Genomic DNA, 58,276 nt, shown 5'->3' on the forward strand with positions numbered 1-58,276 from the left:
TCAGTCATGGAGGAGATGGCGGCGGCAGGGAGGGTTTGCCCGGATACACTCTTCATCCTGAACGTTACTCACATTATGCTAAAGGGTTTAGCTTGAACGTACTCAAACACACACACACACACACACACACACACACACACACACACACACACACACACACACACACACACACACACACACACACACACACACACACACTTCAAATCATCTTAGGAAACTGCCAGAGCTTGAACATCCCTGGAGATGACTGTGAATAATTGATTTTAGCCAAGGAGACGTTTGCATCCCCCCCCCATTTCCATATAGAGGAGAGACTTGAGGAGGTGATTCAATAGTTAGACTCATACTTGCAACACTTTGGAAAAGTTTGATAAAGTATAATTTGTAGGTCTAGTATGTGTCCCTAAGGATGCTAGGAAATAATGCCAAGTTTTATTGAGAAATCTGAGCAAAACTGTATAAATTTCTCCCTGCGTGTTGACTCGGATGTCAATGTTTAAAATAACATGGAGCTGCAACCAGACATGCAAGATGCTAAACAGATGGCAAACACCAGAACCCTTTAAGAAACATCTGTATTTTCATGTTTAAGGACTTCCACCGGGACATTTTCTGCCCTCAGGAACATTGATGCAAAATAGACAACAAAGAACATTTTCACCAGTGTCAGAGTTATCTAATCAGATTTCACCTCACTCTTACTTGGAGTTTGCTTAACTTTTTTTCAAAAGGCTAAATTCCCTCGTGGTTTCTCTTTCACTGCCGTCAGTGTTGTCTTTCATTTCTGGGTCATAAGAGGGAAAACAGACTCAGGCGTTTTGATGTGTCGAAATGGTTCCTGTAGAAAAGGTGTGTAAACACTCGGGAGCTCACTCAGGAGGTAAACATGACGTGGCTTTCTTACCCTAGTTTCCACAACTTTGATGTTTGGGAGATGGCATTAACATTCTGGAGGGAGCGTGAGCTCTGTGCTTGTGTTCATCTGATATCCCTCAAACTTGGAGCTTAAGGCAGAAAAGTCTACCAGGAATTTTTCTGCTGCATGTCCTGAGCGCTTCTCTGATTATTCCATGGCTGTTCAGACACCTGCAGCTGTCGGTAACATGGTCAGTCCGACATCACAGGGGTCTGTGCGAGGAGCTGGGGGACGAGTGTGTGTCTTTTCAAAAGCTGATGTCTCCTGTGTCTATTCAACATCATGACACCAGGAGTGGTCTCAGTACTGTGGCTCTGGGAGGACTAATGGGCATCCAAATCATTTAAAATCTGATTGATGCACCTTTAATGGAACATTAAGTTTCATAAAATGGCTGGGGGACAACCCTGCACTGGCCAGCAGCACAAGGTTCCTGGTTTCAGTAAGTGGTGGCCTGGGTGATATATGCTGTTTTCTTTATTTTCACAGATTAAAAATAAAAGTGAAGTAATTTGGCCTATTTGAATCACACTATATACAAGAGCACCATTGATTACTGCATGCATGATGGTTCTTGCTTCCAAACCCTGATGCCAAGAACAGCAATATTAAATGATTCCACAAAGCTGGATGATAATCGATGGAAATTTCCTTCCATCCAATGCCAGTGTTTTACAGATTCTTATTTTCTACTATGCATAGGCCTATCTGTGCATGACAGTTGGATGTAGTGGGAATTAGTTTGTTGCTGAGATCTTGAAAAGTTTTCCTGGGCCTGTGGTGTAAACAGGCTCTCAGGGGCAGACTGTGGTTACGACTTGTTGCAGGTCTGTGATAGGACATGAACCCCAGTCACTTTCATGAAAGTCAGATGTGTTACACATCCATCTGCCACCCCAGATGGATGTGTAACACATCTGACTTTCATGAAAGTCAGATGTGTTACACATCCATCTGCCACCCCAGCATTCACACTTTACTTCCTGACTCTCTGCACAAAGGGAACAGTATTTCTTAGGTTGGAACTGAATGTTGGCAATGGATGTAAATTGTGACATAGGGAATTGTCCCAGGGATACTGGTCTTTTCATTCGTTCGTTTTTGGGATTTTTTAAGATTTTATGATGCTCATTTAATGATTTCTAACCTTCCAGTCAGGAACCTTGAGGCCTGAACACAAATCAAACATAATGTAAATGGATCATACAGTATCACAGGATGAACAATCTGCAGAGGTTTGATTTGATAAGGGGTTGTTCATCATCAAGACAAATATAAGCATAAATCAATGGATGTGATTATAATGTAACATAGGCTGCATACCCACTACCATACCCTGCATACTCGCATACCCGAGATAAATAACAAGACATTTTAGCTGGCACAAAACATTTTGAATGATGCCATTCTGACAGCAAAACAAGACTGCAAGCTTTCCTTTTATTCTCTCACAGCACCTCAAATACCCTCCACGTCTCAGCTCCTGCAGAGGCTTGCATGTTTTTTTTTTGTTAAAGATCAAGAACTTGTTACTTCAGGGAGGAACCAGTCTGCATCTGCTTGCCACTAGGGGTTGCTGTTTCATTTCTTCCACAAATAAAGAGGTTTTCTTTGCTTCCAAATCCAATCTTTTTTTTTCCCTCCTACACCTCCTCCCGGCGGAAGCTCCCCAAATAGCAAAGCAGCACTTCAAAAAGGCACAGACATCCTCTGAAAACCATTGACGGGGTCCAGCTTGGGGCTGCCCAGCAAGGAAAGGAGGAAGAAAAGAAAGGAGGGCATATCATGGCGATAAACACAAGCCAAAACACCTAGGGAATACATGTTTGGGCCTGCAGTGTGGCTTATGTTGATCCTGCAGCCTCATTCGGATGCGGATTCATCGCAGGCGGCCAGTGGCATATCCATAATTCCCTCATAGACCGGAACTGCTCTTCCCACAGCCAAAAACTTTTAAGAATGGCAGCACCAGGCTAGCTGTGTTTGGTAGAGGAGAGAGGCATAATCTGAAAAGAGGGATGATGCCAGTTTTCCCAACAGAGGATGTTTGGACGTGTAATGAGACTGAGGGATGGTGGAGTGATCCAAGGTAGAGCTTAGTCAGTAATGTCTGACTTTTGTCAGCATTTCCGACTCCCAAAACATCCTTCTTGTCGTGCAGGCATTTTGGAAATGCTTCACCTAACAACATTAACTAGTTGTAATGCAGAGCTTTAATGTCGTAAGTCTTGCTCAGGGGTTTGTGAAATGACCACATCTGTCTTTGTTTCTCCCAAACAGAGAGGAAAAGCTTTTTCCTCCAACTAACCCCTTCAGTCTCAGCCCTCTCTGGCTCCATGCTTATAATCCTTGAGCTGCTCAATGGGCTCACAGTATGAGCCATTATTCACTCCAATACTTTTTCTCTGTGCTGGTCAATAGCCAAGGCTGGAGTCAGAACTGAAAAGGTTTATATGTTCCACAGGGGCAGACAGATCTCACCACAGGGGCAGCATCATAACCAGCCTTCATCTTATACTCCATAGCTTTCCTTCTACAGAACACAGGAAACATTTTCAAACATGTCCGTCTTTTTTTTTTAAATCCAGGTTGTCTGGATGCTGTTATTAATTTTGAAATATGGTAAATCCTCAGAGGTAATAACTTCTGGCAGGTAGCCTGACACAAAACTGCAGTCTTTCGCTCCCTTTCCCTTTAATTTGCCAGGATTCAATCAGGCAGCTTGTGAGTGTACCTGGGCTCTTCTTTGTCCTTGCTACAGTCTCATCAAGCATTTCTCTTTGCTTTTCTGAGGAGGAGCTGTGGGGGGAGAAAAGAAGCAAGAGGGTGAGGAGTTCATGTTTTTCTAATTGCTGTCAGATGAGCTGAGAATGATGAGTTTAAAATCTGTCAGACCAAGTTGTCATTCGAAACCAAAGTGGCATGAAGATATCAGCCTGTCATATGTTCCTAATGTAATTCAGACTATCATTACAGCATTTGTGTTACAAGTAATAAAATAAAAGACATATTATTTTTGATGGCAACATGGTTCCTCTTCATTTTAAGTACTGGAAGGCACAATAATAAAAAAAATGTTGACAGTATCTACCCACTCTTGAATCAACAAGACTCAAGTCTTTGACAGTTCCGCAATGTGCAGTAAGTTAACTCAGGCTACAGACTATCATCAAAACAGCCACAGTTGATGGAATGTGTGAAAATCCACTGCAGCCACATGAATTATTCTATGAAGACATGAATATCGGTTATTCCTACATGAGATCTAAAATATATTCACACTTTATTATAGACTATATTTTAGAAGATTGATAGACAAGTTTATTTTACAATAATTAAAGCTGCACCAGTCAGTATCTCTATAATTACAGTGGAAGAACTGACTTTGGTTAATGTGAAATGAACCCCTTGTAGTGACGAACTCACACAAATTTATCACAGCTTTGCATTTCCCAGAGTTTTAGCATCTTTCAGCTCATTGTTTTAGCTGTACAGCCTCTTCACGGTTTTGATTCACCTTCACTTCTCTCATCTGATATGGTAGTGTTTAAAGCTTGCTGTGCTGCCCTTGAAAAGAACAAAAAAACAAACAAAAAAAAACAGTTGCGATGTACAGGTAGAATTGTCGAAGATAAAAACATAAAAAAGATAACAGCTTCATTCCATCAAGATCCTTGTTAAAAAGGGGGAAGATTAGATGACAGGTCTTCTCATCAGGCAGGAGAGTCTCGGTCTCAGTGTCTCAATTATCAACAAAATGCACACGTCTGTTGAAATCACTTCCACAATAATTCAAATGATTAATTCTGCAGCAAAAGCAGTTCTACACTTCTCAGTCAATAATAAATGATGCAGAAGTAGCTTTTTAGTGATTATTCAGAGAGTAAAGGCACTTGAATACACAATGAGTTTTAGTCTCACAGTCACAACTCTCAGTCTTGGAAAGAGGAGCTTATGAGCAGATGAAGGCGGCAAAACCGTTCTGCAAAACTGCTGCAGGGTTATGAATGGTGAATGAGGGAAATCTAGGCCTTAATGAGGGACATATTGGACTCTTGAATCCACAGTGCAATCATTTGGCTTCCGAACACTTGGATTATTCTGCTGGAATGTTTGGGGTAATTTGCTGGTCGTTTTTTTGCACTTTCAAAACTCAGAAAGAACATGTGCTTCAACTGATTCACACTTGCATCTGCTGTACTAATGTGGACATTAAAACTCAAAGTATTTTATTTTCAAATGATTTACTTGAGGTTGAGTAGAAAATGAGAACACATCCATTTCTATTTGTTTTTTAAACAAAAAAGTATTATTGCTTTTTCACTACTAGCTGCATTATTAATTCAAATAAATTTGTATTATTCATCCATAAATGTATATTTTTTTGTTTTCAGGGTACATGTTGTTGAAACATAAGGTTTATTAGACATAAATTCAGCAGCAGTCACAGCAGAATTTAGTAAACTGACAAAAGAGAGAGAAGACACCAGGGAGGCAGGATCAGCTGCCACCTAGTGCCAGCCTCACCACCAGCTCAAGTCTCACATACACTGAAGGTGTATAACCAGAATCTGAGAGACCAGGGGGGTAATCATTAAACATTTTCAGTGACAAAAGAGCCCTGTGATGCATTGGAGTCTAAACACGGTGCCCATTGGATTCTGAAAGTGGTCTGACCTTCAAAGTTTGCTCCTGTTGAGAGGGCTTTGGGTAGGCTGTTTTTGCAGAAATAAAAGGTGCCACATGTCACCACAGGATAAAAAGTTTGTGGTGCCCTTTTGTGTCTAGCCAGTGGTTACTGGACACTGCTGACACTGTCAAATAGACCAATGGTCTGTTGAGCATTACAAAATGCCATCCAGGACAGTGGATGTTTTTATGTGTGGACTCAGAGGATGCGACTCCAAGTAAAGGTGGACTTATGGAAGTTCTAAGTTTTTCTAGGGGTTATATAACCAATTCAGATATTACATAGTATTACTAATCAGGGCAGGGCCTTGGCAAGGGTAAACAAGACAGCTCCAGTAGGTCACCAACCTGTCTTTTTTTTTTTTTTCTCAAATATTTTTTACAGACTACTTGGTTGTGTTTCTGGAACTGCATCCATGTTCTAATGAGAGAAGAAGGAAGATGGAGCTGGTTATTTATCTTCATTATCACAAAGTCCTATTTAACAGCTGAAAAAAAAAACCATAGTTCACATTGTTTTATCAGCTTGATGACTCATGACTTTTATGAAAATCACCAGCGAACATGATTTTGAAGTGATGACATGTTCCTGAAGTCTGTTGCAAAAGATGACACATCACTTCTGTTTGGGGTCTCAAAGACCACAGCTATAAATACAATGGATGTCCATAGGCTCTTTATCTGTGATTGGTGTTGACAGCACCTTTTAGACAGCACTACCCTCCCTAATCCCAAATGAGTCTATTTATATTCCTGTTGTTGGAGTTTTATAATTGTTTGTTCATATAAGGTCTAACAGGGAGTTTGGCCTCTCTGCGGCCTTTTGACCCTGAACATCAGTAATAACACTATGTAGGAAAACACACTGACACACTGTTCATTTTGTTGTCTGTGAGTGACATTTTGTCAAACAAAACAAATATATATTTGTTCATGTGTTGCCCATATAGAATAAAACAAGATACATTTCATTTTGCTTAATAACAGTGATTTCTGGTCATTTTCACAGTTTGTCACCTTGATCAAATGTGCAATCACAGTTTGTGGCAATGGGAAGGGTTGCCATCTCATACTATATGTATACTTTTCTACATATTTGTTATTCACTGAAAACTATTCCTATTTCACTGCAATTATTCCTAATTTTATACACATGGAAGTAATGCCTGTGGTATTCCAAACAATCATGAGGTAAAGCCAATCTTTAAAAAACATAAGGGTTACTGTGAAGCCAGTAAATGGACTTCATGAACATTCCCATAACCACTTTCTGTAATAATAAATCACTTTTATGGCTACATTCCCCAAAACAGAGCCATAGACCTGTCAAATAACATCCTTTACCAAGATATAGCAAGGACATCACTGTAGTTTGTGGTCAGCTCTTGTTTTATTCATAAGTCAAGAACGTTGTAGAAATCATGGAAGAAACATAAATTGTGATGGAGGCCACAAAAAACTAAATCTCCCCTTGGGGGGGGGGGTCAATGGCTGCTTTATAATACCTGACAGGCTACCTACCAAAAGAGGGATACATTTCAGGGAATTTCTAAGAAGACAGCTCATGATCATCAAATATTCAAGTGGCTCCATTCAGCATCACACTACTACAACTTAGCCCGAACTACTTAGCCAACCATGTCAATTGAAAAGTACAACTTTTAATTTCAAAGGGTCGCTCTGCACAGATAGTGCAGCTAAGCATACAATTGGAAATGATGAGACAGAAAGCTACAGAGAATTTTAACTCTGTGTCTCCCCTTCTCTCTTTTTCCCCTTTCACAGACTATAAAACACTAACTACCGTTGTGTCCTGAAGCCTCATTCTATGCAGTCACCTCGGTCTGGTCAACTAAATCAGCAGCACATGCAGTTTTTGCATCATAGCAGAATTTCAAATGCTTAATAAGTTCCTGATCATCAGCCTTATGGATCATAATTTAAGCAAAGGGCATTGCTGGCATTCATTTTTCTTATGAGGGGGCGGGGGGTTGCCTACACCCATACAGAGTGTGTGTGTGTGTGTGCAGACGTATGTATGAGGGAAATAGAGTGACGGGGGTGAGACGAGAGAAAGAGAGAGAGAGAGAGAGAGAGAGAGAGGACACTGACTACATATCTGATCCACGCAGAGCTTCCTTTCACAAAAACACTCCTTCACTCCTCCACTGAAGATGGTACATCTGGATCGCAATGCGCCCCCGTACCCATGACCAATTAAGACGGAGCGAGCAATTGTTGTCTTTGAGGATCCGGACGCACGCGCTGACCTGTCATCTTCACAGGCTTTCGAGAGACACGTTTAGATTTTTAGTGCATTTTTAAGTGTTAACACGTCGTTTCTGTGGATTATATGAAGCTGGCTGGATCCAGAGGACGGAGTGCGTCTAGTGAGCGCACGTATCCAACAAGTGGATGCATGAATTTGCTCGCAGCAGAGAAACCCTGGGACTAAAAAAAACAAAACAAACTGTCAGTGGATTGATAACCTACCAATTTTTATTTTCTTAAAATCCATTCTTCGGTTTACAGCAGAGACAAATAACCTGCACTCCTTTGCTCTGCATCACATGTGGAGCTCGTGTGGGTTAATGGTGATATATCTGTGTGCGCATTGTCTTTGTCTGAGGCAGCTTTCTCTCTGGTGACTTTGTGTATTATAGTTTTCCAAGCAAATAATAAAAATGCAATGAGGTAAGATACCCCCCCCTAGATTTTTGCTGCTCTCATTCATTGACCAAAAGCAAGATTTAGGCGGACACGCTGCGGAATCCACCGCTTGCCACCTCACCCCTCTCCCCCCATCCATGGACTTGCTTCTCCGTTCCCTCGGTGACCGTGGGGGGAAGTTGGGATCCTCTCTGTAGACATTTCTGTATGACGAGGGCGCAGGTGGCAGCCAAAGGTCGCAGCCATGCCGATGCATCCAGTCACCTCCACCTTGATGTACCGGGGGATCTGCACCATCCCTGACATCCTCTCCTACAGCGCCCCGGTGAACCTGCCTGAAGACGAAGTTGAAGGTGAGAGGATACCTGTTCGTGTAGACCCGAGGGTGTTCACGGCTTCTTGAAGCTCCGCGGGAGCTGTTTACTCTCAACAGGCTCATGTAGTGGCGGTGCATGCGGCTGTGGTCAGCTCCTGCGGTGGAGCTCATTCAAACAGACGCGCGGTCAGTACCTTGGACAGCGCTCAGTAATATTTGATTTAGCACGCGGAAAGAGATTTGAAACGATTGATTTTAAGCTTAAAACCTGTTTCAGGGTTTTGAAATGATTTTCACACCCCTCGTTTTTTTGTGTGATCTTGATACATGACACAGAATGTGCAAAAATAATCACCCACTTTGTTATCACTGTTACTGAAAGATCAGATATCTTGTTTCAATTTTCTTTCATTGATTGAAAATATAGATTTGCAGCTCAGTCAGAGGGTCACACAAGCTCTCAGTTCAGGAGCTGGCATGGTTATGAAAAAATAAGGAGTCTGTGCACCCTCTCGGCCACAAAGTGTTGCTTCTGGAGGTCAGCATTGATGCATTGGCTCTAACTAGAAGAAGAAGCTCCTGGGTGAAAATCTGGTTTGTGTAAGCCTGATTTCACTGGCCCATTAAGCGTGGCTGCACAGACTTTCTGATGGTCAGGTGGCTCAGAAGATATTCCGTCCCTTTTTCCTTCATTTGTGGGGTATGTGAAATCTAGATGATTCAACCAACATCCAGGGAAAATCCTCTGTTGATTAAAAAAGTTATTTGCAAGTCATTTTCCTACATCAACATAAACACTGAACCTCTGCAGCGGCACCTGATAGCAAAAGAAGTGACATCCCCCAACAAGCATGCTGACACATGACAACCATTCTGAGCAATTTGTTTTTCAGCATCCTAAGAATATTCATGCTTGGAGCATTTTGTGATGTGAACCTACAACATCTGCACATCATCATCATCATGCAGCCCCTGGGGCATTGTTCCAGTCCCAAAGCGTGTGTGATGACATTAAGTTCTTGCGTGGTTGTCATGCGGTGACTCTGTAAGATAGCTGACGCATGACTGCTGAATGATTTCTTCACTGCACCTCTTGTCCATTTTAATGTACACTTTAGACACATTTTTGACAGACGTTGACTGCTTTGCTGGACAGATTCAGAGAGATCAACACGCTCACGTGTCTTTAGAGGTGATGCATCTCTGATTATGCCCTGATTGAAATGTATACGTGTGAATTACAGACAAGCTGGGTCTTGTGAGGAATCTTGTCAGTGGGTGCTGGTGCAGAATATCCCAGAGAGATCAGAAGTGAACCGTTAATTGAACCTGCAGTTGCACACATTAGAGATTGCACAGCCACATGCTGTCTCACACACACATGCACACAGGTTTGCATCTACAATACGTGCAAAGACACACTCATAAACACATCATAGGGTTGGCAGAGAAATGCTATTCAGTGCTCAGGTTGATATTTATTAGAAAAGCTGAGTGGAAGAGGCTGAATATGAATTGGTTTTCACTCCCAAACGGTGTTCAATGAACAGAGGACACACACACACAGCACCAGAAATGTCCAGAAAGGACAAGAATGAGCGCAAGAAAGATCAGGGTCTTTTTAGGGTGTCAATGTGCCTTCTGCCTTTTTCTTTTTGTCTTTGCTTTGACACCCAACAAACTGAGCCTGTGATAAAAGGGAAGTACCAATCAGTGCCAAATTTGATCTTTACAAGATGTCATGCCCATGATTATAGCATTGCATCAGTCGGTGTTTTATTGTCAAACATGATTTCCAGTGTAAAGAGACACTGAAAGACAGAAATATATTTTTGAACACAGCAGTAGCACAGAAAAAAAAAAATGGGTGTCTCATATTTCAGTCATTTTTATCAACTCCAGAAGAAGCTTTTGGTTGCTGTGACTGAGGAATCTCAGTTTCCTTTTCAGCCTCCCACTTTAATTGCCAGTCAGCTTTGGATCCAATAAACAGACAACACTTCATTTTGACTTTAATTACTCAAATCCACTTGTACCCTCATGCTGCAGTGACTCTGTAGCAAGACAAAGTGAGCTCTTTGGGCTTTACAGCGCAACTTGTAGTGGCAGTTTGACTGGAGAAGCAATGGGATGTTTTGTGGAGAAAATGGGAGAGCCCGAGGTAATGCACAGTTAACAGCAGTGACAGAGCCTTTTTCAGCTGTTGTAGAGCATTAGTGATCCAGTGTGAGGGATGTCTTGCAGGTTGTGAAAGAGGCAGATTTAAAGGCAGCGTCACTGAGGAGATTGAATTTTGCTGTTGTCGTACAACAACTGAGATTCACAGCTTATACCTGCCAGGTGGCACAAAATGGGAATACTATGAATGTGACAGGGCTGATTGATTTGCTGAACAGATCAAAGCAGAGTTACTAAATTCTTTCCTTTATGACAAGATCTGGGCATTAAAAACTCAGTTTTTAGCTCCTGAAAACAATCCTGTCATCACACTCATCGTATTTTCAGCTGCTCAAAGATGGAGGACAGTGCTACAAGTGAGCGACTGGGATCACAATGCAGTTTCATTCCAAGCAATAATATGTTTCATGGTGATATGTTTACCTTTCTAATGGCCATTTCTTTTGAAGTACTTCTCTGATTTAGTAACTTCCTAAATTCTGTTGAGGGTCAAGTCATCTCGAACAGCTCCAGAACAACCTTGACGTTGATTTATTGGCTTCGCGCTTCAAGATTCTTACTAATTTTGTGACAATTACTGAAAAGGTAATTTTGAGTTGAAGACGTTTCAGAAGTCTGCTATTACATTTGCTGTTGTGGGTCTTAGATACCTGACCTGATGCTGACAATACCTTTTAAACAATACTATCATCTGAAATCCCAAATAAATCTAAAAGGATATCTGTTATTGTAGTTTTATAACACAGAGCTCTAAAAGGGAGTCAGACCTCTCTGAGAGCTCACTGACCTAAATATAAGCATCACTACGCAGAAAGACATACTGTACACTTCTTTGCCTGTGAATTACTTTTTGGCAAAAGAAAAAAGAAAAAGAAGAAGAAAAGAAAAACAAAAATTTGCTTTTGTTCTTTATAAACAGTGCGTTCTGTGTGACCACAATCAATGAGGAAGCAAAGTCAATTAATAGACAATAACAATAGACAAGGGTTAGCGTTGCTGCTGTATCTGCTGGATTGCAGATGCCGTAAAAGAAGGATAAGCTCTAAATTATAATATGCAGGGAACAATCTTGAGGACCCGTCAGTCATATTTTGACAGCTATGACGTTTCATAAGCGTCTCGTTGCTGAGAGCGACAATCTCCGTGTCTCCGTGACGTTCTCATCTCTTGAGAGATGGACGAGAATTGGCTGGAAGTCTGGAGTGTCACATGCATCAGCTCGGCCGTCAGGGAGACAGGGCTTTGTCACAAAACGAAATTGCACATTAGTGAATGTGTGTGTGCGCGAGTGCATGTATGAGGACAGGAGGCTCAAGTCCTATTGGCACGCATAGCCAAGGACTTGATTTTCAATTACTGGCTTGGACACTCCAGGGAATGGACCAATGGCACCGTACTTTGTGAACTAGAAGGCTGTCAAGGCTATAATTGGAACAAAATGCTATTTTTCTGATACTTGATAAGCCAATGTGTGTGAATATGTGTGTGTGTGTGTGTGGTAGTAGGTGGGGGGTGGTAGCAAGTACCTTAATGTACAATGATGCGAGCATAAATTGAATTGGACTCCATATTCTCCATTTCCCCTCCTACACAAGAGGGAGGAAAAAAACAGTTGGTCATATTACTGGAGCTCAATATAGTTTAGACCTCCTCCACCACTAAGACACACACAGAGAGAGAGAGAGAGAGAGAGAGAGAGAGAGAGAGAGAGAGAGAGAGAGAGAGAGAGAGAGAGCTCAGTGTCAATATCACTGCAGGTGGAATTAAGTGGGTAGCCCATTTCCACACTGCCTAACAACAGCCCTATTGGAGGCAGATTCAGAATAGTCCCAGGGCTGAGCTTAAAGCATTTGTAACAGGTCCCAGAATGAGGCTCATGTAAACAGACACCAGTAGTTTTCTGTAGGCACAAGCAAAAAACAAGACGGGAGCAGAGTGGCTGCAACTTTCCGACAAGGTTGTGTGATCAGTGCAGTTTATTTATCTTTGCACTTCAAATCTGTTCTGGCTTTCCTTTCATTATCTCCCAGTTTTCCTATGTTTAGACTCGTAGAACTGCACAGAAAAGCTCAAAATTACCAGAAATATAATGGTATGTATTCTTATTTCTACCTCCAGTTCATTCACTTATTCTTGTGTATACAGAAACATTGTTTGAGGAAAGAAATTTCTTTCAAGAACTAGTCCCGTATTCTCCCAGTGTTGTTGCTTACAGATTTTTTAGAGAGTTGTCTCAAAAACCCTGAAACACTTTTACTCTTTTTGGACCAAGTGTGTAAAGTAGTCAGTAAATTCTGACATTAAAGTAATTTAATCCATTAGACATACATGAGCAAGCTGCTAGAATTAGCAGAGCAAGAAGACAATTTACCAATTTTATGCGTAAAAACAGGAACATTTTAGCTGTAATTTATTGGAGAAGTGGCACAAATTAAATTAAATTAATTCATAACAAAAAATTAAAAGTTACATTACCATCCCGATCTATGTGCCTCTTAATCTTTTTGGAAGCAAACACTCTGTCTCAGTCATTTTATTCGCTTGTAGACGTCACTCTACAAATCCACCCATAGAAAGAGAGGAAGGCAGAGAAGAGAATTTTGCTTGATTAACATGACAGCCATATCTGATGGACATCATGTATGAAACAGGAACTCTTTTACTGCAAATGGAACCGGAATATCCAGTATTAAATTTGATATTCTAGTGAATTAATTAAAATGCCAATGTACACCAAAATTACTGTTATATATATCTATAAACATGTGTAATCACATTTATTTTTCCTCACTCTGTGCCACTTCCACTGTGTTTGGTTTGAACATGAAAGCTTTATCTTAATCACTGTCAAAGAAACATGAAAGTGCATCCTGAGCCCCAGCAGGATTGGCTCACAAGGAGCATTTTAAACACACAGAGCAAGTGTCTGCAGCAATCAAAATCAACGCGGCCTACAAATTTATCTCTTCATTTGTTCCCGCTCGTGGCAGAGCGAGGGGGTTTCCTTGTCTCTAGATCAAACTCAGATTTGGCTGTCACTCCCAAGAGACAGGAAGCTGGGATACTGGAAACAGGAAGTGATCGGAATAATGGGACCAAAGTCATTGAAGCCTCAAGCTTCTTTTATTTACCTTGTCATATGTAGCAACAGTGGGAGTCAGAATCCATGTGTACATTTTCACTTTCATAGAGAGTGGACACGTCTTTGCTATGTGTTCCCCATGGTGGATAGATTTCAATCCACCATGGGGAACACTGAGTATCTTTGGTAGCATGCAAATCTATTAAACAAATGGATTTCACTAAACTGAGGTGGGTGTGTCTTGGTAGCAGCTCAGGATTTGTTTGATTTGCTGCAGAGAATAAGCACCTCTGTGGGGGCAGAGATGTAGGGTTGAATGTTAAATCTTTTAGGTGAAGTGAACTCAAATAGGAAAAGCCTCCTTATTTGAGTGATGGGACTCTGAAAAGCAGTGCTATCGGCTTGTGGACGGGACTAATTGGGGAGGTTTTTCTTCTTCATGTGTCTCCTTGAGTCATAAATATGCATTTAGGATTTTTTTTCTTAAAATACTCAGGCTTCCATGCTGCACTTTATTTTTGAAAGTAGTTTGCTTTCAGTAGCGAAAATTTAACACATGCTACCGGGGCTTCTTTTTCAACATTTTTAGCTCTTCCCTTGGCAGAGTTTTTGAGTCTTTACAAATCGCTTTGACTGACAGCTGCTCAAAAAAAACACTGACACCACTGTGTTCCTAATGGCATAAACTGCCTGTGAGGCGATCTTGATGTTTCTGCTCGACTCCTACTGTAGCTGCAGCAGAAAACATTGACTCATTTCTTTGCCCTGAGGTGGAGGGTTGACTTCCATTCCTTTGGAAATACTTACATGAATACAAATGAAGATATTTAAAGACATATCGGCATCTGCTTGGCAAGACAGAAATTATGCACATAACGTATTGCTGGTGCAGAATCAGTGGGCGCTGTGGGGGTGTACTTCCAAGGGGTCAGCCGAGACCATTTTAAAACATATGCTGCAGCAACACATAACAAAATGACCAATCATGATGGCGGGGGATATGCTGGCTCATTTTCCGATTCAGATGTGTTTACCAAAACCAAACACTTATTTGTTTCTCCTGTTCACTACAGCTATTGGCTGCTATTATCAGGGCTCTCTCCCAGGAAGCCAGAATTAGTTCAATTATTGTTCTCCTGCAGAAAAAAAACACACCTCCCTTTACCCTAAAACTGGATCCGTTAAACAAACTGTTCATTTCCCTTTGCACAGATTAGAACCCCTCATACCACAGTTTTTCATCAAAGCATCCTCTCTCTGAAACAATACAGAAGCAAAAATGAGAAAAAAAAAGTGAATCAGGCTAATACATGAAGTGTTTTTCCCCTGCCAGCACCATTCAGTTTCCACTCTCTGTCTCTCAAATCCTCCTGACATTGTTACAAGTGTGGGAAACATCAGTTTATAACTCAGACGGCTTTTGTTAATGATTAACAAAGAAGAAAAGACATGCAGCATCAACAGCACTGACTGCTCTAATTGTTAAATTACTCCAAAGTTAAATGCCTATCAAGCTTGCGACATACTGAGAGATCATTGTCAGAATTTGACTATGGTGGTGATGGATTTGTGACTTTTTACTAAATAAAAACACTCCATCACAGGATGGTGGGGTAATATCGTGAGTGTGGAGGGACGGTGGAGGACCTGTAGTGAAATATCAATTTGTTTTGCTTAGGCTAAGTGCCTGAAAAGCCTCAGTCTTCCTGATAATCATTTAAAACCACCAAAGAAAAATAAATCACACCTGGGTGAGGAGAAGAAACACAAACAAGACAGGAAGATTAACTTCATCCACTTTGGAAAAGGACATGGTTCGTGACATTACAGATGTGCGGCACTAGGGACACCCATGAAAGCATCCTGCTCGTATATAATCAGGGTGAGAATAATAAATCTCACTTTGTACATCTTGCCGTTACCCCACTCTATCCTGAACCTCCACGCTCTACGTGAATGATGGAGAGTCACCTTACACAATCTGCCAGACAGACAGAGAGACAGACAGACAGGCAGGCAGGCAGGCAGGCAGGCAGAAATGGATTTCAAAATGACTCTCTGGGTTGTATCACCTGCCTGGATGAGACGAGCGGCATATGAAAAAGCTCTACTTGACATAGATGGTGATAAAGATGTGAGTAGAAATGAGGGTGAAAGTGACCCAGCACCACAGCCGCTGAGCCACAGGTTGTTTCAGTATAGTAAAACTGCTTCTGAAAGGTTTTTAAAAATGTGTGTTTTTTGAAATTTGTACTAATATTAGAAAATACCTAACAGTAAACACAAGTCTGAAAAATTAGGAAAAACATTTTATTGATTATAGATATATAAAGCATGTTTGAAATTTTGGGTAATAAGCTTATTCACTTTTTAGCTGAGAGTTAGATGAGAATATTGATACCACTGTAATGACCGTACACCAAATATGAAGCTACCATCTTAAAAAAGGCATTTGTTGTTTTCTTGACACTTTAACATACTGAACACTAAGAGTCTGAACATGTGACATTTGTCACTTCAGAAACCACAGTCTCATATTAATTCTCAGTTAAACCGCTGCTGTAATCTGGGATGACATCCTACCTTGCCAAATTGGGTTTTGTTGGAAAACATGTGGTGAAGATTAGCACGGAATATCATAGTAGTGCTGTGATTATGGCTGTCAGGTAGGTTGAAGTTAAGTCATTTATTTCCATTTTGATCGATTGCCATGAAGGAGTGGATCCAGCAGACTTTATTACCTGTGAAATGAACTGTGATGAGTTCTGGAAGGTGAAGTGCTTTTTCTCCCGAGTAATATTTCCTCCCTTTGATGAACAATACCGCAAAGTCTACACCAGACAATAACAAAATCCAACGATAGAAAAATGGCATCCATAAGCGAGCTCGTACTGTTAACGTGGTGGAACTGATGAGGGAGTGTCGGATAAGCTGTAATGCAGAGTGGAGGCTTCTGATTGTTCACGTCTGACCTTTGTTTGAGGTACTTCTCACGGCTTTTTGCCTTGTGGACATTGGCCCCGGCTCAGCTTGGTATCGGCTATGATGATGAAAACTTGCTAGCTTTGAAAACATAGAAGGAGGGAAAAAAACTGAGACAGATCAATGATTCCCCTTCCCCGCTGGAAAAGAAAAGCAAAAGAAAATGAGAGACGGGCTAAAATTTCACAGCCTTTCACTGACTTCAATCATTCAAGGTCAAGTGGGGTTGAAAAAGTTGGCTAGGGGATTTTTTTCTTATTGAGGATAAAGCACCCTGACCTTTCCAACTTTTTTCTCACCCTTTTCCAGTTTCTCTCTGTGGTCTTGTCAGCATTGCTTTGGCGAGGTTAAAGCAAGTTTCTATCCAAACCCAGAGATGGGATTTTTCCTTAAGACACAGATGACTTAGACTCTGCCATATATCCCTTTTGAATACTCCAGAGCCTTGTTAGAAACCTGTTATGGTAATATTCAAATCTTCTGGGTGCCCAAGTTGGCCCATATCCAGCTAAAGATGGATTAAGGTTGCTATGGGTGTTTAAAAATAGTCGCCCAAGGTTCATACACACACAGATAGACACACACACACACACAGTAAATCTGTGTTTTTCCCCACACTGATAAGGTCTTACATAAAGAGTGGGTGTGCTGTAATTACCGATCCAAAGCAGCCCCAAGCAGATGCACGTCTGACTGAGGCGAAGAGGATCTCTGGCTCCGAAAAACAGGACCTGGATTACATTCACGGACACTTCACCACTACAAAAGCCCCAGCATTAGGCCGCTCTGCTCAAAGTGAACTGCGTGTAATTAGCAAAAGTTTTCACTGATGCTAAATTTAGCCTGAAAAGGGCTAAAGCTTTTCAGGCGTGCCTCAAAAATCCAAGTAAATGTTTTCCTTGTAATGTGTTTCTGTTCAGTGAGGATGAGGAGAGTTTGTTTCACACATTTTTTTCTGATTATTTGTTTCTTATCTTATGCATACAGCCAAAGATGATGATGGCACAATAAAAATATACTGACTTTATGGCTATTTCGTAGAATAGAAAGACGATGTCATGCTCCTTGTCACTGATGTTTCACCTTCGTCATGAATCAAAGCATTTGTCTGCATGAATCAGCTCCAATTCCAAGTGATTCCTGGCTTTGCCAGACTGTTCAGCATCACTGTGCTGCAGCAAGGATCCAGTGCACTTCATTGATATACAGCAGTGTACGGGGGAGAGCAGTGCAATGGGAGTACACTGCACCTTTCTCTTGTGGGAGTTCAGCCTCAGATGCCTGGCTCTCGCAGCTCACGATCTTAACTTGGGCTTTTCATCCTCTGTCAGATCACACCACAGGGGACTGCATGGCATCGCATCTTTGAAGGCCAACAAGCACCTCTCTACATCAAAGCAAATACCACATGCTTTCAACAAAAATATTCACACCTCCCTGGCGGAGCTGTGGTCCCAGAGACCGAGCGGTAGATGCAACAACAGCAGCTTCTCAATCTAAAAAAATGCATATTAATGAGGTTATAAAGTAAAATTTAATTGAAACTGAAAGTGAGATTAGGTTGAGTTTAAAGAGACCAGAAGCAATAGAAATATCTTCAGCAATAAAAGAAAAATTGAAAAAGGTGACTCTAATTTAAATGAAGTGGCAGGTTCATTATTTGTCCTGTTTTTATGTCCAGTTCAGACAGTTCAGAAGCAACCCTCTCTCCCAGAAATTACATTTATATGCAGCTAATACGCAACAGCAAAGAGTTTTGAAGGAGAAATTAAAAATAAAGTGCTTGCTGACTTGACACGTTAATCAACATTTAACTAAAACTACAATTTTTTCCAAAACCTTAACCAAAATGCTTTTCTTGACTAAACCTAACAACAGATGGCACTGGATGCAAACCTCAGTCTCTGGTGTGACAGCTGTGCAGCACTTTGTACGACCCCCAGCCACCTCGTGGTGACAGAGAGACACTCGTCAAAAGAGATAAAATTTGACTTCAGCATGAACAGTGACTCATTTACTTGCACACTGCTCATTCCTGATCTCTAAGATGAAACGTCTTTTGTGTTTGAACACCCAAAAATGTGATGGTATGATGCTGGTAGAAATTATTACATACACTCACTGGTTCCAAAGAAAAAAAGAAAGCTTTGTGAATTTAAAGCTGCTCTAAAGCTGCTTGTAGCGACTAACCCGGCAGAGAATTATAACCTGGCTCCACAGCTGCCCTGAGCTGCTGCCGTTTTGGTTCAGTCTCACCACTCTCATCATCTTAGTTCCCAGCTGCAGCAGGCAGCTTTTTTAAGCAAGAAAAAAAAAGGTCTGATTAGCCTACTCTACCTGACACACACCAAACGTCAAACTAAATTAGCAAACTTAGCGACTAACTGGTGAACACAGCGGAGAGACTAAACAGAGCAAACATGTTTACAGCTTGTGATGATTGATGAATGATTTGTGGATTTTCTCTGTCTTATTTCCTTGTCCATTGTTTATCTTTGGTTTTTGAAGTGTTGCTCAGACAACACAAGCAATTCGACAATGCCGCCTTGGGCTGTGGGAACTTATGATGGGCATTTTTCACTATTTCCTCTCACTTTACAGAATGCACACTGAATGAGATGAATGAATAAAACAATTCTTAATTTCAGCTTTAGACCATATCATGTTTAATGATGTTAAACAGGTGTAATATGAAACAGTTGTGTGATATAATATGAGGAATTCGCCAACAGTGTGAAATAGCCCTATCTCTTGTCATAAGGGTTTGCAAAAGGATCACTATCCCCTGCTTTATTAGTTTTTTTTGGGGGGAACATGAAAGTGGTTTGTAGCCGCTGACCCACTCGTGCTTTAATTATGTGTTCCTCTTATTGAGATCAATTTATTTCAGGGCTACATGACTAAGTGGTGGTTAAATTTTGGCAATTCCCTTTCTCTGATTGGGCAGGATAATTCAGGTCATTTGTGCGGGCATAGACCAACATCAGAGCTGTTCAGTATCTTTGCCAGAGCACTTATTTTCAGTGAAAGAGAGATCATTTTTTTTACTCTGACAAAGGCACTTTCTCTATTACAACAGAGTCGCTATGGGGGTATACATGTGAATTTGGCCCATTTTGAGCTCACGGGCTTAGGTGAAAATGGAAGATTATAGTTATCTCTCATGGGGATAATTAAGATGGAGTGGTATCTCTTTGAGAGTTTATCTATCTGGATGGCGTGTGGTCAAAAAGAAAAATTAATTCTTTTAGAGAAGCATTAGTCAGTATCTTCTGATAAATTGTTGGAATGGGGTTTACAAATGGTCTGCTTTTCTTTAGACATTTGTTAGTTAATTCTGGTAGTACTCTGTCCCGATTTCAAGCAGAGGCAAGCAGCTTTGATGACATATTTGTAATGGCCAGCTTTTACGGTTATATATCTCACTGGACTTGATAAGCCTGTCTTTACATTTCTGGCTCATGCAGAACTGAGGCATTTGTATTCTGGAAATGGTTTGTGACAGAGTATAAAATCCTCCCACAACAAATTGTGAGCGTATTTCTTTACCAACTTTTTAAATCAAATATGCTGTACGCCTCTCAGAAGTCAGGATGTTTTGTTCACCTTGGCCTTTGATCAATAAATAAAGCTTTCAGGGGAGACAGAGTATTTGCCAAAACTGTTTTGGCACCTTATTTAAGAGTGTGTTTGCCTCCTGCGACGTGGCAACATGTTTTTTTTTTCCAGCGAGTGTCTGCTGGAAAGCCCCTCTCTCTAAAGTAAACAGATGGAGCGGGGACCTCAGGTGTATACTGAGGTATTGTTATTCTATAAAAAATAAGATCACACCCAGGGAAAGAAAAAAGAATACAGCTCGAGGCTCTCGATGATTCAAACTAAACCTCCACTAAGACATTTTGCAGGGAAAAGCAAAGTGAAAAATAGCTGCTGCGAATGTCACTCGGCTTGGTTTTATAAATTGCATGCCCAGATGTAATCCATTGTAATACATGATTGCCAAGTACCCTTGTCCCTGTGGCACTGTTTCTATTCTGTGGACGTGTACTTGATTTCAACAAACTATTTCCTGAAGCCTGGCTACGACATTATACACAGAATGACACACACTGTTTCCTGCCATCATTGATATTTTATGTTTTGTTTTCCAACTGAAATATTTGTCACAGACTGTCACGCTGTGGATTTTGGCCCGAGGCTCGGCCATTCGTCGCCATATTGACACCCCTGTAAATCACCGGCGCAGCAATTCCCATTTACAAGTCTTTGGGCTTTGCAGGGGATTGATAAAGTTTGTTTAGTATTACACTTCAGTAACTCAACAACAGCTAATTGGCTGTAAACAGAGAGAGAGAAAGTCATTTGAATTTACATTTGAATTTTTATTTTGAATACCTGGAAGGCTGTTTTTGTCTGTTGTTAACAGAGACAAGTTATGCATTATTTAGCAACAGCGTTCGCTTCTTGTTTTGTTGTCATTATTCATTGATAATCCAGTATACATTTTCTCATTTGTACTCTTATCTTTCCTCTGACCTAATCTGTAACTCCCTGCCAGCTTTCTATACACCTTATTTCCCTAAATCCTATTTTAAAAAAAGACGTTTGTTCAATGATGTATTTCAACAAACACTAGATTCAAGAGATTACAGACATTACATGTGACCTTCTGAAGATTTATGCTGTACATCATCTCCTGCTCTGCTCTTTTGTGGGCTAATCAGGCATGTGACACGTGGATGTGACAAGTCAAAAATTGTGGGCGACTGGGTTGTGGATATTATTGCATGTAAATGAAGGGGTTCAGTCCTTCATTGGAAGTAAACAAGCAGAGAATAAGGGGAAATATGTGGTGTGGCTGAACGGAGGAATTAACTTCTTAAGGGTTTCCTGTTGTGATGGGGGCTTTGTAACAGTGGGAGGCATCTTTCACACTGCCTCTCAGAGATCAAACTGTGCGTCCAGCACCGTGACAGGTGATGGTGTTTTGTCTATACTTGGGCATGGTGGCTCTCTAGTTCCTCTGTTTATCTCAAAGTAACTCCTGTTACGCTGCTAATTACATAAAGCACATTACTCCAGTTTTTCATTATCGAGTTATGTTAAATGGGTACTCTGGGTAGTCTATGGAGCCTCGAGAGACAGATTATGAATGGTCAAAATCGTATTAAATTTTAGTTCTCAGTATGAGTTTGTCGCAAGGTTGAAAATCTCGGAAGGATTATGGCAGTGAGGCTGAACAGTGGAGGTGAGATTCAACATGGCAGCGTCTCACAGACAGCAGCCAGCAGACACTGAAAACAAAACCTATTTTATGGATGAAAACTGAAATACCTGAAATTCATTTGCTGCTCTAAATCCAGACAGAATAATTATTACTATTACTATTACTATTATTACCAACACAACATGGATTCCAAATCTGTCAAAAGTACACCACAACCATCCAAAAACTAGAACAGAAAGACGCAGGGCTCTTCCACGTGGATGATATTCAATCCACAGAAATTACATTTAGTCTCCTGGCTCGTTTTGTATCACTTAACAAAGAAATAAAAGACTTCCAATCATGAAGTGAAATGTACTGAAAATTGTACAAAACTGTCATGAAAGAAAGCAAACTGAGGAACAAAAAAATTCTGGGCTTACAAAAGCGAAGTATTGGAGACAACTTCGTCTTCTCTTGTCTTAAAGAAGATCAAATAGCCTCATAATGACTCTAAGCTCTAATGAAAATGACCCTTACACGTTACGCTGTGAATAAGATGATAGATTATTTTCAGACCTCAGAAAACTCCTCCATGATCACAGAAGGCTTTAATACTCCCAAAGACAAATGAACTAAACTTGACAGATACTTTATAGATATATGAAAATATATTTATTTGATTTCATTATGTCCTTAAGATTTTTTTTTTCTCATCCAAGTAACAACACAGACTCCCAAACAGCCCATCCAGTTCTTACACATCCAACTGGTACTGAGCAACACAAGCACCCTGGAGTCTTCTTTCTCCCCACGACTGAATGCAAGTCCAATAATCACTCAGTTTTAGTTGTGATTTGGTCCACCAAGTCTGGAGACAAACATTTGGATCTCTTTGGCTCCCTAAATATTAAATCTTCTTCACAGTCCACAAATTTACCATTTTGTTACAGACCTTTTGTGCTGTGGAGCTACCTTAAAATCTGTTCGGCTCTACTATCAATACTTTCACATTACAGGGGTTTAGTTTGATTTTGTCATGTCAGCACTTACACATAAGCGTTCAGCAATCATTCAATCAATCAATCATTCATCCTAACCATTTTATTTTTAGTTTGTCTTTCTTTTTAAGAAATGATAGGATCGATGGGAATCAAGGAAACCACCAGAATCCCACACTTACCCCACCTCGTATGACAGTAGAATATTTTCTTGCTTGGATATTTTTGGTGTAATTTATATCATTTATAGCTTTTCAGACTTTGGCGGCCAAGAGAATAGGACTTAATAGGTTTCATTCATCCCCATCAAATTTAAAATTTGGACAATTTGTCCTGATCTCAGCTTTTTTTATTAATTTTATTTTTTTTATTTTATTTTTTTTTGTCATTTTACTGCTGGAATTTGTTCTCCTAAGCTGCCAACCCACATATAACTATGACTCAAGCACTGATGTGGCATAACAAATGTGTGTTTGGTGTGTGGAACATTTCCCACTTTCATATCCTGTTCTGCTGAAAGACTTCAGCTTGTGTGTGTGTGTGTGTGTGTGTGTGCGTGTCTTTTTGCAGAGATCCGTGAGGCCTTCAAAGTGTTTGACCGCGATGGGAATGGATTCATCTCAAAGCAGGAGCTGGGAATGGCCATGCGTTCCCTGGGCTACATGCCAAACGAAGTGGAGTTGGAAGTCATCATCCAGAGACTGGACATGGACGGTGAGGCAAACTCACAGCTTGGATTTTATCATCTTAAGTACCAAAGCATAGAAGCTTTGCTCTGTATTAAAACTATAAAACTGGGCTGCAGTAGACAGTAAAACCGGCGATACTATAACAGTAACTGCTCCTCTTTTCCACAGGTGATGGCCAGGTGGACTTTGAGGAGTTTGTCACTCTTCTGGGCCCGAAGCTGACGGCAGCTGGGTTGCCAGATAAGTTCAACGGCACTGACTTTGACTCCGTTTTTTGGAAGGTGCTCATTATTCAGTCACTCACTTCCTGCCAATTAGAGAGAAGATAGACAGCAAACCTCCAAGTGCAGAAACATATAGACTCAGACACTGTACGACTTTGAAGGACAACCACTTTTAATTGCAGCATCATCTGTGTCTTTACTGGGAGGATTTTAATCTTGGAGAGGGTTTGATTCCCTGAAGAACTATAACCATCTTCAAGACTTTGACTTGGTATCTCTGCCTCTTTGTGTGTGGTGACAATCTTATTTACTTAGAACATTCATGTCAGTTTCTATATAAAATAGATATTAATTTATTTACAGACACCTCATTAGATAATCAACAACTCACTTTGACAGTGGGATGGAAATTAATGAGATGGAGCTCGTGTCAAAGCCGTCTTTGTTGTAGTTACGTGACAACAGTGGCAGAATGACGTGAATGAAAGTGAGGCTCCAAACTGAGCGCCAAAGAGACGGGATTTATGGGAATTCTTGGTGCAGTCAGTGTACGAAAAAAGAATCAGAACCAAAGACACATGCTGGGAGAGTCGAGAAACCCAAGGGACTGTTGCAAAGGCCTCATAGCATCACATAACATTATATAACAGAATAGTAGTATCAAGCATGTGCTGCTGGATTGCTCACACAGAGCCTCCGGTCACACCGGTGAATTGCAGCTCAGGCTGAGCTGAAAATGGGTAACATATAGGCTTTGCAAACAGGCACAGATGCTGCATTTTGTTTTTAGTTTTTGGTCTTCGTCATTCACATTTGTTTTAGTAACTCAAATTTCACCTAATACCAGTGGTGGATTTTTCTTCCACAACCCGATGAAATTTAAACTCAGCTTAATCTTTTTCCATACACTTCAGTTTCTGCTGCTATTGTTTACTTCCTCTTTATATGTTTTGTGCGTGTGTGCGCCTACATGCTGTATGCATGTTTGTTTAAATGCCTGTCTTTGCACTTATGTGTGTGTGCTTGTGGTATTGCACTCACCAGCCTGTGTCCATGTTAATGTTCAGTAATGCGTGTGTGTGTGTGTATCTCCAGTGTGACATGCAGAAGCTGACGGTGGAGGAGCTGAAGAGGCTCCTGTATGACACCTTCTGCGATCACCTTTCCATGAAAGACATCGAGAACATCATCATGACCGAGGAGAACCACATAGAGAACCCTGAGGACTGCCAGGTGGATATAGACAGTAAGGAAGAACCTCCTATACTTAACAGACCTCTGCTTATGTTGTTGTGTAGATTGTATTTCTTGGACAGTTTTCCAAACTAGACAATGTCATGTCCAGACTTAATCTTTAAACATTTTAAGGGTCACTTCACCCAAATCACACACACACAAGTGCTGGACCAAACCTGATCGACATTCTTCAGCTGAGCAGAGCACGTCATAATCAAGAAGACATCATTTGTAGTCTTTCACCACACTGCAATGGCAACATATTAATGATAATGTTTTTTTCAATTAGCACATTACAGGTTTCATTAGAGAGTCTCACCAATCCAGCAATCACACACAGAGAGCTGTGTTGTTTAAATGGCAGAGATACCAATTACTATCATCACCAGCCTCAATAGATCATAATGTACTCCAGCCAGTCATCAGCAGTGCACAAAATGCTGTGCCCTCTTAGGCAGCTGTTTTGTAATTTGAGCAACTGTGCACAGCAAAAACCGTGGCATTGTTCCCTCTCTGCTCTTGCCTTCTCCTCACCCGTAAAAAATTACTACACTATTGCTAAAGTTCCATCCGCCCACGCAGACTCTGCACGGAGAACCCCATTCTCAGGGGCTCATTTGAAAGTCGTTGTCAGAAATGCAGGAAATCCCTAACTGAAGCAGAAGTGGAGGCAGATTGAAGTAAAGTGTCCTCACAGTGATAATGTAAATTACACCTCTTCAATACTTCAATAACTGGAATTAACTGAGGAAGGTAAATTGGTGTCTCAACGGGTGGAATTTTCCTTTAGTGGATAATTTACTGGGAATGCTTTGCTTTTTTGTGGGGTTTATATAGTCATTTATCTAAAGTGTAGATTAAATGACTGTGGGAGCTGTTACGAAACCTTTCTATGATTTACAATGAGAAAATCTCTTTGTTGCTGTTGGAAAAACACTTTTTGAAGATTTGAGGTGTTTTTCTCAGAGAACAGCGATGACCTCCGGAGGAAATAAAGATAAATCAAAAGCAAGATCAATGAGAACCATTTTAAAATCTCTTCTATTTGGACAGAAATGAGGTACAACAGAAGTTTCTATTCGAACACTTTGCTTTGCTTCACCTGCCTTGGTTCTCACTTCAGATGATTCTGCAGGTATACTGCATCTTTTGCTGGAGAGCTGGTGTTTTGATGAGCATCCTTTAATATGCCAGTTAGGCGTCAGTCCATTTGTTTGTTGTTCCAAAACTCCAATCAACATTTCATTCTAGATGCAGTTACGCAGCATACAGGTGTGAAAACAAATTTTCTTGGCTGTGTTCATCCCTAATAATTGTGTTCATGTAATTGTAAGGTTTTGTGATGAGCTCTTTCGCTCGGAAATTACTATCAGATATCTTTCAAGCATTAAATAACACCCGATTCAATGGATCTTCAGGTTTCCCTCCCACTTCTTCTGTTTTTCCACAGGTTCCAGCCCGACGCAGCAAGTCAAGCAAACGTGTGTGCGCAAGAGCCTGATTTGCGCATTTGCCATTGCTTTCATCATCAGCGTCATGCTTATTGCAGCCAATCAGGTGCTGCGGAGTGGCATGAAATAGGAGCTGTGGCATGTTCAGCCTTGACCACCACCTAAAGGCTGCCCTACAAATAAATGACTGAGAGATACAGCTGAAAACAAACAACAACAAAAAAAGCGAATACAACAGACAATCACACAGCTGTACAACAGGCTAACATATGACTGCAGAATAACTGGAATCACAAAGGACACTACATGAGTAGGACTTTGTCTTGGGGACAGAGACATGCTGACAGCTTACAGAATATCCAGGACAACAGGACCTCACATACAAAGACAGCAGTGTGTTTCAAGTGGACAACTGACTATACATATCACTCTTCGTAATACAGCATTTAGTATTCATTAGCTATGTGCATTTGAGCAGTGTTGCATTCAGTATGGTGGCAGCTATAGAGAGAAGTGTAGTGACTGTCCAGTTTTGTATTTGTCCAGTGTACCATGAGGTTTATTATAAACGAGTAGAAAGAAATCTGTGAAATATTGTGGGCACATTGGAGAAAATGTATACCTGTGCAAGGTCTGGAGTGCAAAGCATCGTGGAGATAATGTATGTGGTGCAACATTGTTCAAAAACCACTTGGGAATAACAATAGCTTGGTAAGAAACAGATAATGGGAAGGGTTTGCAGGGAGGTGCATGTGATTGTGTGGACGGTTTCGTTCATTCAAAGACTGCAGGGCTTCAGCCTGAGCAGGCTGGAGAAGGGTGAAGCAGGTTAACAGCTCCTGGGAGGAAGGTTTTCAGGTCTGAATGGACAGGTAACTGGCTGGAAAGTGGCTGGACATGCAGTAAACACTCAACTCTCTCTGTCTCCACAGCGGGGCTTTGCAGGCCTCAGAGGATGACCATCATCTATGCATGAAATGCATGGATTTAAACAGTTGTCTTGACACATTTGTAAAAGTTCTTATCAATGTATAAATCATCATGACTGTGTAACAGAGCTGTTTCCAATCACTTAATGACAACTGTGAGCAACTGTTTGTGGTGCGGGGTATAAGCAATCACAACAAAAGTTAAAGCATACAACTGCATGAAAAAGAAGGGCTGCTTTAGTACATGCTCGTAAAAAAATATTTTCGGGATTGCTAAGCTATGGACCTCTTGCCTCGCCTGATGGCGCCTGATGATCATCTCTGACTGCCGCCGAAGAGCAAACAACTTCAAGATGCGTGTGTCACTCAACCATTTAAAGAATATGCATCAAAACTGACCTAGCTAGTAGTGGGGATACAAATGTGCAGGAATGTATTTTGTTCTTTTTGGTTGTTTTTCGTCTGGACGTGTTGCTATAGAGCAATAACTGTATGTAAAATAGACATCTCACAGCGCTTTGAACAGACAGGAATCTTCAAAAACGTTAGCACCAATGGACCAACTGACTGCTGAGGTCAGAAAATTTTCTATAGCACTTTTCAAATTAAGGTTTTGGCAATACAACAGAGACACTGGCTCTGATGTTCAAATGGGGAGCGCCCCTCCTATTCAGTGAGACACAAAGATCAGACAGATGAGTGGAAACCTGTGTGTCAGAAGCTGCCCAGTGCTTTGAAGTTGGACAGGGGCCAAATGGTGTAAACTGTTGCAATAAAACATTAATATCTGTGAAGCACCACATGAATTTGACTGGGTGTAGTTTAGATTGTTGTGCATGCATCTGGGTCAGGCCTGTCATCATAAATGTGTATTGTACATATAAACCAACTCAACCAAAGCTTTGAGGAATCTGTGACAACAGAACTGGGCCACAAAACAAGAGCAAGCTGAATAACAACTGATAAAATTAACATATGAATTAATAAGAAACCCAAAATCCTGCAGAAGTCCCACAGCTGCTTGTACTCTCTATTTTCTGATCAGTAGACCTTCATCAACCTTTCCTGAAACAAGGTGAAAAAACTTTTTAAAACCAAATTTGAATTTTTGACAGGGCAAAGGCGTGTTTGGAAAGTCAAAAGAAAAAAAAAAAGTCCTTCAAAATGCCCTCAAAAACAAGACACAGCAATACAGAGATCTAAATAATTCACATCTTATGAATATCCCCTTTTAGGATCGCTATTGGCAGCTCCTCAAACTTGGATCTCACACAGGAGCCAAAACCTCACAGAGGCAACAAAATTAGACTACCCTATCGCCCAGAGCCAGGCCGGATAATGATTATCTGACGCACCTGGACAATTTGTCAAAAGTGTCAAGTCTGTGGGGAAAACACTCAGAAAAAAAAGAGAAAAAAAAGCCCATTTATTAACAAATACCTTTGTTTCCATTTTGCACTTTAAGATGTGCTTCAGCGCACAACAGCAACAACAACTCACCGCCATGATTGTTCATCCATTTCCAGATATGGTTTAGGCATAAAGAATTACTTTACCATAGATTTATCTATTTTTGTGATAAGAATGTGATGGAATAGAATATTAACTGACTGACTAATGATACTGTCTCATTCGTTTTCTATTATATCATAACTGAGGGAACATTTTCATGGGGAATAAAGTTATATTAATAATTTGATTTGTTGCCTTATTCTTTGAGACACTTTGGCATTATGCATAGGCATGAAAACACTCAAACCATGGGTTTATTATTTATCACCAGAGCAAAATATACAAACCAATATTTATTTTCTTTTTACAGATGAAAAAAAAAATTGTATGAACTTGTTGATAGTCTATTGAATGTTATATTTCCATTGATCTGTACTTTGATACGTGTCTTTGGATCTTGCAGAAATGTTTATTGACCATGTGATGTCTGTTCATGGACTCCACCTGATGTTCTTCTTCTGTGTCTGTGGAATGGTATTTCACATGAATAAAATCATATACCAACCATGTTATGTGTCTGTGAATAAATTTCGATTTGTCAAATCCTCCATCACACACCTGCGAAATGTCTCTATGAAATGCTGAGGATCCGTTTCACTTTATTGATTGACATTTTGACATTTCAGATTGAAATCCATAGAAAGCAATGGGTTTTTCAAGGTTCGCTGAATCCATGGATTGCTTTGAGACGCCCTTTGGCTTAGCAGAGTGTTTTGAGCCCCGTCTGTCACATTTATCCCAACAAAATCACCTCTTAAATCTCTTATGTTCACTAGCAATGTTCAGGCTGAAGTGTGTGTGTCTGGCAATCTAAAGCAGACTTGGGGATTTTAAATTGCAACAATAACACATCAGAACTGCTGGTTTAGGTGTACAGCATATGTAATTATCTATGCTAACTCTGTGTTATAAGTTGAACAGTGCATTAAGTGATTTATGACCTTGTTGACCTTCAGCTGGTGCAGTAACAATCAAAAACTGAGGCATTCCCTACAGTTGTGCCTTTCCCTTGAGATACGGCAGCCTGTAATGGACAGCGAGGTAGCTAAAATCATCCTTGCACATGCACATACTGGACTAATGATGGATGTATGTCTGCATGTACATTTGCTTTTTCGACATCATCACGGCTCTTTTTGCTATCAAATGTTGTGATGATATACTGTATGTTATGATGCTGGTCTCTTACCCACAGCGCCATGTGCTGCTGCATCCTTGAGCTGCTGAAAACGCAAGTGGGTGGTGAGAGGAGATTAGGACTGTCTTGAATTGCCAGGAGGTGGAGGGTTTGTGTCCCAGAACTGAGTCTGAGCCAAGCAACAAGCTCTGAAGGCTGGAAATCTAACTTCCCTTTGAAGAAACTGATACAAAGAGTTTTGGTCCTTTTTATATTTTGTAGAATAATACCTATTTTAACTTTTTTACCTGACAAAGGCATTGGATTGCATAGGTTTAAACAGTTTTTACTAAATCTGAGTTTAGTGAAAACAAATAGGCCTCTTCCAAACAGTTAATACATTAATTTTTCTATTAAAAGGTAAAGGTGCAATTACAATAGAAGTATAACATAGATTTATGTCCTTTAAAGTAAATCCAATAAACAAAACCTTTATGTACACAACGCACTGTCTGCTATCGTGCACAGCTGTGGTAAATTTGCAGCCTGATGTATTTTTCTATGTTCACCACAAAAGCCATTCAAATCTCTCAATTCTTCGTACTGAAATATAAAAAAAAGGGACTGACATTGTTGTGAGAGACAGCTATGGTACGGCTACTGCCCTGGAATCAGAAAACTGTGTGAAGATTCATGTTGCATGTTACTGATTCCTCAAACAGAAATAGAGAAAACCTCTGAAGTACTTCTGAAACATGCTGAGATGCACACATCATACGTGTATTGAAATAGCAGCAATTTAAGATATCTTTGAATAAATATACCAGACTGGATAAATAAATGAGGAAACAAAATATTTGGAGCTCCAAATAAACTTGGAATTTTCTGGAGGGAGAATTGTATAAGGAGGCTCCAGAGAGCTTTTTCATGTATTACTCCACTGAAAGTATGTCAGTATAAGAGCCTGGATCAGTGATACTGATTCACTCATACTAACCGATGATTATTTTTGAGTGGCCTATCACATTTTTTCAGCTTGATATGCTGTACAAGGTTACAAAAGTTGCCAGAATGAGTAACGGTTTTGTCGTTCCCAGAGGGAGAGGAAATGGGAAAAGTATTTCATTTCTTTTGTCTCAACATTAATCAGTTGCTGAATGCCTCAAGGTGAACACTGTAATCAAAAAGAAATAAGTGGTGTGACATTCATCGTTTTGTGTCCTGAGTAAAAACCTTGGAGATACGAGAAAAAAAAGAAAAGAAAACAAAAGAACAGCCACCATTGACTGACGAACCGTTACGGTGACCTGATGATCAATGGAGTTCGGAAAATGAAGTTCCACATGAACGCATAAATCATAATGGAAGAAGAAGAGGCACATGTCAGTTTCTACATGGTGGTGGAGTGCCAAAATAAAAAAGCCTTGTTTTTTTTGTTTTTTTCAGGAGAGAAGCCAGATTTAGCCCAGATTTTTCTGTGGGATCAGTGACTCATGGTAACTTTATTACTCAACTGCAGGGTTCAGAAAGAGCACTATTGCATCAGACCATAAAGGGCTTTCACTGAAGTGCTGCATATCGCCAGCGCCTTTGTGCATCCAGGGACGATCTCCCTCCTTGGAAAAGCTTAAAGGCTTTTTATTTAAAAAAAATATATATATATATCTTCATGCTGCTTCAAAAGAACAAGCCAAGGTTTGACATGGTTCTTAATATGACTTAAAACCCAGAGATGGCATGAGCCCATGGGTGGTAGAGAAAGGACACGAGACCATGTTTCAAAAATAAGATACTACCTCAGAGCTATGCAAACCCCCGGAGGAAGTTTTGTTAACCTCATTACATCTTCAAAAACAAAAAGGCCAATTTAGCATGTTTTCCTCTCCACCATGCCTAAATAAGCACTAGACCTCAGCCGATATGGTGGAGCACCAGTGGTAATCAAATTTATTTATCTGAGGGAGCAAATTAGAGAGCAAATAAAAGTTTGTTCTGGGGATCTCCAAATCCATAAAAAGCGTATTTAGATGGATAAGCAAATGTTCACATGGGAGGACAATATTCATGCAGGAAAACACTAAATGTTAAATCACTAATTGCTTGATTCTTTGCCAGTCAGGTGGATAATGTGTGTTTGTGTGCAGACAGTGAATGTGAATACAGATGTTTGCAAAGTGAGGGGCTCAGAGAGAAGCTCAATCTCAAAATTAAAAGCTGCACACTCTTGTTTCTGCCAGCTCTTTCAACCGTCCTCGTTCTCCTGGGTGTCTGGGCAAACTAGGTCATTATCATTTCCCAGTAAGATGCTGAACACATTTGCACTATCCAACTAAGTTAATCGTCAAGGGACCGTCTGTAGTGTTTGTCAATCACCATCAATTTGGACTGCCCAGGCTGCATACAGATTACATGTTTGTGATCTATACGTGCAGCAAATTTTCCGAAAAGACAGTACTGTAATTTGTATCAGTGCATATTGCTGCATCAGATCGCATTGTTTTCGGCAGGGACATTAGCAGTCACATCAGGCCAGGCTATGATTTCCCACGGAGTGCGAGTGATTAAAAGGACCGGTTCTCACAGCAGTGGCAGAAACATGGAGACATTTCTCATCCATTACAGATGAGCCTCTTTAGCTTCCGTAGTCGAAGCTGGGGGTCTGAGCTTATTAATGATTTATTCTTTTAATCTCAAATTTCAGTGGGGGCAGCGTTAGAATTGTTTAAATGAGTGTTTTTCAAGTCATTATATCATCCACAGTAATCAATAGTAAACAGAGGTGCAGAAAACTAAGGCTATTTAGGGAAGTTCAGGGTGATCAATTGCATTGACCGGACTTACTGTGGAAAACACATCTCTGTAAAAAAAAAAGAAAAAAAAGATCCACTTTACTTTCATTAAGCTGGTGATGCAAGGCTTTGTGTATGCAGGCACCATACATTTACCATATTGTTACACAAAACTCTGTCTCTCAACCTCTTTGTCACAAATATCTTGTATCTGCTTGAAAAAAAAAACAAAAAACAAAATCACACTAATCCAGAGGCTTTGTTAATCTGTTTCATGAATATACAGAGATGAGAAGGACACACACACACATGCACACACTTCCAAACACACAGTCTGTATATTGGTTGTTTGGGGAGAATAAACAAACTGCACTAATAGTCTGGCTGTCAAAATTGCACAAATAAAATATAAGTATAAAAACAGCTTATCTCCAGCCAACTTCCAGTTAGTGACAACCTGTCTGTCCGGCTCAGAATTCCTCTCCCTCCCACCCTGTGTCTTGTCCAGCACGTTCTCAGCTCAGGAGATGGACAGTAATCAACAGACTTCCGGGAAATCAAACAGTGTTATATTTCCTGCCAAGAAGAGATGTCATTCAAATTGACCCAGAGGTCAAGGCCAGTTTGCTTATATGAGTGAGGATCTGGGGACCTATTTGATGTCATCAGTGCTGGACTTGATGGGAGCAGATGGAGCACACAGCGCTGATGTCGGGCCGGCTGCAGCTGCCCGAGGTTTCAAGATTTATTTTCTCTTTTCATTGTTTATTTATTTATGTTTATTTATTCGATGTTTGTTCGTTTTTGACAGGAAGAGGAGCTTTGGGTTTTCTCTCTTTCTGCTGTAATGTGACAGATTCAGCTGAGGCTTTGCGGTTGGATCACAAACGTCTAATTTGTCTATGTTATTGAGGTTTTTACAAATTCTACGATCAAGAAAAATCCAAGTAAATTAATGGCTGTGGACACCCTCACAGAATTTAGTAACTGGTTACTCTGCTGGACGTACATGAGCTCATCAAACACTAATTTAAAACTAATCAGAGGGAAAAAGATTAAACAGCAAAGTAGAAATCTCACATTCTTTGCAGAGCTGCTCTTTCATACAGCAGGTGTAGTTTTCTCTTCTCATCTCAGCAGTGCAGTTACTGAGAGGTCAGGAGGCAAGAGGAACTACATGAAGGTCCAGTAACACGTTTCTTGTCTCTTTCAGATACATAAGCCTCCTTGTTAAGGGAGTATTCATCTGAAATCCAACAATGGGATGGTTGCTTGTGGTCCGTTGTATTAAAAGATTAATTGTAAGGTTTAAGACCTCCAAGACTACCAATACTGATGGACTTCTTTATTTTTATAACTCTGCTTGAGACGAATGAATAAGCCAAGAACCACTTTGGCTGCAGTTGTGAAATATTATAGTTGACTTGCTGTCTTTGCGCTTGGTTTTAGATTCAGTAGCTTTGATGTTTTTGGAAGCCAAAATATTGGGGAAACTACTAAAAACAATCTTGGCAAAAGACCTCATGAATAGTATTTCATATTTTGTGTGTGAACTTCTCTGGCGCCAAATATGCAATGAAGTGTAAGCTGTGCCTCCCGCACAGCAACAAATTAACTGTCAATCAAGAACGGCCTGTGCAAGGCCACACAGCCCTGAGAATAAGTCTTATCAGCAAAAATAAGTGAAAACACCTGTGTGGTGTACCTTGTTTATGGGCTTCAAAAAAACTGGAAATATGTTTATAAAGTTGACCAAAATTGTTGTAAACCTGAGCTGCTGCTGCTCGTGCATGGAGCACTGTAATTTTCCAGTTACACAAAAGGCTGAAAGGTGCTCTTGAGCCTAATGAGATCCGGTTGGAAATATGCCTATTCATTTCACCTTTACGAGGCTCTTAAGTGAACACTTAAGGTCACACTAAAAGAAAGGCCATGGTTGGTCAATTTCATGAGCTGTCCGTAAAGCCTGAAAAGGTAGGGAACCTGGATCTCAACACTCAGGCGTGACCTTCTGCCTGCCAGTGGTCATCATCCCAGTCAGAATCCACTGCAGGGCTGGTTAATATCCCATGGCTGCAGATTCAGAGGCTGAGCGGCTCTGTGCTGCAGAGGTGTCAGGCAGCGGTGCTGCAGCAGGCGGTCACACAAGGCACTGAAGGATTACAGAGTGACTACAGATCCAGCGCTTTGTATTAAGTGTGCTTTCTGCGCAAACTCGAAACGTGCAGTTCTTATTGCACAACCTCCCCAATATATTTACTATTTTAGAAAACTCTATGCTATGGCTAGAACTGCTTTGTTGATTAGACAACATGTAACGTCCATGTGAGGAAGCTAAGCGAAAAACAATCAAGTTCCAGTTGTTAGTCAACTCTAAATACATTTTGTTAGGGTCGACTTTAATTCAGAGCAGATATTTAATGTTGTATCCACCTCTTCAAACCACTCTCTTTTCCCCAACCACACATATCAACACCCAACTCTAATGATAACCCTCAGTCCCTGAATGTACCATGGCCAGAGCAAATAAAATAATCCATTTCAGCAGTGTCTACAGGACAATATCATTGTTGTTGTGAGAATAAAATGGAGAAATCATCATGATGCTCTGGGATTTATGTGTAAGGTGAAAATGCAAACCATTGTGTGACCAGTGTAAATACATGTATTGAACAATTTGAAGCATATTTATTCAATCAGGGGACCTGTGCTGCTGTATCTTTACGTTATCTGGCTTCACCAAGCCCAACAACCCCAATCATGATAAGCGACAGTGGTTGTAAACTCTGTAAATCAACCCTGGCTTTCCTGAGCAGGTTCACATAAAAAAGGGGCAGCGTTTGCAGCATATTATCAGTCGCAAACATGGACAAGTCTACTGGCAGCAGAGCGGCAGATTTTACAAACAAAGAGCAAACTATAATATTACAATATATATAATATGAGACAAACACAAAAATGTTAAACACACAATTCAGGTTAAAAGCAACAGTTGTAGCTGCCAACTGCAGGAAGCACAAAGGGCATAAAATTGCAGACTGAATGAATTCATAAATTAATGGGCTTATAATATCACTACCCCATCATTAGGGCACAAGTAGATCTGACTATAACTGCACTTATGTATTGCATTGACTTAATGTGTCGCTTACGGGGTCTCTGACTATCTTTAGCAAGCACAACAAACACAAGGCTTTAGTGCTTAAATCAGTCTAAGTTGTATGATGATATCAGAATACAAAAGCACGATGAAATGGCTTTGACATTGCTTGCAGCCAACAAGGGAGAAAAAAAAAGAAAAGAAGTAAATGAAGATGACAGGAGGGGGCTCTCCTACACAGGAGTACACTCCTGCTGAGCAGCTGGCCCTCATACATATGAGGGTCGCTCATATAAAAAATTGTCAGGGAAAGCCAAAGGGGTTTGCTGGTCTCCGGACACTCTTGCCCTCCTGAGAGACCCTCTCACGATCCGTGCACCAAGCTCCACGGGATCTCCTGTAAACGGTGATGCCGTTTTCCAAGAGAATTGATTGGTCAGGAGGCGGTGCTTTTAGACTTGAATGTTTTCTTGACACTATCGGATAAAGGTTGCTTTAGCCACTACTAACATAGCACACCCAAATATTTGTTAGGTTGCATTATGGATAATGTAGGTGCTAGGATATGAAGAATGTGTGGAATAAAAAAAATGATGATATCTCTGGTTCTGGATGCCATTTTTAAAAAAACTGTTCATTGCCAGTGTTACAGCACTGCAATGCAGCAGAGTTGGTGAATGGAGTCTTTTAAACCCCAATCCCAGATATTTCTATGGCTTAGCTTCATACTAGACCTAACTTGAACCCTAAAAGCAACCCCAGTCCTGACAACAACCTAACAGGCATTCACTCATGGTATTGATGGATCACACTGAGTCTATGCTGATCTGCAGTTTTTATTATCTCCTGTTGTTGTTGTGCTTTTATTTTTCCTCTCTTCTGCATACATTTCTATTATTATTCACACAATGCATGCTAAAATTTCAGTGAGATCAGTTCCATTTTTCTTTTTGCCATCACTTGGTTGGTGTCAGGTGTGGTAGGTGCCATCTTTTTCAACATTAGCCTGACGGAGCAGCACAGCACACAGTGTAGCACTGGGGGAAGCTATATTCCTCCCTAATCTTTTCCTCTTCCATTCAAACTGAAACATCACTGCAGTCCCTAGACACTTGGCCATCACGCTGCAGTGACTTAGACATATGCTTGGTCACAGTTTCTAATTTATTTCAGTGCCATAAATTTCCATCATAGTCCTGCCTGCCAGGTTGCAATGTGTCATGTTTCTGTCTGTCTCTGCGATTGTCTTCAGTGGTATTATCATTCACGTCATGGTCATGGACCGGAGCCAAGAGCTTGATTGGATCAGGAGTCACCGAACTTCCAGTTTTAATTGAATTGAAGCCATTCTCTCCCCAGGAGTCTACCAGTAGCCTGTGGGAAGAAAATACTAAGCAGAGCATTAAGAATATGCATGAGCTGGTTAGGGTGCATTAACTGGAAGCTTTAAACAGATTAATAGCCAATGAATATCAATACATTATTTTTTTTTTCCTTTGACATTTTCGTGGTCAGAATACATGTGGCTTGATTTCAGAATGAAAAAAAAAAGATACAAACAAACCATAACTTTAGAAACTATACAGCTTGAATAAATATTTCATGAAAAAATGTGATTATAAATGCGGCTCTGTGATGGAAGCTGTGCCCTCTTCTGATCATGAATTTTAATCTCTACATTTTGATTGTCAAATATTTTCTGCCTTTTATCTCTGATGTTGCTGATATGCTTTTTCTTTCAAAAGCCTGGCATCACTCTCCGCCGTGTTTTCCCTCAGCTGTTTGTCAGCTCGGAGGCAGCTCGATCATCCGACTATCACAGTTAAAAAACGTGTTTTCTCATGAGCGCCTGTGGAGAATTCTCAGAAGCTCACTGTCTTCCACTTCGGCTGTTGCTGCCCCCAGTAAAAAACACAAACACACCAGAACATGCACAAACTGCAGTTCATATGAGAGTAGTTTTAGGGGAGTTGGGGGTAATGATTCATACTTTTCCTGAATAATTTTTGAATATTATTCAGAAATGAATTAGCATTTTCTTGTGTTTGCGCACACACACCACATGCTTACACCCCTACGATCAATTAGCGTAACTGCTCTTATCCTCGTGGCATCTCATACTTTTTATGTAGCGTGTGATCTCGCAGACCAAAGGCTTGAATACTTTTGTCAGAACACACCTCAAACGGATATCAGAGTCCTGTCTGAATCAAACGGCGGGCAAGCCGGCAACTGCTTCATCCCAGCTTGGATGTGGAACTACGCTGCTCTGCTGCTTAACAGAAGGGCCCAATGAGCCTTCATATCTATATTCACAGTCATATCATCAAAATTTTGTTTGAGCACAAAGAAAGCATTAATCAAAAGCCACAAAGAGCAGGGGATTTAAATAACCACTAATAACTTAAGACAGAATATACAATATAAATGTGCAGTTTGTCAGCTTAGATTCACAGTGATACAGTTTACTTCTTCTATGATACAACCACTGAAATGTTTCTGTGACATGCTAAAAAGGAAGCAGTGCAAGAGTATCAAAAGAGTCTAAAAGCAGCAGCTACACAGCAATATCTATCCTCAAGCTTGCTAAAATTAGCTAACCGTGTTCTGTTGCATTTTGCTTCATCTGCAGATCATTACCTCCTTGCATAAGGAAACCACATAAGATGAAGTGACATAAGAAAAAACACACCGCTAAGCATGTCTGAAGCAGGAACGATAATGTTTCTAAAAGGAAAAAGGTTCATGTGCTCAGTCTGTGCAGCAGTCAAGGTTACTGTGCGTCCAATGGGTGTAAAGCTGAAGTGTCCTTCAGAGAGAGGGAGAGAGATATTAACCTCCACCTGCGCACTCAATGACAGACCCTTTGATTAGATAAATGGCTAAACTGGAATTCACACCTGCTCAAGCACGATGTTTTTGTCATCTGTTCGTATATAGGTTGAACTGTACTCACTATGGGTCAGAGTGGCTGCTGTCTCACAAACCTTGAATTATCGACATTTCCACAAATTAAATCAACGGTCTTGGCAAAGTAGTGACAAATAACAGTGGAGCTGCAGAACAGGCAATGCCACCCTCTGAATCGAAGAGGAAGATAACCGAGTATAGTATAATTCAGAACAGCTTGAAATTCAATGTCACGAAATCATGTAATGTGAGTAAATTTCACACACCGCCGCTCGTCTGGGATCAGTTCGTGATTAAGGATGCCAAAAGGGACAAAAGCCCAGGTTTCTTTGGATGGAGTGCTTAGTTGCAAAATTTTGTTTGTAATTCACTACTCCATGTGCTGCCAGAGACCATGAGCTACACCAGAATTTCATTCAGGCAAGTACCCACTGTACTGGTTTTCATTTGACATAGATGGGGATGCTTTTCTCTTTTGTTTTTCTCTTCATGAAGTTTATTTAGGCTCGATAACAACCGCAGCTAACTAACAACAGGCAGCTACTAATGCTTCTGCTCTCCTCCTCCTCCTCATTTCAGATAGTCCTTGTTTCCTACACATTAAGTGTTAGAGTAATAACTGCCGCTTGTACAATTCACCAAGGACAAGGGATTTGACAGACAGATTGATGGCTTTTATGGTGTAGTTAAATTTTATCTGTAATGGCAGGGGATTTACAACTTCTAGCCCTGGATGAATGGATGGGCTGTGATTCCTGGCTAGATTTTTCCGAGCAGAGAAGAAGATAGCTGTAGCCAGAGTGGAGAGAGATGAATTTCTCTTTTGCCTAATTCAGTCATACACTCTGAAATTCAGTTGTATCATAGACATAGATCAGTGACCTGATTGAAGCTGGTTGCTTGATTGCGTCAAAATCAAGGCATTTTGCAAACAGAAAAGCCCTTAAGTATGCACAGTGGTGGTCACTCAATATCAGTGTTTACAATCCTTACAGAGAGTTCTGGGTAAATACAGTCTGTTAAAACACAATGAAACAATAAGATAATTTGGCTTTCAAAGACGAACAGCTTGGCTCCCAGAAACTGCAGAGTAACAAAACAGCTTTAGCCCTAAGGTAACGACTAACCAACAGAGCTGCATGTGTCATGGCAAACTGAAATTTGAAAGACCACATTAGGACTGATCAACTTTTTAAATGGTTGGTACAGACAGCATTCAGTGAAGCCTGTAGGTAAAAAATATGGACAGAATATAACAGGTGTACATTTGAGTTGATGAGAAAAAAAAAACAAAAACAAAAAAAAAACAAAAAAAAAACAACAGCGGTTTAGGCAGCAGCAGAGTCTAGGGTCTGAGCTCTTAAAAACTTTTCTGATTTCCAGCTCCCAGAGTAAAACAAACCTCCCTCTCACGTAAAGAGCAAATTCGGTTAAAATGCAAATGGCTCTATTCAAAACCCTCTCAAATGATAGTAAAATAAAGCTCCCCGTAAACTAAATATAAGAGCCTTTATGTAGTTTGCTCTAAAGGCAGTACATTCCCCTGTGTCATCAACCACTGCAGATTTAATACTGTTGCTGCTGATAAAATATTCATCGGTACTGTATGTTGAGTGGCCATTTAAGCCACCGGGAGAAGTGAATTGCCCTGCCATTCCCCCTCACCCAGGTAATCAGACCCAAATTGAAAATATCCAGCTGCCAATTTCAGTCTGAGTTTCAATATCCCTGCGTGCCAGTATGATGTCACATTTCCTACGGATCCTGCTGCTGTAAAAGTGGAGACAATATAAGCAGCTTATGAATGAGATTTGAATTTCATGGCCCAGTATCTTTTAGAGTCAGTAATTGGGCAATATGTATTCTGTACCACTAAAATGCACTCCTGTTCATTCTGATTTGAGTGGGGAAGCAGTTGGGTCACAGGAATGGCATCAAATAATAGACTCATACATGTGTTCCTATCAACTATCATACTGCCATTTCTTTGCAGATGCCTATTTTATCAGGGGAAATGAGTAAGAAAGATTGAACAATGTCCCAGAGGATTTAATGGTAGGCTCACAGCTTGACACTCCCTGCAGGCCTGCACAACTGAGGCCCAGTATATTCTTGGACGTATTTTCCCTCAGTTGCTAATGGAAACAGGTTATGGAGGAATAGCAGGGGGCTGCAGAGGTGGGCCAGTCGTGGATTTGTCACTGGTTTAATGAGTTTCTTTACTAGCTTAGAAGATTCACATAGTTAAAGGACTAGTTTATTTTTTTGTCTTTTTTTTTGTTTTCTTTTCTTTTCCAGGGTTTTTGGATTTATGGGTGTCTCAGATTCCTACTTTCACCCCAATGCAATGAAGGGAAATGGCATTTGTGCTCAATTTTGGTCACAATATTTTCAGACTTGACTTTGAAATATTATTTTATAGGCACTAAAATAGTTCCAGTGTTATGAAAATCTGGCCAAATAAAACCAAAATTGTCTGCATGGCTTGATGCCAAAACAGGTAAAGGACAAGGCTGGTGAAAAATCGCTTTGTTATTATGCCGTCCCATGAAAAGACCAAAATCAACAACGTGTTAGGTTGAGTAGCAGTACTTATCAACTTCCAAGCCTTCCAAGTCTCAGCCATAAGCCCAATGCTTGGGCCCATTAGCCCCGTTAGAACTGCAGCTTCCATGCTCATCACAATGAAGGAATAGGTCACCCAGTGCTGTATTTTAAGTGTACTTGTATTTTTTGGAGAACTATGAAGGTCTATGGCACAAAGGAATAAGCTACATCACGCACTGGGTTACATTTGGTTTCAAAATAATGTAGAATACCACCAGCTTTATCCTTTAAATGAGGATTTTTTTTTTTTTTTTTTTTTTTTTTGAGTGACGCAACCCTTTATATTTCAGATTTTATATTAATGGAGTGCACTAACAACTTGTCATCACACTTTATGAATGAAGCTGAGCTACAATAGTTTGGGAAGGTTAAGGCTCATTGTATAACCACCTGGGATTAAGGGGATGGGAACATTTCCAGGCGTCTTGGCAGGTCTGGTTAGCTCTCCACCATGAGGGATTACTGAAATAAGGGACAAGGATGTTTCTGTGATGTACCGGAGACTGCGTCCCACCAGTGCTTAGCACTGGCTTGTCAGTCACATTTTGTGAGTACCTCTGAGCTGCACCCAATCATAATTAAGGTGATGACAGACTCACCGAAGCTCGGCTGACAACGTTACGCCGCAGCATAGAGGAAAGACGAGAAGGAGATAAATTCAGGAGAAGTTGCGGAGGTACATTTTCAAAAGGATGCTAAAAAGCATGAGGGAAACAATATGTTTAGTGAGATAGAGAACATTATGTCCTCAGATTATCCAAGGCTATTATTCACCACACTTCACCACAGAAAGGCAATTTTACAAGGCAAAAGGTGTGAGGAGCTGCTTCAGATGTGACCACTGTGTCTCCAGGGGGGACTTCTATTCCTTTTTTCACCACCAGCTGGTTAATCTTCTTCCTCTCCAGAACCTAATAGAGTTCATACTTATTAAAACCAGATACAGGAGAAGATGAATGGGTCTTTCTGGTGAACATACAGTACTGTCTGGAGAGTGGGGAGCGTGAATGCTAGAACCCAAAACATGTCATGAACTTGTGTCAGTTTGAGAAAGATACAAACTTGACACCAGGACTGTTACTTCTCTTGATATATGGTCACTATATTTCTGTTGACAGTAAAGAATATTAGTTTGAGGAGAGAAGAGACGAAGTATTGAAAGATACTTTGAGAAGCTTTTCCGACAAATCAATACGTGACAATAAGATTAACTGTGATTCATTGGTATAATTACTGTCAACAAAGGAGAACAAGGTTGAGAGGATCAGGGCTCTACCCGGCGCCTGCAGCTTTAGTTGAGCTAGAGACTTGCCTCCTTTTCCTGTTTGCTCCCTGCATTTGTTTGTTTTCTCTTTGGCTTTTCTGAAGAGAACAAACATGCTGAAAGCGACTTTTCCATGAGCACTTCACTTGTCTCAACAACTGCTATTATGAGACAGATTTACCTCTGTGTGCACTGAAATACGAGTCAAAAAGACAAGCAGTCACCAGGTACTCTTTTCTGGTCCTGAGTGTAGAGAAACACGGTGGATTTGTAAAATCTGATCCCAGCATAGCTGCCAGAATCAGCTCCTCTCCAGGGATGGTTTGATTTTTGGGTGTTAGGTTGGTTATGGTTAAAGGAGTTCGGACTTTTGTTTTTTCATGAACGATTAGTGGAAAACCTGCGCTTGTCTTTCATTCCTTTTCTGCAAACCGCGTAAAGTTTGCATTCATTTTATAATGCCGATTATTAATCGTGGGGTGTCAGTGCATGAAAAGTCAACTGAGTTGGTAACACAGAAAACAGTAATAATCAGGCTTCACAGGTACAGACAGACAACAAACAATCTGGAAAGTGGTGGCTGAAAAGTTCCCTCTATTTAAAACCTGTGAGCAGCTAATGAGTGACACAGTGCAGCTGGGCAGGCAGGTGAAAAAAATCAGGTGATTAACTAAGGAACGAATCAGAAAGAGGAGGAAAGAAGGAGAGTCCTTACACAACTGGAAATGATCAGACATTAGACGTATGAGTCATTTCCTGCCAAATTAAAATATTCCAACTTTAAAAAAAAAAAAATTTAATTGTACGTGTGGTGTGTATCTACATGTTTTCTACAAAAACATGTGCAGGCTGTGGAAATACATTTCCTCCTGAGACAATAAAGACTCTAACTTCCACATTTAATATGGCATAATATATAATAATGCCACCGCTGTACTTGGCTGGCATAACAGATACAGTATCTAAAAATAAAAAACACAAAGCGAACCGCTTTTTGTCTCATGTTGTTCGCATTGGTTTCTCTCATTTTATCAGTGTGCAAGGAGCAGCAAACAAAGCTGCCTCATCATCAGTACTGGTGACAGTTTCCTCCGCTCCACAAGGCTACAGACTATAGGTTAAATTCAAGGCGCATGGAGCATTTTAAACTGAGGTGAACTGAGGGCACTGACAACATGTAAGAACTGTGTTTGGTGCCACTTTCCTGATTTAGCCAAGGTAAACCCATTTAACCCTAAAGTTCTCAGATATTTTTAAACAGGCTGATTTTTTTTCTTTGGCAGGAATATGTGAACTCATTCATAGGGTATCTTTGGAGCACTGGCTTCCACATAAAGTAGTAAGCATACATTACATCCTCCACTCTGAATGTTTTTCCATTTTCTTTTTTCCATGAACAGTGCAGCAGCCACTGCAGCTTGTTGTTTCCTGAATGTAAAGTAGAGCGGAACAAGCATGTTGTATCACAGAAACTGTGCCTCTCACATAACCAGCTTGTTGACTACTAAGTGCACCACACTCTGAATAATTTCTCACCAACAGAGAAATAATAGAGCACCAAATACTGGCTGTGGGCTTGTCATAAGTGTGAAATCATTTCTATATCCAAACAGAGAGGAAAAAAAGGTGTAGACAACAAAATCTGAAATCGATTTTCATGTACATGTGACCTGGATTTATAGATTATCAAATAATACATCATTTTCAAGCGTGGACAGGCCTAACCTTTATTCCTCTGCCAGAGGGTTTCCTGATCAGGACATGTGCTGCATGATAATCTGTTCTCATTGGACTTTGCAGCACTGTCAAATGCTCCCCATCCCTCTTTTGGTCATTGACTGCCACTGTGTGGTCATAAATATTTAACACAATTCTGCCGCAGTCAGGTTTAAACTCCTGGACCTTAAAAGCCTGAAGAAATTTGATTCCTGCATCCCACTCATCAAACAGTAACGGTAAAATTATATACTTTGGGAAACGACTTAAAGATAAATTGGAAAAATTTAATGTGAGTCTCACATTGTTCCTTCCAGAAATAAAAGAACAGATTGCTTTCTACCTTTGAAACACTGCTCTGGCCTCATGGGCAAAAAATTGAATCTACCTTTGCAAAAACAATTTTGCTCCACCAACACACCAGCCTCCATCATCCGTCATCATTAAAGAGGAGGAAAAAACGAAGCCCTTTAACACTGTTTGATAAAAGCAGCTACTGGCAATGCACTGCCTTGTATTTTCTGAATCCATTTTCTCGTTTGACGGTGTATTTCCTCCCGTTCCCCTGTAAATTCATGACAGTTTGGTTGACATGGCATCAGGTTTTGACATTTAGAGTGGGGCTGAAAGGATGTTTTTCATCTTTTTAAAACAACAACAGCAAATGTCAGGATGTGGCATCGTTGTTTTTTTGTTTTGTTTTGTTTTTAATCAAATCGTAGGGGGCTTTTTTTATAAAGCTGTCACTTTACGTCAGTGATTAGAAGTCGCAGAGGGAGATTTGGCACACACACATATTTCTGCAGTGGCCTCAAAAGACCAAAATGCAACGATTCGCATCACATATAGCATGACACAGCTCATACAAAATATTTGGACAGCTGCTCACAAAGCAGCAGTTGGTTGAAAACAACAAGCTCATATTCTTTATCAGGCAGTTGTTGAGAGGCATTCTGGGAAACTGAGTGTAGTGAAACACACAGTGCATTTTTGGAAACAGTCAATGAACAAAAGTACTGTAAATTTGAACGCTTTAAACATACCATATAGAAAATATCCACTAGAGTCAGGTTAACTGAGGGTAGATTTTCACTTTAATGGTACATATCATCGGTCGATGATATGGGCAGCACACTTCGATGGTAGGGCAACCCATAGACAGGGCTCATCCCTGCATGGCGGAAGCTCTCCACCTTGCCAAACTGGCGCAGATGGAAGAGGAGGGTGAGCTTTCGGTTCATGGTCCTGAGCGCCAGAAAGGAGGCCAGGATCTGGGCGAGGAGGAAGAGGAGGTAAAGGGAGTGGACGGCTCTCTCCAAAGGCAGGATGATAATTCCTTCATCAGTCAAGAAGAACAGCAGCACTGGCAGCTGGAACATGAAAGACAGGAGCCAGAAGGCTGCCAACTCTGGCACCTGATGACAGGGAAGGAAGGGGAGAGAATTTGGGTTGGTGGATGGAGGCGATGCAAAGATAGAGCAGTCAGGCATCAAGTGTTTCGGTTTTATCCACATGAAAGCACACACACACACACAGTTAGTTGTAGCCAAGGGCTGATTGTTTACACTCGTAGGAAGAACATTTAGGCAGCCACTTCCTCCACTGTGTTTTTCAGGAGATGATTCCATAAAGGAGCTCTGTGTTGTGGTTCAGAGAGGATGCTGGTTTGAGTTACCTTTTCTTTGAGGTTGCCAATGTAGCCCAGATAAAGTCGGACCACTTCAATGATTGTGAGGAGGATCATCCCAGTTATGAGCAGAGCCTGGTAGTATCCCGGCAGATGATAGAACTGCAAATAAACCACAGATGTTATATCAGTATGTCTGTTTAAAAAACAGCATATGTATTTTTTTGACCAAAAGTAAAAACACATTAAAAGTATGATTTTTTTGGGAGGGGAGGGGGGTTAATCTCAAATCCAACTCTACGTATGTGTAGAATTTTATTTTTATTTTTCCATAAAAGTGAGACAAGACAGTTGCTTTTGCTTCATTCACCTCAGTGTTTGATCTGAGGGGTGTTGGATCTGGTAGGATCTTTTCTGAAGCTACCAAAAGATGGCACCAGAGTCACAACTTTTCCACAATGACACATGAATTTAAGTGGATTTTCTTTAACATAACTTATGAATGAATGAGCCAAGTATCAGTGCGTGTGCCCCATTGCATTTAACTGGTTCCTTCATAATACCTCTGTGAAATAGTCTGAGACAATATAAGCTTTTTTTTCCAGTGAGCTGATTTAATTACATTGTTTTTGAAAATAATTTGCTTACTGAATTATTTTCTAAGCTTGGTATCACTTTCCAACTACTCAACCAACCTTTACTTCCAACATGAACACAGCTGAGAACCACCAACAAGGAAAATAAAACATGTTGAAGTAGAGCAGCATCTGCAGGGGAAGGTGAGATACCAGCTCATTGACCACTGCAAGATAAATAACAACAGTACACAAACACTTATATTCCTTTTTTTTTTTCACGATTCTCTATTATGAACACTTTTGCTATCAATAATTAGCTTAGTTTCTGTTGCAGATACCATAAAAATATAGATCAAAAAGAGGTAAACAAAAGATTGACAACAGAATGTAAACAGCGCATGAAAAAGGACCTAATCTCTACTGTAACCTTTCACAAATACCAGCACAAGGTTGATCATGGGTTCAGTGTCACTAAGCAAACTTTGTAAGCTACTGATGAGATCGGGAAATCAGAACCCTAACTCCAGGATTTCATCCAATGCCAGCAGTTTACAGTTTTGATCTACCCCAGAGTTAACATAATTTCTGTGTACTATTCACAAAACACAATGCTATTTGATATCAGAATTTGTTTGTTACGCATCGTCGCTTATTTTCCATGTATGTTATCATTACAATATTTCATTGTACTGCAGTAAACTACACTATGGTTCAACACAGTCCGTGGAACCAGTAACTAACCAGATGTGTCCTCCTGCTCCCTGGTGAAATCACTGTCTGCTGTCCTGTTGTTGGTGAACACAGAGCCTCCCATGTAGGCCAGACCCATCTGCAGGTTCTCGGGAACAGGTGAATAAAACACAGGCATTGTGGGTAGAGCTGGGTGAGCCAAGGAGCCCGGAAATCTAGCAGTCCAAAACTGTGTTTGTGTTTCAGCGTCTACTGCTAATCCCACGCAAATGCACAGTTGCAGGCACATAGAGATACAAATGGACACACACACAGACGCACGCTGGCAGACACCACTGCTAATCAGATTATAGAGAAGGAGGCGGGCTGAGGATTAGGCTGAAACAGCGGCATGGCAGTATGTCAGTTAGTTAGTGGCCATTTATGATGCTCACTAAATTTGCTTCTCTGATTACAGAATTTAACACTTATTTAATATCTGCTGAGATAAAATTTGGGCTGAACTGGAAACCAGAACAATGCATCTTCATTAAGGAAAATCTGTGCTAATTTTACACAAGGCCATAATTACCCTCCCATAAAACTCTGCTTTCAGAGTGTGAGCACACACTGTGTTTTCTATAATTATACAGTGTTCTTTTCCCGATCTACAATTGTTCCATTTGACACACCATTCCAGGTGACCATAGAGAAGAAAAGCAGGCACATAAGAACACACGGACCCATTCAAATATCCACTGTGGTGTTTTATATCCATTTTTTAAATTTCAATTCAACTTATTACCAGAATGACACAGCATTGACTAACACCCTGCACATGGCACCCGGCCAGCAAGTCCTCAGAGTGGTGCCTGGCTTATCGTTTTGGCCTTGGAGCACCACACGTCATTAATGCGACCAGGGTGCAGCGGCAGAGTTTGGCCACAAGGTGTCGTCACAGCTCGTCCCTGGGGGCACGCAGGGGGAAATGCTGAAACTCCTCTGGCACCTCTTCCCCTTTCTGGGACCTCTTGTAGAAACCCAGTGAGTCTAACAGGCTGCTGATCTCGTCTGCCTTCATTTTCTTCACGGGAACAGTCTGACGTGTTGGGAAGCACATACACACACGAGCACAGACACACATGCATTTGGACATATGGTTAAAGGCTTAAAAGCAGTAATGCAGTGTAAAGTAGATGCATGCGGAGAAGTATGAGTTTGCAGACAAATAGTATGTTCTGATTCACTTTAGCTGTATTCTGATACAATAATCTGGTTTGCCAAAATTGGATTTTTATTAAAAACTAGTTTAGTTACTGCTGATATAGAGGTTCCTCCTGCACATTTATTTTCATTTCTTTGTTCAATCATTTATTCTCTGAAATGAATCTTCATTTAAAGTCAAGTTGCAGTCTCAAAGGGCGCCCACATTATGAAACATTAAATGAAAGCAACAAACATTAGACCTTGAAAGAGACAAAAAAAAAGAGCTTAAAAGGTAAAACTCAATTCAAGAAAGCAGTGAAGTATGGGGGCAGTTTACTTTTCAATCACAACAGTGACTGTTTGTGTATTTAGAAGAGACTAATGATAGAGAACTTCATTAATGTTGGTTTCAGTGGAGAGGTTTATTATCCCATGCTGGCCTAAATGCAGGTTCAGGGGCATTTCAGCACTGACAAAAATAAAAGGCTGTGGGAAACTGAACAGTTGTAATTTCAGGGCATAAAAATGTTCACATTTCTATCAGCATTCATACCAAGTATCCTGTTTCAGAATGAAAAATACTGCTCAGCTGTCAGAAACTCCAATTTATATACTTACTCTCCCTTTTTCTTGCCATCAATTTTCCTTTTTTACCTTTTTTTGTTACTCTGTTTCGCTCTTTCAAACATACTGGTTGTGTGACTTGGTATCTGACAGAGGATCTGATATCAGATGCAGCAGTCTTAAAACTTCCCCACATGAATCTGTCATGACATTCTGGCGCTCCCTAGATAAGTCCCATCACAAGGCAGATGAGTAAGAAATCCCTGAACTCACATCTCACCTTCACAACCTCGTCCTTTTCGTTATAGAATATCAGGCGGGGATTCTTCTCCTCCGATGAATCATATTCCAAGTTGTGGCTACACAGGAAAGAACAGATCAAGGCAAACGACAGGTAGGCAGTGTTGTGAAGAGTAAAGCGCATCCATCTGTTTTGCTATTTTTAGACTCGCTCAACATGATCTCAACTTGGAAGAGCAAAGTTTTGGAAAGGTCACAGAGCTGGCATTGGATTTGGCAGTTTGCTAGGAATATTGTTTTGTCGATGAAAGAGGTCATGAGAAAATCAGTGGGTTTTTTTTTTTTGGAAAGGTCATATCCCACCAAGAAGCCCGAGGAACATGAAAAGAGCACAAAAGAGCACAAGGATACTACAAAGCCCATCGCTCCATGAGAAAATGATGGAGCTCGGGCATTTTCTTTATGCCTCATCCGACCACACTGGGAGCCTGCAGGGACGACAGCAGACAGATGTTAAAACAGCATGACAAATAGCATTGTGCACGCTTCATTCTATGTGTGATCAAAGGTGCTAGAAATAGGTTTCGTATCTCTGCAGAATACACACTGACATGACAGCACATGGCTTATGCCTCATCTCACTCGTTTCCCCATTTGCTGCTTAAATGCTGTTACTGTTTCCCCTGTCCTGTTGTTATGTCAATGTTTAATTTCACTTCTCCTGTCTCTGCACCGATATCACAAAAATCCTGAACATTTTATGGTCATGACAAGAAATGCAGATAAAATCCTAAGTTGTCCATGTTGGGTGAATTTTAATCTGTACTCACCAGCAGTTTGCCTCTGGCTACGACAAACTTTTCTTCAGCTGTTGAGTTACTGTTAGTGTCTGATGCCCTAACAGTGAGGGTGAGAGTGAGCACCAAGAAGGCCCACATTTTGTGACAAAGTAGTATCTTTGAGTGCTTTTGCCTAAGTTATTACCAACAATATTTAAGCCTTTCATCCACTTGGTCAGTTTCTCAGGGTGGACAGGACCATCAGATATCCCCACAGGGGAGCTGTGCCCACCTGGGTTAGATTTTTCTTACTGTTTCCTCTGGTTTTTCTGTTAAAATGCTCATTAATCTGAGAAGTTTACCACTGTTTAGCAAACTGCCCTGTGCGCTCGATTCTTTTTCTGTTGTCCTTGTTATTAGGCTGTTTTGGATTTTACAAAAGCCATGCAGGGTCCCCTGGCTTTATGGTTTATAGTTTCTTCCACATCAGATTGCATTGAGGCTCCACAGAAACCACATAACATCTGTGCTCTTATCACATTTTCCCATACAGTACACTTGCAGGTGGTTGATGGCCCCCCGAGAGCCAGCTGCACGCTCATAGAAGCTGACAGCCAAAATTCAGCTAAATCTGATTCAACTTTCAATTTGTCCCTTTTCTTAAAAGTAATTACTGAGAAACCTGTTTGACTTGTCGCTAACTTGAATCTGCTTGTTACTGATGAGCAGTGACGACAACATCATAGATGACCTGAAAGGAAAATTCACAAATGTTAAACACCAATAGACTCTCTTTTTATTTCTTTCTTTGGTCACCGCCAACTCCTACAAATATGTTGATGATAGCTGCTTTAATTACTGGGCTTTTAAGGCAACCTGGTGACAGCCAAAATAGCTGTTACCCCCTGCTTCTAGTCTTTATACTAAGCTAATTGCCCAACAGTTCTAAATCGTTACCATACAGATATGAGAATGGTCAAGATCTTCATCTGTAACTCTCACGAAGAAAGCGAATATTTCCTCTTCCTCTAAGTCTGAATTCTGTATGCAGGTCTTGCCATTATTCTCTAAGTTTTTATCAAAATATGCATCTTAACAAACTTACGTTAACAAAGGTATCTTAAATTTTGACCATTGTATGCTGTAAATCCTGCAGCAGTTACACAGACCAAAACATCAGCTTCATTCAGATACAGTCAAACTACATGGCAAGCCTCCAGTGCAGTCATCCCTCACTTTCTTGCTTCCTGTCTTTTCCTTTCTTTATTTATCACAGTGCTGCAGTTACACGAGAACTGATGTTTAATTCCTTTGTGTACTAGTGTATGTAATCAGAGCTTAAGACAGCACAGCACATTTGCACTGTGTTAACACCCTGGGAGAGGAAAACATCTCTTCCCTGCAAGTTTACCCAACTCCTCTGTGTTATGAAAAAGCAAATACATTAGGTCACCACAAGAGGGCGGTGACACCCACACGTACACTTCCTGGCAGTTTGGCGGGTAAAATGTATTTCCAAATCCTAGCCACAGACAATTATGTTTCCAACAAAAATAAACCATTCCTGCCTGGAATGCTGCAGCGAAACCATCTCTCTCCGTCTCTGTCTTTTCCAGACACAGAGCTCTGCAGCTCAGAGTCCTGCGCTCTGCTGTTTGAGATTATGTGTCAAATGGCAGTAAAACAGTCCCCTGTTTTAACGGGGTTTCCTCCCCTTGGCAGCCATCATAAATCCGCTGGCCTGTATACTTTCTCTTGCTGGAGTTTCACGTTTGCATCTTTAAGTTTTAAAGTTCCACTCCTGCTGCTCACTACGAATGTTCGGCCCGGTAAAACTCAAATAGCTGAGTTAGAGAAAGACGGAGTTGATGAAATGAAATAGAGGAGAAAACATAATGAGCAGTGGGGGTGGGGTGATCTGGCTGTGGCTGACTCCTCTGTCTATATGTGTGGATGCATACCATATGTGTTCACAATCAGCATGTTTCAGCTTACATCATATGGTGCCTGCCAAAAAGGGAATGTTGCTATAATTATTCTGCTGACAAAGGGGAAAATGCCATCATTTATAACTACAGCGTGATGGAACAGAGAAGTAGACAAAACATTTTCCAAATTTACACTAAGCAACTTTTTCCATCTGGTTTTTCTTTTTTTTTTTTTGCTTTTTTGGTAATTGCAACACTTGCAGCTGGCAAGAGATCAAACGCTGAAACACCTCACTGTTATCCTGCCTCCTTCAGAGAGCTTGTTATAAAGACACACACACACTTCCTGTTTCTTCATAACACCGGATGCTGCCTACCAGCCACCAGGACATTTGCTTGTGTGTCTGCTCTCTGATGATGTGTACAGTCATTTGTGAAATATAAGTATACTTGAGCCCAGTGTCCACTTTTCTGTGTGGACTTTAAGGAGGAGCAGCAGTGATGAATAAAAATTTAGGTTTTAGTATAAACAGTTATCTCTGCCTGTGTGTGTGTGTGTGTGTGCTTATCTGTCTGGAGCCTCGGGGCACCTGGGGGGAAGCCTGTTGCCCATCTGCCTGCTGTGCTCCAGTCTGCTCATAAAGAAGAGAGGCAGCATTGAAGGAAGTGAGGGCCATGTGGACGGTTTCATTCATTAAGAATACAATGCTAATGAGTCTGCTCTACTGCATCTACTGTATACTGTACATATATATAAGTAGATATAACCTTTTGAAGGTTCAGGCTCAAAGAGCAAAACATTATTTCCTCTGCTTGGAAAATTTGTTTATCCAGCTCAAAACAGAGAGTAACATCCCATTATGTTACAAAAACAACAACAACAACAACAACAACAAAAAAAAAAAAACAACAGGAAAAAAGCTAGTTCCTGTGTTTGTTTTTTTGTAAATTTGTAAAGAATGTTTGTAGGTAAATTTACTTTTTAAAAATTCTATAAATTGTTGATGTGCAGCATTTATTTGTCATGAGGCTGCTTTTTTCACTTTGACTCTTCACAAAAAAAAAAAAAAAAAAAAAAATCACAGTAAATTAAGCAATAAAAACAGGGCTATGGAGTGAAACATCTCTACGTGACAGGAACTGTAAGCAAATTTACAGCTCACAGAGTAAACGAGAATGTCACTGAGTTTGATTCAGCTTGTGGTTAGCTTGAACCTACGACCTAAAATAAGTGGCTCCAATTTTCCCCACAAAAGGAGGCCGCAAAAGGCAGTGCGACGCTGCTGGCCTTGGCAGGCGATCCGTATTGTACAGGCATAAATGACGAGGGTGGTTTGCTGCCAGTGACTTTATGTTGATGGCGAAGGTGAGAGAGGACTGCGACTTTTCCCTAAGATGACGGCGTGTTTACTAAGATTTGTGAGAAAGATGTGAAGAAAATGCTTGTGTTTTCTGTTTTTGGCCTCTGGTTGAGTGTCCCTTCAGTCTGACAATCTGGGTTCAGACATGATGACATTTAGTCTGCCTGCTTAAGTGTCCTTGAGCAAATCATTGATTCCTTAGAGTCTCTGGGATGTTTCTCTCTAACTGACCCTACCCTGTGACGTCCCTTGAGGGGGGAGAAAATCACAAGACAATTTCCCTGCGGAGGTCAAATAAGTATCATATGGCTGAAGCAACAACAAACACCACACTCTTGTCTTCTGCAATCACACACCAGAGTCACAACTGTGTTTACAATTTAGCAACGAGAGCATATTTCAGGAAGACAGCAGTGACAGCTTGGTGCGTTTGGCATGTTATGTAGGTCAAATAGGAATAATCTCAATGACTAATATTTCAGTGTTTACATATTTAAAATGGAGAGCAGGATAAGGCGGTATATAGGCCTGGTTGTGACATCATCATCATGGCGGATGTGGGAGAGGGTTTGGCGTGGAGGTGGGAAGGGGGTGAGGCAGGCGGAGGGATTTGGACTGATGGATGTCCAGTTGCTGGCCACATCAGAGGAGCCGGGGGGCAAGCAGACAGCAACCGCTGCTCCCCTCCCTCTAATCTGTGCCGGGGTAATCAGAAACACATGGCTCTCCATAATGGCTGCAGTGTTGTCCTGTGAAGTAGAACAGGGCTGTGAGGGTCATGTACACACCAGCACACAGCCACAATGATGGCAAATACACAGCTCACACTTCCCTTCACATGTCAGTGCACAGCACGCTCATTCCCTGGCATCCAAAAACAAGTAAAAGCAACTTCTCTTTTCTCTTTTTTTAGGCTGTTATCATAGTGTGTCTAACCCACTCAATCATGGATAAGAAGGGTGTGAATGATCCTGACCCGGCCTCTGAGTCACAAAGATGTGATAAAGCAAATCTGATGCCATCAGAAAAAACAAGGAAATGTTCCTGCAGGCTAAAGGCGAGTAATTCTCCATCGGCATGTGTTTCCGTAACTGGCTTTGGCAAAGAAACTGAAGCGAAAGTTTACATCTCAAACAACAAAGCTGTTGTAAGTTACAGTTTGTCGGTCACAGACAGGACTGATTGTCGGGACAGTTGGGGTTCAGCGCATAAAAACATAAGCCATCTGCTTATTTTCCTTGGGTTTGGGCAGACACATTCGGTCTTGTGATCATTTTCCGTCCCAATATCTGGAGTAATGCAGCAGCTCTCGCTCTCTGCTGTTCCAGGTTAGAGTGAGTGAGAAGTAGAAAGGGAAAAAAAAAACTTTGGGTCAGCCTGTGGAATTATGTGAAAGCTGAAACCTCAAGCCACATTATGAAGTCTGAAGTCCCACTTTACTGCACAGATAGCGGATGGATGGGTGTGTGAGGGAATAAAGGACAGGGGGAGGGGGAGAAAGAGGAAGGAGTGAATGAGGGAGAAGGAAAATAGGCTACAGAGAAAAACAAGAGAAGGAGAGAGGGTTTAGAAGAAAAAAGAAAGAGAGAAAGAAAGGGGGGAAAAAAAGAGCATCTGACTGATCTGCTTTCTATTAGGCGTCCAAATCTTCTCCCCTAATACACTCGTTCCATAGAATTATGCTGACAAAGGGGGAAAAATTCAGGGCAATTTGAAGTCCCAGACAACTGTTTGCACACCCCTCCATGTGAAAGAAAAGGGAGGGAAAAAAAAAGAAAAACCTCCATCTGGATAGAGAGACTGACTGCGGCTTAATTACATTTCTGGCTATTCATATTTATTTGTATTTCCACATTTACAGAACTAGTCTGACAATGACAACTGTGTGTATGTGTCTTCCAGAAGCTCCATGTCCTAACACTGCTAGAATAGTGATACATCAGTCTGGCTCATCAAAGTAGCCTGAGATGTGCAGAAGCAACAAAGTGCGTTGAACTAAGCTAAATAGTTTTCAGTTTTCAGTCTCATGCACTGACTTTAAGCACATTGCTGATAAGTTTAAACATCCCAAACAGAGACTTTCAGCTCTTTTGACCTAGTTTCAGCATTTCACCAGCTTGAACGAGCAACTATCTGGGAGGTCGGCTTGTTGTGTAGTTGCTCCTAATTTGTGCATTAAGAGTGGCCTATTTTAGCGCAGTGCCACTGCAAGGGAGTTTCGGGTCTATTATAATGACAGTCTTAAATCGCAGAGTGAATAGATGTCACTGGAAATCTATAAACACACATTTGATGCTGGCACTTCCCCCCTCTTCGGGTTGTGCACTGACCTCAGTTCTCGGTGGTTTTGGCTCAAGAAAAGCACCAGCTCCATTTCCAGTAAATGTCATTTCATATACTGCATTTCCACAGGGCTGAGAAACAACATTTAACGTGTAAGGAGGACTGCAATTAGACAGCGTTTCTTGCAGACAGCACGTCGACAGGGATAACAGATGAAAACTCCTCTAGCCGTGTCTGATGCAATGAATCAGCCAGGGAAATGAGAGCATTTTAGGAAGTCGGGCTGCAAGAAACAGGCATTTATGTCAGACAGGGAAACAGTCTGACATAAATGGTTGTTTTAACACTAGAACAAAATGCCACATCAGTTGAATATGTCAAAAAAAACAAAAAAAAAAACAAGCAAAAACAATCAAACTCTCTGTTACAGTGAGATTTTTAAAGAAATAACTTGCAAAGTTCATAAACACATAAACACTAACAGCATTTCATCAATAGATTTTCAAAACTAAAAAGTCTTTCTATAACCACATAAAATCTATCCTTTGTTTCTGGAGCATATTTATGCATGCATGCTAAGAGAAGTTGTTTTTCCACTGAATGCCTCTTTCAAGATTACAGCTCAAATGGATTAAGTAAGCTTAATCCATTATCCTGAATTTACATGGGCATTGAAAAACTGCTCTTGATTCAGTCCATGGTAGAATTAATATTTTCAACCCCTTTTAAGTGTAACTTGACTCCACTTTCTTTCTGCTTTGCATTGCAGAAAATATTTGTCTTTTTCCCCCTCACTCATAAATTTCTTTCTTCCTCTCCTTGCAGGGACTGAAATGGCTACCAGATGTGGTTCCAATCTGTTCCCGTTGCCATGGAAACGCAGGGACTGGAATAGGTTTTCTGAGTCCAAGGCTTTTGGCTGACTCATAGGGCCTGAGTTTTAAAGCCTTGCTGTTTCTATAGACTTGGCACACGGAGGCGTCCCAGCTCCAAGTCATGTTTAGACTGGCAGCCGACATGTCACTGAACCCCCTTCCCACACTCCTAACCCTGACTTTTTGACCACGCTTTGCGCTATCCTGTATAGTCGCTCCTTTGTGTTCTTTTGTGCTGCAACGCCAAAGTGAATTTATGTTTCACACGTCAACCTTCAATACCAAGTCAATAAAATCAGCAAAATATTACTCTTAGCTAACTGCAGAGGGGATATGAAAAGGCCAAGTTCCATAATCATACACAGGCCTCTCCCATTTAAATACATTCAAAGCAGGCAGGCATAGAAATCAATCACATGTCATACACATGCTCAATCTACTCAGTTTATCCTGAAATGCTGCGCAGTGGTGATGGTGACACGCAATGCACATTTCCAAGCTGTGACTTTCCCACAACATGTCAAGGATGAAAAGCCAGAGACCATGTGTTGGTATGCTCAGCTGAGAATCTTCTCCATCTGCGAGTTGAGGACGGGCAGATGGAGGCAGTTGTGTCAACATTCCTCTCCATCCTGGCAATCAATCAGACTTCAAGACACTGTCGCATAAAAAAATGGGATGATGGGGGCGAGGGGGTGATTAATTTGGACCCAAACCAGATGAAGTTGTGACCTATTAGTCCACAGCCAGTCTAGCCGCTCTGTGATGAGGTAAATGTGCGTTATAGTAAATAATGCGTTAGATATAAATAAAAAAAAAAGGTGATCTTAAGTTCTACAAACATAATAAAACTCCACAATTTATCAGACATGCATGCATTCATTATGGACATGTACGTAGTTACAAAAACATCATGTCTAAAGAGCAGAATCCAAAACAAAGCTGATTCATCTTCTGTTTCCAATTATCTATCATATGACCTATCCATCCTTCCTTACATTCATCCTCCTTCATTGCCTTGTGGCCCAGTCCTGGCTATATCCCTCTTCTCCCTGCCAAACGAGGACACATACGCAGCGCGTGATTAACTCCTTAGCACAGAGTTTCCAATGTTTCTCCCCTATGAAAGGAGCTCTTGTCCCCCTGTCCTTAAGGAGCCAAATCAACAGTCCCCTGGTTCCCCCAGGCTCTTTGAAGATCTGCTGTGACTGAACAACTCTGTAGGACTCCTGCCTCGTCCCTGGAACTGAGCAGCCCAGTAGCCCAGAGTTACAGGAAAGGGTCAAATTTCAATCAACACTTGAATGAATCTCTTTAGAGAATACAACAGGAGATTTCTGTGGCATATTGCTCAATATATCTCTTTTCACCTTATTGTTGTTGTGTTGTTGGTGGTACACTTGAATAAGCCACCAGGAGAAGAGGCCAACAAGAGGTTACGACTCCATGAGAACGAATGAGGTCTTAATGTATAATGGCTACCATAATCAGTTAAATGAGGACTGATTTTTAAGTCCTGGTTTTACTAGAGCTAGATGTATTGCTTTTTTATTCCAAAGAAGTAAATGAGGAAACACCAATT

At 40.8% G+C, this 58,276-nt stretch overlaps 3 protein-coding genes across 4 annotated transcripts; 1 reads left to right on the plus strand and 2 right to left on the minus strand.

Annotated features, from left to right (window-relative positions):
- The first annotated feature begins 8,519 nt into the window (after positions 1-8,519).
- Positions 8,520-26,770, plus strand: LOC121184788 (calcium-binding protein 7). Its single transcript, XM_041042661.1, has 5 exons — positions 8,520-8,628; positions 23,611-23,754; positions 23,898-24,010; positions 25,049-25,199; positions 26,640-26,770. The coding sequence occupies exons 1-5, from the start codon at positions 8,520-8,522 to the stop codon at positions 26,768-26,770; spliced, it is 648 nt and encodes a 215-aa protein (XP_040898595.1).
- Positions 26,771-45,678: 18,908 nt separating this feature from the next.
- Positions 45,679-47,657, minus strand: zgc:112294 (transmembrane protein 17A). The gene is made up of 4 exons (XM_041042847.1): positions 47,531-47,657; positions 46,907-47,013; positions 46,260-46,373; positions 45,679-45,999 (listed from the first exon to the last, which is right to left on the minus strand). The coding sequence occupies exons 1-4, from the start codon at positions 47,655-47,657 to the stop codon at positions 45,679-45,681; spliced, it is 669 nt and encodes a 222-aa protein (XP_040898781.1).
- A 573-nt stretch (positions 47,658-48,230) lies between these two features.
- selenoe (selenoprotein e) lies at positions 48,231-50,505 on the minus strand. 2 transcript variants are annotated; one of them, XM_041042715.1, is made up of 4 exons: positions 50,299-50,505; positions 49,880-49,956; positions 49,509-49,587; positions 48,231-48,557 (listed from the first exon to the last, which is right to left on the minus strand). In XM_041042715.1, the coding sequence occupies exons 1-4, from the start codon at positions 50,404-50,406 to the stop codon at positions 48,414-48,416; spliced, it is 408 nt and encodes a 135-aa protein (XP_040898649.1). In that variant the 5' UTR covers positions 50,407-50,505; the 3' UTR covers positions 48,231-48,413. The 2 variants fall into 2 exon arrangements, with proteins under 2 accessions (XP_040898649.1, XP_040898648.1); XM_041042714.1 differs by having other exon boundaries at positions 49,880-50,505.
- Between the last annotated feature and the right edge of the window lie 7,771 nt (positions 50,506-58,276).

Source organism: Toxotes jaculatrix, chromosome 7 (assembly GCF_017976425.1).
Source record: "Toxotes jaculatrix isolate fToxJac2 chromosome 7, fToxJac2.pri, whole genome shotgun sequence".
Taxonomy (NCBI): domain Eukaryota; kingdom Metazoa; phylum Chordata; class Actinopteri; family Toxotidae; genus Toxotes; species Toxotes jaculatrix.

Excerpts from the sequence above, each read along its gene's own strand:
- LOC121184788 (XM_041042661.1), top strand. The coding sequence starts at position 8,520 with ATGCCGATGCATCCAGTCACCTCCACCTTGATGTACCGGGGGATCTGC. Across the intron at positions 23,755-23,897 it reads CCAGAGACTGGACATGGACG|GTGATGGCCAGGTGGACTTT; the intron begins GTGAGGCAAACT and ends TCTTTTCCACAG. Across the intron at positions 25,200-26,639 it reads CTGCCAGGTGGATATAGACA|GTTCCAGCCCGACGCAGCAA; the intron begins GTAAGGAAGAAC and ends GTTTTTCCACAG.
- zgc:112294 (XM_041042847.1), bottom strand. The coding sequence starts at position 47,657 with ATGCCTGTGTTTTATTCACCTGTTCCCGAGAACCTGCAGATGGGTCTG. Across the intron at positions 46,374-46,906 it reads TGTTCATGTTGGAAGTAAAG|TTCTATCATCTGCCGGGATA; the intron begins GTTGGTTGAGTA and ends GTTTATTTGCAG. Across the intron at positions 46,000-46,259 it reads TTGGCAACCTCAAAGAAAAG|GTGCCAGAGTTGGCAGCCTT; the intron begins GTAACTCAAACC and ends CCCTGTCATCAG.